At 60.1% G+C, this 60,948-nt stretch overlaps 2 protein-coding genes across 2 annotated transcripts in view; both read left to right on the plus strand.

The window, feature by feature from the left end:
• Window positions 1-5,420, plus strand: part of TAMALIN (trafficking regulator and scaffold protein tamalin) — a 20,117-nt gene extending 14,697 nt beyond the window's left edge. The window contains exons 3-8 of the mRNA XM_077838410.1: window positions 352-406; window positions 1,247-1,349; window positions 2,103-2,196; window positions 2,891-2,957; window positions 3,044-3,110; window positions 3,363-5,420. Coding sequence (XP_077694536.1) covers window positions 352-406; window positions 1,247-1,349; window positions 2,103-2,196; window positions 2,891-2,957; window positions 3,044-3,110; window positions 3,363-3,820 — 844 coding nt within the window. The 3' untranslated portion in view covers window positions 3,821-5,420. The remainder of the gene's footprint in view (window positions 1-351; window positions 407-1,246; window positions 1,350-2,102; window positions 2,197-2,890; window positions 2,958-3,043; window positions 3,111-3,362) is intronic.
• Window positions 5,421-45,575: 40,155 nt separating this feature from the next.
• On the plus strand, window positions 45,576-60,422 carry NR4A1 (nuclear receptor subfamily 4 group A member 1). The gene is made up of 7 exons (XM_077838458.1): window positions 45,576-45,632; window positions 52,930-53,711; window positions 55,026-55,155; window positions 55,992-56,143; window positions 57,486-57,688; window positions 58,129-58,307; window positions 59,245-60,422. Exons 2-7 carry the CDS (start codon window positions 52,932-52,934, stop codon window positions 59,499-59,501), a joined length of 1,701 nt encoding a protein of 566 aa, XP_077694584.1. The 5' UTR covers window positions 45,576-45,632; window positions 52,930-52,931; the 3' UTR covers window positions 59,502-60,422.
• The last annotated feature ends 526 nt before the right edge of the window (window positions 60,423-60,948 follow it).

Consider the following 60,948-nt stretch of genomic DNA (forward strand, 5'->3'; position numbering starts at 1 on the left):
CTTGGAGGGATTGCAGTCCAGTACCTGGAGCAGGGGGACCAAGAGCTAGGACTCCGGGGTCCTTGTCCTGGCTCTGCTACTGACCTGCTGTGTAACCTTGGGCAAGTCACTTAACCCTTCTGCGCCTCAGGCCCTGGCTCAAGGCCCCTGGGAGAGAGGAAGCGTCACTGGGATTTGAACCTGCTCTGTGACAAGGAGGGTTGAGTTTGGTAGCTGTGCTCCATGCCAGCGAGACGCTGCCGGGGGATGGGGGGATATCCCCGGTGCTGCAGTGACATGGGTGAGACGCTGCCCTGGGCGGGGCGGAACTGGGAGTCTCAGGCCACTGCTGATGGCCCGTTCTCTCCCCAGGAAGGTGATCACGCTGGAGAAGGAGGCAGAGGAGACATTTGGGTTTGAGATCCAGGTGAGTGCCCTCCCCGAGGGCAGAGAAATCAGCTGGCACTCGCTCTAAGAAAACCGACCTGAAGTGGGATTCGGATCATGGTTCTACCGGGCAGCGCTGGCTGGGCAGGCCCCCTGGGGACCAAAGGCTGCCTCTCCTAGCCGCCACCCCTCCCGGCTGGTGGTGCCGGGGGTCAGCCAGTGCGCCGCACGGCCCGGTGTAGGCGTCCCAGCCCCAGCGGAGCGGTGCGCAGCCGTTCAGGGCTCTCAGGCACGGGGGTGGGGTTGCCCTGTGGCCGTGGTCGGCTGTTGCCGGCAGCGCTGCTCCCCAGAGCAGTAGCATGCTTGCGGGGCGGAGGAGCTGCCCTGGTTTCAGCGATTTCAGACCAGACCTTGCTCTGCATTGACAGTATTTTTAAACGGTCTCTGAGCCAGAGTTTATTTTTAGCAGCCATGATGCCGAAGTTACAGAAACCGCCCCCGACTCAGTCACGGTTCAGATGGCGGGAGGGGGCTGGCAGCTCACGCAAAGCAGCCATCTGGAGCGGGCTGGGTTTGGGGGCCCATGGGGGGGCCCCCGTCGCTGGGCGTTGCTAAGCACTATGCAAATGGTGGTTAAATACGGATCGTTGGGGGGGCGGCTCCTGACGTGCGGGAGGCTGGCGCAGGGATGCGGAGCTGGGGGAGGCAGCGTAGGCAGCCCCTGGATCCTCAGCTGTAGCGGAGACCTGGGGAGGGAACGCGGCGCTGGGAGATGAATGGTGCTAACCTCGGGGCTGGAGGCTTCCCGTGTATCTAGCCGGCCGGCCAGTGCTCGCTCAGCCCTTCCCACTAACAAACTGGCAGCGGCTGCTCATTCCAGACCTATGGACTCCACCACCAAGACCAGAACAGCGTGGAAATGTTCACCTTTGTCTGCCGGGTCCACGAGGGGAGCCCAGCCCAGTTAGCAGGGCTCATACCCGGTAAGTGCATCGCGGCAGCTCCCCGGGGCTCGGTCCCCATCTCACACACCGGGGCGGGACGAGGTCTGGAGGTTGGGGAGGCCAGCCCATGATTGCACGGGGGGGCCTGTCAGAGCCAGTGGTAGGACCAAGGCATCCAGCGGGCTGAGGGACCCCGGCGTCCTGGCTTCCAGGGGCAGGTATGAGGGGGAAGTCACAACCGCTGCCCTTCGCAATCGCTCCTGTTTGCACGCAGCCCCTGGCGGGTGCCAGGCACACAGGCAGTCTCCCCCGCCTTATCATGTCACCACACATGGCACTGCCCGGTGCAGCCCAGCGCGGGAAGTGACTCTGCAAACTTCACTGGGGCATGGGGCCCTCCAGGAGCAGACAGGTTGGGGTGGGGTAGCCCTGAGCTCTGCCATGGGCTGGTTCTTGTGAAGCTTCTGGCCAGCGAGATTCCAGCTGGAAGCCAGGACTCCTGGGTTCTGTCCCTGGCCCGGGGAAGGGGTTGGGGGCTCGTGATTAGAGCTGTGGTGGCCGGGAGCCAGGACTGTGGGTTCTTGTCCAGTTGTGCCCTGAGTTTAACTTGGGGAAAGTCCCTTCTGTGCCGTGTGGCTCAGGCTGCCCTGCCCCTTTGTGCAGAGCTCGGAGTTAGTGTGGGAGAAGGGCTGGGAAGGGTGCAGCTGCGTCAGCCAGTCCCCTGCGGGGGCACCGAGCTGAGGTTCGTGCCCATAGGCATGGGCGGCTCTAAGTGCTCTGTCTGCTTCTCAGGAGACACAGTCACCGTGGTGAACGGGCTGAACGTGGAGGGCGTCCGACACCGCGAGATTGTGGAAATCATCAAGGCCTCTGGGAACGTGCTCAGGTGAGATGCCTGCAGCCGCCCCGGGGAGCGGGAGAGCTGGGGCTGCATTTCCTGTGCTCCATGTGGGAGGTGGGGATCTACTGCCCCAGTGCTCTGGAGCCTGGCTGGCTTGTCCCGGAGGTGGGGCCGGGCAGGCGGAAGCAGCCAGTGCTCACGGGAACTGGCTTCCTCAGACAATAACCCCTGCCTCAGAGGGACTGGGGGCTGCCCTGGTGCGGCCTGGCTCCTGAAGCCAAGCAGCTTGCTTAGAGCAGCTCCTGCTCATCCCCCACTGGCTGGGGGGGCTCGTAGCCAGGGGGACGGGCCACCCTTGGAGTGCCCCTGGCTGTGAGGGAGCCTGCTCCAGCTCCGACCCCTTTGCCTGGTAATGAGCCGAAATGAAGGCTCCTTCCCCTCTGCTGCGGGACTTTGTCAGGCCCAGCTCAGCCCCAGGCCCCTGCTGCCAGGGGGCAGGAGGTGGATGAGCTGGTCCGAGGACAGCCCAAGGACCCCACCTGGCGAGGCGGTTTCCTGTGCTGGCCTGAACTCCGGAGAGCTGAAAAAACATCCAATGACCCTTTGCTGCAGGGGTTTGGGGGGGTGTCTTCAGAGAACACCCCCTTTGTCGTGGGGCGGGGGAGGTTGGCAGGGGGACCCCCTTTCGGCAGGGGGGCTGCGATTCGGTTGATCGCTACCAGAAGCTTGCCTCTTGCAGGCTGGAGACGCTGTATGGGACGTCCATCCGGAGAGCGGAGCTGGAGGCTCGGCTGCAATACCTAAAGGTGAGGCCGTGAGCTGGAGTGAGCGACCTGCCCGTCCGCAGCCAGGTCCCCGCCGGGTGGCTCTAACTGGCCTGTCTGTCTTGCAGCAAAGCCTGTATGAGAAGTGGGGGGAGTACCGCTCGCTGATGGTCCAGGAGCAGAGGCTGGTGCGTGGTGAGTGGGGGCGCTGGGCTGCGGGTGCGTGTTTTGCTGTGGGAGTGGGAAGCTGCTGGGGCGGGGTGGGAACCTCCCCTTTCTCACACCCAGAGTGCTGGCTAAACGGGACCATCTGGCAACTGCTGGGGCCAGTCGGGGAGGGGACTAGTCTGGTGGCTGAGTCCCCGAATCTCTTGCCTGGCTCCTGGGCTGGCTGCTGCGCTGTGCGTCCCAGCGCCTGGCCTGTTCTAACGCCCCTCGCCCCCCCAGGGATCGTGGTGAAAGACCCCAGTATCTACGACACGCTGGAATCCGTCCGCTCCGGCCTGCACGGCGCTGGGCTCGCCAGCGGCTCCGTCTCCTTGGGGAAGATGCTGTCGGACGCGGGCAGCACGTCCAGCTGCGTCAGCACCACCGCCGAGGAGAGCGAGGACTCTGTCTACCAGACCTGCTTCTTCGACTCGGCCGATTCCCTGGACGGGCACCCTGGGCGGGACGGGGGCAACGCCCCCCCAGCCCTCTCCCAGCGCCGGCCCGCCCTGACCCGCAGCGCCAGCGTCAAGTGCAGCAGCAACGGGGCCGTGGGCCGCTTCTGGGAGAGGCCAGGGGACCAAAAGAACTGCGTGGTCACGCCCCGCAAGAGCAAACACACCAGCTTCCGGAAGCGGCTCCTCAAGTTCATCCCAGGACTGAACCGCTCTCTGGAGGAGGAGGAGAGCCACCTGTAGGGGGCGCTGGCTGCCGGGGCGGGGGCACAGAGGCCACGGGGGGCCACCAAGTGGCCAAGTTTTAAGAAGTTTGGTTGGTTGGTTTATTTATTTATTTATTATCCCGGTTGGTGCCCGCGCCCGGGCAGAGCGTGGGGCCAGGGCCTGGGTTTCAGTGCTGGGGCGGGAGGCTCTGCTGTGAAGGGCAGAGGGGATTTTCGCTCTTCCTCCCCCCACCCCCGAAGGAGAAACACATAAGGGGATGGGGGGACAGCAGGAGCTGGATCTAGCCCCAGCGGCAGCCTGGGTGCCTGCTCGTGGGAACTGCTGGAGGAGGGAGCTGGGCCCCTCTCCGCGATTAGGGGTGATTTTTCAGGTGTCCTGGGGGAATGGGCCCTTTGCTTCCAGGCCTCCTGTGACCAAACCCCTCCAGTAGCTGCGGGGAGTGGATGCGCTGATGGGTCAGAGCCTGTTTGAGGCTGCGTCAAAACAAGCTCTGCCCTGAGGCCGGTACCATCGGCAGGGAGGCTGCGGGAGGAGAGAGCAACTGTTCCTTCCCCAGGCAGCGCCTCCAGCATGAGGCGTGGGAGAGGCTGGCCTGTCTCTCCAGGGGGCCGGACTGTCCCGGGAAGAGAGGGATCCTGGTGCTACCCCAGAGGCTCGCAGCAGCCGTGACAAGTGCTCCGAACGGAGCCGTAGCCAGAGGGATCTCGGAGCAGGCAGCCCCTTCCCCTGACGCAGCGGGGAGCGTCCTGGCCTGGAAAGGTGTGGGGTCCCCCCCGCTGCTTTCCCCTAGAAGGCAGCCAGCAGCTCCGCTCTGTTCCAGCCACATCCTCCTCCTGTCTCTGCAGCGTCAGGGCTCTGCGTGACTTCCTGCGAAGTCTGGTGCTCTTGTCAGCCCCACTTCTGGCACTGGCTCTGGGCCCAAAGGTGACTGAACCGTGGGGCTGTCCGTGTCTCTCCACCACACCGCTCAGCCTGGTGACGCATTAGGCCTGTGATGGAAGGTCCCTTTGTAATCTCCTGATGCCGGCAGAACTGCTCGTCACTCTGAGACCGCAGTGCGGGGGCTGTCGCGTGGCCGGGCGAGAACGCTCGGGCTGCTGAGCACCCTGCGGGATCAGACCCTGGGGATGGCTGGCCCAGAGGCGAGCTAGCATCTTACCGGGGCGTGTCCGCTCTCTGGGACGAGGAGTCAGCGCGAACGGACAGCCCTGGCCTGGGAGCAGGATGGGGTTGCATGGCCGAGGGTGACTCCGTGTTCTTCTGACTTGCAGCCCTTCAGGAAACGGCTTTACGTCTCCATCCTCATGCTCAGTCCCTCTTGCAGGGGGAGGGGAGAGAAATTGGTTCCACGGAGCAGAGGGGAACTTCCCAGCAAAGCTGGTTCTTATCTCAGGAAATAGCCACGGAAGAGGGTGGCTCAGCAAGTGAGGGCTCCCCACTGGACAGAGCCCCCACCCCCCAAGCCGCAGTAGACAGCAGAGGGGGGGCAGGGCTGTGGCTGGACACGTGTGTGGGCAGCTGTGGTGGGGGGAGGTGTGAGGTTTTGTACGGACACGGATGTCGCTGTTAAAATGCTTGGCACGGATTCTGATCAATACAATAAGACTGTTTTGCATCCGCGTGTGGCTGTTATACTTTCACCTTGGATCACTCGCTTCCAGAGATGGGGAAGCCTTTGCCTCCCCGAGGCGGATGGGGTGGGTCGGGGGAGCGGGGAGGCGAAAGGATGCTCCCCTGGGGTCAGTGGCAGACCTGGCTACGGAACCCAGGCGTCCGGACTCCCAGCCCCATGCAGCTTGCATGGGCTGAGTGGCTCAGAGGATGTCTCCATTAAGCTCCTCTATTAACCCTCCCATGAGTGTCTGTGTCTGTCGGGGGCCACGCTTTGCCCTTGGGTGAGCTCTCTCCAGCACAGCCATACTCCTTCATTGGGGGGCAAAGGGGGGATGGGAACTGACCACGTGCAGCAGCCCTTGCCCGCACTGTAAATGGAATCAATTGGGGGGGGGGGGGCAGATCCTGCTGATCAGGACAGGCTTCCTCCTACTGTCAGTGGGGTCTGCTCCCCAAATTCCCAGCCTGCAGGTGCCTCAGGCCAGCCCCTTGCTGGGAGCTGCTCTCCTCCAGCTCTGCCTGGAGCTGGGAGGGAGTCCCAGTGTTCCTGTGGCTAACGGGCTAATTGCATGTGAGCCGTGCCCTAAAATAGCCCTGCATCCACAGCAGGGAGTGGATTCTGGGGAGGTCGTCCCATCACCATGGGGCTGCAAGCCAGCCCTGCGCCCAGCTGGACACAGGCGAGGCTGCTTCAGCTCCCGGACGGGGGTTCCACGGGGCTAGTGACGTGCAGGAGGGTGGGCGCAGACCTGGGGGGGAGGTGACGGGTGGTAACAAGGACGCTGCTCCTGCTTCTAGGGCCTGGCTGAAAGCTGAGCTCCACGGGCCCGGGTGTTGCAGTCAGGTCCTGCCCCAGTGAGCTCCAGTCTGAACAGACGAAGTGGGGGGATAACCCCCTCGTGTCCAGGTGGGGAACTGAGCAGCTTGCCCAGGGTCACACCTGGAGACTGGGAGTCGATTCTGGATCGGAGCGCCAGTCCCTGAGGCAGCAGGCGGAAGAGCCTGGGGCAGGGAGGCCGGTGTGGGGAGAGGACACGCGGCTGCCCAGGAAAGGCTGGGGCCCACCCCGGCTCATCGGCGCCCGCCCAAGTGCCATGGGCCTCCCTCCGTGGAAAACTTCCTGCTGGAGGCACAGCTGGTAAGTGGGGGGAATGGAGGGGGAGGGGCCGCCTTATGGGGCGGGGGGGCGGGAGCAGTGAGCCCCCGCAGTGGCAGTTCAGGGGCGGGTTGCCGCCGAGGGGCGCAGTGGCGATCCACCCAGGCAGGCCACGTGCGGTGTCCCCGGAGCCATCCTGTCCGTGTGGCGCTCCCCGGAGACCAGCCCTGGTCCCTCCTGCTCATGCCAGCCCCCGGCCGCTTTCTTTGCGGCTCCTGTTTGCTCTGGGGGCTCGCTCCCAGGACGCAGTGCTGGGGAGGGGTGGGCAGTGAATGACGGTGAAGCAGCAACTGCGTGTGTGGGGAACGCCTGCTCTGTCTCTTTATAGCAAACCCAGCTGGCTGGGGGCTGCGCCACCCCCACCCCCAACCTGCTGGGGCGGAGGTGGGCGCAGAACCCCCCTGGGAGAGTTTCAAGCTTGGGGGGCCTCCTGGTGGGTCCTGGGATGGGGGAGAGCTGGGCAATTCCTTGCTGTGCCGGGGAGTCCCTGTCTCTAATGCTGGGCCAGCCACTCTGCCTCTCCCGGCCTCGGGTTCCCTCTGTACAGCAGGGACAGCTGCTCTGCCTCGCAGGGGGGGTGAGGCCAGCAGATGCTATAGTGCTGGGGCCAGGGAAGTAGATGGGGAAACTGAGTCCCAAGGAGGCAAAGTGGCTTGGCTGAGGTCACAAGTCAATGACCGAGCTGGGCCTAGAGCCTAGGAATCCTGACTCCCTCCTGACCACCAGCTGATGCTGTTCCCCGGTTTTCTGCAGAGAATAAACACCCAGCCTGCCCTGTCCCTCCGGGATGAGCCTGGAGATGTTTGCGGTGAACCCCCCAGACTGGGCCTTTGGGGCCGGTGCCTAGGGAAGCATCCTTGGAGCTCTCTGGAAAAGGCCTTGCCTGCGTTTCCCCGGCTCGGGGAGGGTACGACGCGTAGTTAGGGGGCTGCAGCCAGTGGCTCTGGTGCGGGCTCCGAGCTGCTCCGCTGGGTGGCATGGGCACTGTGCCGCTAACAGCGCCTCCTGCAGGTGGAGGGGCAGGGTCTGAGCTCCTGAAGTCTGCAGCGCAGACCCGAGGCCGAGTGCGGGGTGGATTTATTCCCAAGCTGCGCAGCGTGGCATGAATCCGCCAGCAGCCAGCCCCATGCTGCAGCCCCTGGCTTCTCTGCTGGAGCCAGAGCAGCTTCATGGACAGCAACCCGTGAACGCTGGGCTTGCAGGCTCCCTGCCTGGGGCTGCTTGACAATCCGACCTCCCTTTGGGGCCTGAGCCAAGCGAGCAGCAGCCTGAGTGGGAATTACCCCTCCCCTCAAAACCCCCTTCAGGCCTCTCTCAAAGGGGAACGTGACCTGCTGCAGCAAGCCCCCTCTCTCTGGTGCCCACCCCGCCCGTGCACATGCTAAGCGCGTCCCGTGGCCTGCCGTTCCCAGGGGTTCGTTGTTAAAACCATCTTCGCACGCTGGCCGCCCCATTGTTTTTACAGCTGCGGGGCCTCGTGCAAACCAAGGAAGGCGGCCATGCGCCGGCTGGGGCTGGGGCGGAAAGCCTCTAGCACAGAGAGGAGAGGTTTTGCCCAGGGGGCAGCTGAGAATTGCGGGGTCTGATGTTCTCTCCAGAGCCTTCATGGCTGAACTGGGTCTTTCTGGGATCAGATGGCTGCGAGTGGGAGTCTGAGCTGGCTCCCCCTGCAGGTGAGGGTGATGCCTGTGAGACCTTATTTAATTTGCAGCCTCTAATGGGTGGGAAGTTATGCTGGACTTGGCAAATAAACTGCAGCCATTGGCCTGACACCTCCAAAGGGTTTAGCCGTGGTTGCTAGGTAGATATTGCTTATGTTGCCCTGGAACGGATGAAAGCAAACTCAAGTGTGGATCATGGCCCCTGTACTGCTAATGGAGGTTCCCCTTCAGCTTAGGTGCCAACAGGGCTGTGCTTTTGGAGCAGGAGAGTCTGAATTCTGGCCCGGCAGCCACGAGGCTGCAGATTTGTTCTGACCGCTAATCTGTTTTCTAAACCACTGGAAGTAGCCATGCCGCTGGCCTGGGGCTAAGTATATTACCAGGAGCCGCTCCAGGCTCTCAGAAGGGAAATGTGCTTGCTATTATTCTGCCTCCTTTATGCATTTAGCTTCTGGAGAAGCTTTCCTGTGCAGAAGCCCTGGGTCCTTGTGCTCATTGGACCCTATTGCACATTTATAGTAACATACTCTCTCTGCGAAGAAAATTCAAGCTGATGTAACAATAACGTAGCCAAGTCCTTGCTGTCCTGGCCAAATCTCAGTAACTACATTCTACCTGCCTCAACTTCCCCTTGGAGTTTGTCACAGAGTGTGGGGGGAGTCCAGGCCCTGCACCCCTCTTCCTGGGATTCACTGAGACTCTCAGCCAGCCAGTAAAACAGAAGGTTTATTGGACAACAGGAATACAGTCCAAAACAGAGCTTGTGGGTACACCCTTGACCCCTCAGTCAAGTCCTTCTGGGGGAGCAGGGAGCTTAGACCCCAGCCCTGGGGTTCCCTGTGTTCCTCTCCCCAGCCCCAAACTGAAACTAAACCCACCCAGCAGGTTTCCCTGCTGCAGTCTCTGTCCACATTCCCGGGCAGAGGTGTCACCTCCCCCTCCCCCTCCTGGCTGAGGTGACAGGCTCTCAGGTCTCCCCTCCCCAGGGCACATTCCCAGGTCAACACTCCCCCCTCCCTGCTGCGTCACAGACTGAACTGAGCGGGGTCACTGTGACCAGTGACCTGGGGAAGTTCGGGGCCCCCTCTCCGGGACAGCGCATCCGCTATCAGGTTGGACCTTCCCTTCATGTGGACCACGTCCATGTTGTAATCCTGCAGGAGCAAGCTCCGTCTCAGGAGCTTGGCATTGGCTCCTGTCATCTGGTGCAGCCAGGTCAGGGGAGAGTGGTCGGTGTAGACGGTGAAGTGTCGCCCGAAGAGATAGGGCTCTAGTTTCTTGAGGGCCCACACCATGGCCAGGCACTCCTTCTCGATGCCCGCATAGTGTTGCTCCCGGGGTAGCAGCTTCTTGCTCAGGTACCCGATGGGGCGTCTCTCCCCCTTTTCATCCTCCTGCATTAACACCGCCCCCAGTCCCGTGTCGGAGGCGTCGGTGAACACCACAAAGGGCTTGTCAAAGTCTGGGTTTGCCAGAACTGGGCCACGGACCAGAGCCTCCTTCAGCGCCCGGAAAGCCTCCTGGCACTGCTCGGTCCAGACCACCTTGTCTGGCTTCCCCTTCTTGCATAGCTCAGTGATGGGGGTGGCTATGGCGCTAAAGTGGGGCACAAACCTTCGGTAGTATCCTGCCATCCCAATAAAGGCTTGGACCTGCTTTTTGGTGTGGGGAGCGGGCCAGTCTCTGATCATCTCCATTTTAGCTGGTTCCGGCTTTAGGCGGCGGCTCCCCACCTGATGGCCCAGGTAAGATACTTCCGCCATCCCCACCTTGCACTTCTCCACTTTTACAGTCAGCCCAGCCCCCTGGAGTCGGTCCAGCACTTGTCTAACCTGGGACACGTGGTCCTCCCAGGTCTGGCTAAAGACACAGATGTCATCAATATACGCCATGGCAAAACTCTCCATCCCCCTCAGGAGCTGGTCCACTAGGCGCTGGAAGGTGGCCGGCGCTCCCTTGAGGCCGACAGGCAGGGTCAGAAACTCATAGAGCCCCAGAGGGGTGATAAAGGCCGATTTCAGCCGGGCATCTGCATCCAGCGGCACTTGCCAGTAGCCCTTTGTAAGGTCCATGGTGGTAAGGTATCGAGCCCCTCCCAGCTTGTCTAGGAGCTCGTCAGGCCTGGGCATGGGGTAGGCATCCGATACAGTGATGGCATTGAGCTTCCGATAGTCCACACAGAACCGGACCAACCCGTCCTTTTTGGGGACCAACACCACCAGCGAGGCCCAAGGACTGGCCGATGGCTGGATCACCCCCAAAGCCAGCATGTCCCGGACCTCTCTTTCCAGGTCCTGAGCAGTTTTCCCTGTGACTCGGAACGGGGAGCATCTTATCGGTGGGTGCGACCCTCTCTGCACCCGGTGGACAGTCAGATTAGTGCGTCCAGGCCAGTTGGAAAACAGCTGTCGGTACGGATGCAGCACCCCCCTGACCTCAGCTTGCTGGGCAGGGGTTAGCTGATCCGAGAGGGGAATTGTGTCCAGGGGGGAACCAGCTCTGGTCCCAGGGAATAGATCTACTAAAGGGTCATCTCCCTGCTCCTCTCACTGTCCACACACGGCCAACACCACATTCCCCCTGGCATAATATGGCTTCATCATATTCACATGGTACACCCGGCGGTGGTGTGCCCGGTTCGACAGCTCTACCACATAGTTTACCTCACTGAGCTGCTTGACGACCTTGAAAGGGCCCTCCCAGGCGGCCTGCAGTTTGTTCTTTCTCACGGGGATGAGAACCATCACCTGATCCCCGGTGGCGTAGGCACGGGCCCGCGCCGTGCGGTCATACCAGACCTTCTGCTTCCTCTGGGCTCTGGCCAGATTCTCCCTGGCCAGGCCCATGAGTTCAGCCAGTCTCTCTCGGAAGATCAGGACATACTCCACCACTGACTCTCCATCGGGAGTGGCCTTCCCCTCCCACTCGTCTCTCATCAGGTCCAGGGGGCCCCTCACCCTCTTGCCATATAACAGTTCGAAAGGCGAAAATCCGGTAGACTCCTGGGGCACCTCCCTGTACGTGAACAGCAGGTGAGGTAAGTACTTGTCCCAATCCTGCGGGTGTTGGTTCATAAAGGTTTTCAGCATCATCTTTAGCGTCCCATTAAACCTCTCCACCAGCCCATTGGACTGGGGGTGATAGGCTGAGGCCCAGTCGTGCCGGACCCCACATTTCTCCCACAAGCACCGGAGCAGGGCCGACATGAAGTTGGACCCTTGGTCTGTCAAGACTTCCTTGGGGAACCCCACTCGGCTGAAAACGGTCAGGAGCGCATCGGCCATGGTGTCTGCTTCAATGGAAGCTAAGGGCACTGCCTCGGGGTAGCGGGTGGCAAAATTACCACCACCAGAATGTATTTCTTCCCCGACAGGGTCGTCTTGCTGAGAGGCCCCATGATGTCCATGGCCACCTTCTGGAAAGTCTCCTCTATGATGGGCAAAGGTCTCAAAGCTGCTTTCCCCTTGTTCCGGGCCTTCCCCACCCTCTGTCAGGGGTCACAGGATCGGCAATACTGCCGGACCGTGGTAAAGACCCCAGGCCAGTAAAAGTTCTGTAGCAACCTCTGCCGGGTGCGCCGGATTCCCTGGTGCCCTGCGAGGGGGATGTCTTGGGCCAGGTACAGGAGCTTGCGGCGATACTTCTGGGGGACCACCAGCTGCCTCCTGATCCCACAGGACTCCACTTCCCCTGGGGGAGCCCATTCTCGGTACAGGAACCCCTTCTCCCACAGGAACCTCTCCTGGCAGCCTCTCCTCATGGTCCGTACCACACCAAGGTCGGCCAGGTCCCTGAGCTTCCGCAAAGAGGGATCTTTCCTCAACTCGGCCTGGAACTCAGCGGCTGGGGAAGGGATGGGGCCCGGTTCCCCCTCAGTGGCCAGGTCTGAGGCCTCAGCCTCTCTGAGCCGTGCCCCTCGGCGCTCCCTCCCCACCAGGGAAGAGTCCTGTGCCTCCGGTGCGGTACCCTCCCCAAGGTCAGGGTGCAGTGCCCCTCGCCGGCTCTGGCTACGGGTCACAACCAGGGCGGTCTGGGGCTTGCTTGGCCAGTCCTCTAGGTCTCCCCCCATCAAAACTTCAGTGGGCAAATAGTGGTGTACCCTCACATCCCTGGGACCCTTCTTGGTGCCCCATTTCAGGTGTACCCTTGCCATGGGCACCTTAAATGGGGTCCCGCCCACCCCTGTCAGGGTCAGGTAGGTGTTGGGCACCACCTGATCTGGGGCCACCACCTCGGGCCGGGCCAGCGTCACCTCCACGCCCGTATCCCAGTATCCACTGACCTTCCTCCCATCCACCTCCAGGGGAACAAGGCACTCTCTCCGGAGGGACAGCCCCGCGCCCACCCTGTAAACCGAGCACCCTGAGTCCAGAGCCTCCAGCCCTCTGGCGGAGCTGGCCTGGGGTACTCTTCCCTCCTGAGCAGGTGGTAAACTGGTAGCCCCCCTTGCCTGGGCCGTCTGTCCCTCGTCCAGCTGAGTCTCTACCTAGTTAACCCTGGGTAGGTTGGGTCTGCTCAGTCTGTCCCTGAGCCCGGGGCACTGGGACCGTACGTGGCCTCTCTGGCCACAGTGATTGCAGCTCAGGTCACGTTGGTCCCCTCGAGCGGGTCGGAGGGGCCCGACGCCAGGCGTTCCCCTTGGGAGGGGGTTCTTCCTATTTCCCTGCTGGGAGGCCCCCTGGTGACTCTCTCTCTGCATCGGGGGGGAGGGGGCCTGTTCTTTTGGGACTCCTCCCTGCTACCCCCCGACCGACTGTTCACAAACTCGTCGGCCAGCTGCCCTGCGTGCTGGGGGTTCTCCAGCTTTTCGTCCACCAGCCACAGCCTCAGGTCGGAAGGGCACTGTTCATACAGTTGCTCCAGTACGATTAGGTCAAGCAGCTCCTCTTTAGCTTGGGCCCCAGCTGTCCACTTGCGGGCATATCCCTGCATCCGGTTGACCAGTTGTAGGTAGGTGACCTCAGGCGTTTTACGCTGACTCCGGAACCTTCTCCGGTACATCTCAGGGGTCAGCCCAAACTCACAGAGCAGGGCCTGTTTAAACAGTTCATAGTCTCCTGCCTCCGGCCCTGTCATCCGGCTGTACACCTCCACGGCTTTGGGGTCCAGTAAGGGGGTGAGGAACTGGAGCCTGTCTGCAGGGTCAACCCTGTGCATCTCGCAGGCATTCTCAAAGGCCATCAGGAAGCTATCTATGTCCTCCCCCTCCTTCCGCTGGGCCAGGAAGCACTTATCAAAGCTCCTTGCAGTCTTGGGTCCCCCCGCACTCACCACAGCCGGGGCCCCACTGCTCCTCAGCCTGGCCAGCTCCAGTTCATGCTGTCTTTGTTTCTCCTTCTCCTGACGTTCCCTCTCCTTCTCCTCCTGCTCATGTTGACGTTGTTTCTCCTTCTCCTCCTGCTCATGTTGACGTTGTTTTTCATGATCCTCCAGCTCCCTCATTTTCATCTCCCTCTCCCATTCCAGCCACCTCCGCTCCAGGGATGGGGAGCTCCACTGGGAGGATCCCCTGCTGGCTGCTGGGGTCAGGGTGCCCTCGGTATTTGCTGGGCTTCCCCCAACCCTTCCCCCAGGCCTCGGGATGTCCTCGGCAGCAGTCTGACCCCTCCCAGCCCGGTCAGGCCCCAGGGCCCATGCTGCGTCCCCCAGGCAGCTTCCCTCGGGGACAGGGATCGGGTCATCCAAGCGATCCCTCTCCTCCAACTGGGCAATCAGCTGTTCCTTGGTGGACCTCCCAATGCGCAGCCCCCTCTGCCTGCACAGCTCCACCAGGTCACTCTTAAGGCGTTTAGCGTACATCTCCCTGCTGGCCACTCGCAGGCCGGGCAGCTCCCCACGGTTTCCAGGAAAAGCCCTTAGTGTCCCAGTCCTTCTTGAGGTCACCACCTCTTTGCCAGGGTCGAGCTGCAGACTCCTCCGCCCCTGGGACCGCTCGCTGCAATCCCCGGGGGGACCCTGTTACTGCAAAAGTCCTTCTCTCTGGTCACACACTCCCAGGGGTTAACCGCCTCCTGAAACCGTCTCTCTCTGAATCTTCAGCACGCCTGGTCCCCGTCAATCCCCCTTCATTTTACTGTTCCCCAGGCACTTACTGCAGGAAGCGCCATTCACAGGGTGCAGTAAATCCCACGGCTGCCACCAGTTGTCACGGAGTGTGGGGGAGTCCAGGCCCTGCACCCCTCTTCCTGGGATTCACTGAGACTCTCAGCCAGCCAGTAAAACAGAAGGTTTATTGGACAACAGGAACACAGTCCAAAACAGAGCTTGTGGGTACACCCTTGACCCCTCAGTCAAGTCCTTCTGGGGGAGCAGGGAGCTTAGACCCCAGCCCTGGGGTTCCCTGTGTTCCTCCACCCAGCCCCAAACTGAAACTAAACCCCCCCAGCAGGCTCCCTCCTGCAGCCTGTCTTCACATTCCTGGGCAGAGGTGTCACCCCCCCCCTCCCCCTCCTGGTGACAGGCTCTCAGGTCTCCCCTCCCCAGGGCACATTCCCAGGTCAACACTCCCCCCTCCCTGCTGAGTCACATCGTCACAGAAAGAAAAGGAGTCCTTGTGGCACCTTAGAGACTAACCAATTTATTTGAGCATGAGCTTTCGTGAGCTACAGCTCACTTCATCAGATGAAGCATCCGATGAAGTGAGCTGTAGCTCACGAAAGCTCATGCTCAAATAAATTGGTTAGTCTCTAAGGTGCCACAAGGACTCCTTTTCTTTTTGCGAATACAGACTAACACGGCTGTTACTCTGAAATCGTCACAGAGTTTGCATAGGAGATTCCCTGCCTTAAGCTGTTGCAGTCCACAGCTATATGACTTATCCTCCCCTGAATTGGCTGTATTTCCGTGGTAGGTGCAAAGTTAGATGCTGGACACCATGCTTTGGAATCCTATGGGCTGAAGGCTTGTTGGAAATGTCAGACTGGCTAATTTTCCTTTCAGTTTGTTGAAAGCAGCTGGAGTGTGGTTTAGAGGGTTCTGACCATGACGAATGTCTCTCCTACGGCACCAAGTCGGGGCCTCTGCTCCTGCTGGAGGGAAGAGAGGTTGGTGTATCCGATGCTTCTAGGATGATGCATGATGCTGTCCAGGCTCATTCCCTGGTGACAGCTAAAGGAGTAGGCTTAAGCACCAGCTTTCCGTGGCCTAGGGGCCTGGCTGGAAGCGGACCCTCTGCCCGGCCTGAGGCACTGGGGACGGGGCCATTGCTATGCTGCACTCAGGCGGATAGGACGCTGCCCTGCAGGGAGATACTATGTAAGTCTTCAGAAAGCTGCCTGCCACTATAGTGCTGGGCATCAGCCCATGGTCTCAGCAGGGACCAGCCCTTCTCCCCAGTACAGGGGCTTTCCAGTCCTCAGCAGGGGAGCACCTTCCAGCTGCACTGGACAGCTTGAGTCATGCTGCTTAGGGCAGGGTTCATTCTCTCTCCTGGGCCAGGGAGAATGGGGCATGCGACCTGGGGCTTTCTTGTGGTGGTGAATCGGGAGCCTAATGGTGGCAGCTCAGGCTCCCAAATGTGCCCTGAGCCCTGGGTGGGTGAAACCAGCTTTGGGGGCAAGGCCTTAGCCGGTGTTAGGAGTAAGTGCTTTATGGCTGGTCACGTTAGCAGCAGCATTGAGCTGGGTCTGCTGGGTGAGAGCACCTCCCTGTTGCTTCCATTCACATCCTTGGGGGAAATCAGGGGGAGAGAAGGGACATAATCCTTCAAGCTAAAAGATGGCAAATACAAAAAATAGAGAAATACTCCCTCTCCCGCATGTCACTGTGTAATTAGCCTGTGGAACTCCTTGCCACATGATGTCCCAGAAGTCAAGAATGGAGTAAGGTTCAAAGAAACATTGAACACATTGTAGCGGGGGTCACACAACCAGCTGGAGTTTATGCTCAGGTATGTTTGGGAAGTGATTAAATGTTAGGTTTTTAGCTAATCTCGAACACTAGGGCAGAGGAGATTCCTTGCACCTTGCTCTGACTAATCTGGCACTGGTCCTTGTCAGAGACTGGACGAGCGGGACGTGGGCTCTGACCCACCAGAGCGGCATCCCAACAACCCATCCTCTCCCAGGAGCCTTCCGCACCTGGGGCCATTTCAGATCCTCCTACGGCTTCTCCACTGCAGTGAAATGAGAAGAGAGAATCAAGAGCAGCTCGTGCACTGAGCAAAATGATCCTGAGGAGGTTTATTTGTGGCACCTCCGGCATGAATATTAAAATCCCTCATCACCTGGGTCCCTGAGACCTGCATTACTAAGTCTGCTGAGTGTCTCCTGACACTGTAGGAGGGTGACATGAAATGACTAATGGGAAAGATGAGATAATTGAATTGGCAGAGCTGGCTCATGTGCAAACGCTCGTTAATGAGAAAAGTAAATCTGAGCCATGAGTTTATGTACACTTTTTTAGTTTTTTTGTTTTTTGTAATCCCAGCTCCTGGCCCCCTCAGAGCACTGAGTGAGACTCCCTCCCTGGCCCAATCACTAGCCAGCAGGCTCTAGCAAGCACCCCAGCAAGACCCAATGTGTAAGTGAAGAGCTAGAATATCCCTGTTCCAGACAGGAAATGGCTTGTGTCTTTTCCTGCCAAACCTCTCCCTAGCCAGACTCTGCGGTGCTCCGTAAAGTGATAGATTGAAATCCAAGCGAGGAAGAAGCGAAACCCTGTTGCAAACTGGCTTCCTCCCTGCTGGCCTGCGTTTCCCACCCCTCAAAGGTTAATCAGACCAAGCAACCACCAGTTTGCAGCTTCGTAAGCACAAGGGGCAGCTCCTATCCCTCAAACTTTCTGCTTTTACTGTCTCAAACCTTTCTGTCCTGCCGTTCTAGCCTGGATCAGTGTTGCTCTGTGTGCATGGCGTGCAATGTAAGCGCAGAGCGGGCTGGCCCAGCCCTGCCTCTAGGGCTGACTGGGTTTGCACGGTCACCTGGGAGCGTCAGGCGCTGTACAGACCCCCAGGAAAGCACAGCCCCTGGCTTGAGGAGTTTAGTCCTTTGGCCCTGTAATGTCAGATGAAGGGATGCACCAGGACCCTGTGCACGGGGGAGATGTCGCTCTTGGAGGGCAGGCAAAGCGGCGGAACATATGGGCGGCCACGGCTGCAGATGCCACCTGCCGTGAGCCAGGCTGAGACTGGCTCCTTGGGCTCTGCTCTAGGGTTTGTCGGGGTCCAACCCCAGCACTGGGGCATGGGGCAGCCTCAGCCCCGATTTGGGCCGCATGTTCTGTGTCCAGCAAGGGTGGGCTCCTCCCGTGAAGTTCACAGCGCGCAGACCTGGTAGAGGAGAAACCCACAGGCGTCTTGCTGGCCTGCATGGGTGCAGCCCGCCCGCCCTGGAGAGCCACCCTGGCCAGGCCAGTCGCTCTAAGGCACAAGCCCAGGAAAGCTGGTGTTTTATCTGGGGGCAGGTGTTTCCCAGTGCTCTGAGCTGTGGCCAGTCAGAATCCCCTGGGGTTGGTGCTGGAGGGGACTGGAGTGGGAAGGCCCAAGGGTATTTTACAGGCCCGTCTCCGCTGGCTCTGGGTATCCCCGGGCCCGAAAGCCAGAGCGGGGTGGCTCCCCTCACCTCTTGCTCATCTCTCGGTTCCGCTGTGCCATGGCGCGGGGCCCTGCTGCTGCCGCGGATGCTGGGGCGAGATAAGACCGGGGGAAGCCAGGAGGCGAGGAAAGCTACGAAACCGCAAGGCTGGTGGGAGGCCCCCCGAGGAACCAGCGCATCAGGGCAGGAGCCGTCACGGGGAGGTTCTGGGGAAGCAGAAAGAGACGGAAACAGGATGACGCCAGTGGGGGGCTGACTTGCCCCAGGGGGGATCGTGCTGCGGGGTGGCTCCTGGAGGGGCTGTCAGGCTGGGTGGCACCAGCATGGGGCTGCCACCCACCTCTCACCCCATCTGTCTCCTACACTCCCACCCAGCCCCAGCTGCACATTCCTCTCCCAGGCCCCTCACTGCTCCGTCCTGCCCCTGGGGCCTGGTGCAGGGAGCCAGCTCGGTCTAATCCCCTGCACAGCTGCCTCTGGGCCGAGGGCCATGCACGCCCAGCCAAGTGCACTGGCTAGGAATAGATCCCAGCCTGCCGCTTGTGCAAGTCTCTGGTGTGGGGATGTGCAAGTGGGTGGGGGCTCTGTGTGACAACCTGCATGGGTCTAGGCGTGTATGTGTGTGTGTACATGGACAGGCTGGGGGAGGACTGCTATTGGGGGGGGTCAGGGAGAGCAAACCCCCCCCAGCTCAGCGGTTCTCCCCCTCCGATTTCACTGGGCTTTAACACAGAACCCACCTGCTCCTTGTGCGGCCAGAGCTCCACGAGTTCCGTGGGGGAGGGGGGCTCTCCATCGTTCTCTGCCGAGTGGCTGATTTTCGAGGTTGCTTAGCCCAAGAGCTGCGGGGGGTGCCCGGCAGGTGCCGCGCACGTAGCTGTGTGTACGCGGCACGTCTAGTTGCGTGTGCGCCCGGGGGCGTGTGCAAGGCAAGCGTGTCCTTGTGTCTCTAGCGGGGCACCGCCGAGCGTCTGGGGTCAGGCCGGGTGCCTGCATGCCGCGGGGCTGGGGTCCATCGGGGGTGGGGTGCCTTGGGCAGCGGGGTGGAGGGGGGTAACTTAAACCAGGCAAAGAGAGAATGGGGCAGCAAGTGGGCCAGGGTCACTGGGCACCGGACTCTAAGTGAGGCCTTATCCCGGCTCGGTAGCGGGCCCCTGGGCTGGGGAGAACGGCTGGCGGTGGGGGGCTGGGGCCATATGGTGGAGCGGGCTGCCAGCGTGCATTGCACGCAGGTGAGAGACAAGCGCATGGCTAGCACACACAGTGCGGGGCTGGAGGAGCCGGCATCGTGTGTTCAAACTGTGTGTTCAAAGGCTTTAGCCGCTCCGAGCCTGTGACTTCCCCTCTCGCAATGCCCCAGCCCTCACCAGCCACAGTAACCCAGAACCCCGGCTGCAGAAACCCCTGTCCAGCCCCAGCCCTACAGCACCTATGGGCTCTAATCCTCACACCCTCTCTGGAGCAGGTTCGGGTCACGCGCCCCATTTAGAGAGGGCAAACAGGTGCAGAGGGACAACTTGCCCAGGGCTCCCCAGTGAGTCGGTGGCAGAGCTGGGGATAGGACCCAGGAATCCTGACTCCCTTTCCCTGAGAGCAGCTCTTGCGACCTCGCTGCTCTCCCTGGCGGGCGATGTCAAACCCGCATGGGTGCTGGTATAGGGTGGCACCATCTGGTGGCTGCAGCCTGCGGGTGCCCTAATCCCAAGTGCAGCTGCGGCTGGACTTCTGCTCCAGCTCAGGGAGCTGCAAACGGCTTCACACAGAAGGATTTTTCTGCCCCCTTGAGCAGGTGAGGGAAAGTGGGCTGGCAGCCTGAGGTGTCAGACTGCTGCCACGGAGCCATTCATCGCCCAAAGCGCTTTACAACGTTAAATAGCGCTATACCGGGGTGTCTTTGCCCTGCACTGACATGCTGCCACCTCTGGGGTGGGACACAGCAGCTGTTTAACAGCAACTTGAGACGCCAGTTTTAGGCCAGGAAGTGAAGGAGACAAGCTTGTGTCCAATCGAAACTGCAAAGGGAATTCAAGACGCCGAATGGAATTAGCTGAACTGGAATTTGGCAGAACACCAGCGTTCACGTCCCACCTCCCTGCGCAATGAAATGCTCTGGGCTTTTGCCAGTCAGATGATCGGGACCGTGGCTTTACATTTCACGGGAAAGGCAGCACCTCCAGTGCCCCCTAACTGTGCATTAGGGCATCGGTTCCTGCCAGGCTTAGAGGGCAGAGCCCCTCCGACTGACTCAGCATCATTAGATCTTCCTCAGAGGCCTCCTGTCCTAGCACCGATCCAGCCCTTAGCTCGTACGCTCAGCCTGGGGCAGGTTCAGCTACCTTGGCAGAGAATGGACCCCATGTGTCTGTTCGGCGGAGCCCTTGTTCCATGGGCCGGGGGCTGGGGGGTGGAGGAGCTTGGAGAGGGGGAGGGGACACCAAGGCACAGGGAATGCGTGCTCTTGGCAGCCCAAAGAACTTGCTTCCTCTGTAACAGTGGTGGCTACAAGGCAGCCTTCCCGGCAGCGGGTGGGGTTCCTGCAGCACGCAGTGGGTCCCAGGGGGCAGCCAGAGAGCACGTCAGTAGGTGGAACTGGGGACTCCTGGGTTCTGCTCCCAGGTGCGGGAGGGAAGTGGGGATGAGCGGTTAGAGCAGGGGGGCTGGGAGCCAGGACTCCTGGGTTCTGATCCCAGGTGCGGGAGGGGAGTGGTGTCTAGCAGTTAGAACGGCGGGGGGGGAGGGGCTGGGAGCCAGGACTCCTGGGTTCTGCTCCCAGGTGCGGGAGGGGAGTGGTGTCTAGTGGTTACAGCAGGGTGAGGTTGGAGCCAGGACTCCAGCTCTGGGAGAGGAGTGGGGGCTAGTGGTGAGAGCAGGGGCGAGGCAGGGGATCAGCGCTGCTGGGTTCTGTCAGCATAGATGTCCTGCGTGATGTTAAACAAGCCCCTTACCCGTGGGCCCAGCTGCGATGCGGGTGCTGGGGCCAGGAGGCAGGGCTTTGCAAGGCAGTTGTTTGCACCCTGTGTGGTGCTCAGTGCGTTATGGGGCAGCTCCTGCCCTCGCTCACCCCAGCACGTCTAGTGATCCCAGAGGCCCCGTGAGCAGAATCCGGCCCTGGCAGATTGAGCAGCCCCCCTGCTCGGTGCCCTCCAACAGAAGCTCCCCCATTGCTCCCCGGGTGGGTGTGAACGCCTGTCTTACCCTGCCCACCCGGATGCTCCCTTTATTTGGGGTTTGTTACTGGGTCTCCCCCTCTCCCCCCAAATCCAGGTGTCCAGGAGGCAACGTGTGGCTCTGCCTGGAGCGAAGCTGATGGGGTGTCCCGTCTCTGGAGGCCGCACCTGGAACTTGTGGAGCGTTTTTCTGGGTTTTCTCCAGCCCCTTTTCCTGACTTGCTTCCTCTGGGATCTTGCAAAATATTCTGAAGGAGGTTCCCACCCCTGCACCTTTCCTGCTGCAGGACGGGCCCTGGCCGGCTCGGAGTGGAGTCCTCCAAGGGGCTGCAGCCAACGGGAATCCGAGGGGCTGGGTTTGCTAAAAATGTCTTTAAAGCACTTTGGAGCCGGAATGGCTGTTCTTTGTGCAGCGAGGATAGGGGGGAGATGTGGCGGGGGGGACGGGGGCGGGGTGGGGGGACAAGTCTCTTCTCTTTAGTCCAGGAGACACCATCCCCGTTCATCACGCTGTCATTCCCAGTAACGTGAGAGCTAGGAAATCAGAATGCCCTGGTTTTCCACAAGCACCACACTGGGGTCAGCACTGACTGACCCCCTGCCCCACCTCCCACAGTGAGTGAGATGGGGGGGAAGGGTGTGTGAAGGGGGAGCCCGACCCCGTAGAAAAGCCCAGCTGGGCTTGGCCCAGTATGACAGACACAAAGCCCCTCAGCCCCTGGGAAAGTTCTGATCCGGGTTCCAGATTCCCAGTCCGCAGCTCGGGACTCTGTGCCCAGAGCCACCCGCTCCCAGACTGGGGCTGGGCCCAGCTCAGAGCCCTGGTGGTGCTGGATTGGGCCTTGGGGGGGGCGGCATCTGGCCCCATCTAGTGGAGAAAGTGGGGGTGACATGAGGGCCCTGAACCAGCTGAGGGGGCGGGGCTGGGATGGGTTCAGATCAGCCCTTTCCTTGGACCTTCTGAACCAGGGGCGGGAAATCTCACAAGCTCAGGCCTCCGGGTGCCTCTGCCTCGTGTATCGTACCATGGAGAAATGGGCAGGTTTGGTCCTCCTGGTCCCATTTGCCAGATGGCTCCGTGCAGCACTGGGCAGTTACTGCATGGCTCCGTGCAGTGCTGGGCGGTTGCCGGACGGCTCCGTGCGGTGCTGGGCAGTCACTGGATGGCTCCGTGCAGCACTGGGCAGTTACTGGATGGCTCTGTGCAGTGCTGGGCGGTCGCCGGACGGCTCCGTGCGGTGCTGGGCGGTTGCCGGATGGCTCCGTGCGGTGCTGAGCAGTCACTGGATGGCTCCGTGCAGCACTGGGCAGTCACTGGATGGCTCTGTGCAGTGGTTGGCGGTCGCTGGACGGCTCCGTGCAGCACTGGGCAGTCACTGGATGGCTCTGTGCAGTGGTTGGCGGTCCCTGGACGGCTCCGTGCAGCACTGGGCAGTTACTGGATGGCTCTGTGCAGTGCTGGGCGGTTGCCAGATGGCTCCATGCGGTGCTGGGTAGTTGCCGGATGGCTCCGTGCGGTGCTGGGCAGTCACTGGATGGCTCCGTGCAGCACTGGGCAGTCACTGGATGGCTCTGTGCAGTGCTGGGCAGTTGCCGGATGGCTCCGTGCAGCACTGGGCAGTCACTGGATGGCTCCGTGCAGCACTGGGCAGTCACTGGATGGCTCTGTGCAGTGCTGGGCAGTTGCTGGACGGCTCCGTGCGGTGCTGGGCAGTCACTGGATGGCTCCGTGCAGCACTGGGCAGTCACTGGATGGCTCTGTGCAGCGCTGGGCGGTCACTGGATGGCTCCGTGCAGCACTGGGCAGTTACTGGATGGCTCTGTGCAGTGCTGGGCGGTTGCTGGACGGCTCCGTGCGGTGCTGGGCAGTCACTGGATGGCTCCGTGCAGCACTGGGCAGTCACTGAATGGCTCTGTGCAGTGCTGGGTGGTCGCCGGACGGCTCCGTGCCGTGCTGGGCGGTTGCTGGATGGCTCCGTGCGGTGCTGAGCAGTCACTGGATGGCTCTGTGCAGTGGTTGGCGGTCGCTGGACGGCTCCGTGCAGCACTGGGCAGTTACTGGATGGCTCTGTGCAGTGCTGGGCGGTTGCCAGACGGCTCCATGAGGTGCTGGGTGGTTGCCGGATGGCTCCGTGCGGTGCTGGGCAGTCACTGGATGGCTCTGTGCAGTGCTGAGCGGTCGCTGGACGGCTCCGTGCGGCGCTGGGCAGTTACTGGATGGCTCTGTGCAGTGCTGGGCGGTTGCCAGACGGCTCCATGAGGTGCTGGGCGGTTGCCGGATGGCTCCGTGCGGTGCTGGGCAGTCACCGGATGGCTCCGTGCAGCACTGGGCAGTCACTGAATGGCTCTGTGCAGTTCTGGGCGGTCGCTGGATGGCTCCGTGCGGCGCTGGGCTGCTCTGAAGCGCCCAGACAAGGCGTCACCCCACACCCCCAAGCCTCGGAAGAGGGCTGCTCCGAGGCCTTGCCACAGGGCTGCAGGTGTGTCCCTGTTTTTTCCTTCCAATTGCCCCCAGTTAATCATGCACGAAGAAATGGACCCAAGTTCTCAGTGAGTGCTGGGGTCTTCTTCTCGATGCGCCCGCTGCGGCGGGAGAGGGGGCTGGGCTCTAGGGGCTCCTGGGGCAGCAGGCAGGTTCTGCCAGCGCACCAGTAGGGGCAGAAGCTGAAGGCAGGGGGGCAGCACAGGCCTACGAGGAGGCGTCGGCCCCCAGCGTCCTTTGTCACGGGTGATGCTGCACCCCCCGAACCAGCCCAGCTGTAAGTGCGGGGCCGGATGCCCCCTTAGCCTTTCCCCCTTGTAAATTGAGCAGATTTGGCCCCTGGCACATCTTTGCCGAGCAGCTGTTTGGAGCAGCCCCAGCCTTTAGGGATCGGGCCCGACGCCCCCTGAAGTAAAGACGCCGGATAAACAGCTCCGAGGATGAACACGCTGCCTTTGACCGCCCACGAGAGGGCATCGCAGCCTCACATGACAGGGCCGGCTGCTGGGCTCTGGGCTCGTTGGCCCCGGGGGGCTCTTCGCCCCTCTGCAACCCGCTGGTGCAGACATGCTGGGCTGAGCCGCGCCGGTGCAAGCTACTTTTTTGCACCAGTGCGGCACGTCCGTGCGAGGGATTTGCACCCGTACAGCGGGTGCACGGGCAGCCCCACGCTTGGCACCTTGGCTTTTGTTCCAGCCGCCTCCACTGCCAGAGGGCACCACAGGGGTCTGTGGGTCGAGTACAGCCCTGGGGGAGAGGGGCAGGGGCATTGCACTGAGCTGGGTTGGATCCATCCTCCGCTGCGGCCACCCTTCTGTCCCTGCCCAGACGTGTGCTCTGGGGAGCTGCGCTGCCCCTTCCCAGCAGATATGCCCCGAGGGGGCTGGCCGGCCTTGCCATGTCCGCCCCTTTTACTCATTCCTGGCTGGGGTGGGGAGAAGAGGGGCGGGGGTACGCTGCTGCTGAGTAGCCCTTTCCGCAGCCTTTCACCGAGCGCACTCAGAACGCGGCCCGCAGGGGGCCGGACATCATCCCTGCCAGGCGCCTCTGGGGCCTGACTCAGCGGGTTGGGGCCTGGCAGAGCTTTGTGGCTCACGTCTGCTCTGCACAGGGATCCGCGCACCCCCGGCTGAACCCCCGGCTGGGCGGGTCACTGCTCCGCACCCGAGGGCTGGACTGGGGCAAAGGGCCTGCAGGGCAAACATCACTCACCGCCCAGGGAACTGCCCTGTGCGCCAGGTCTGCATCACGGTGTGTGTGGTGGGGGAGGTCCAGGGCAGGGCAGAGCTGCAATTCGGTGCCCCTGCAAAGCCCCGCTGGGGGCAGGGAAGCAGGGCACCATCCCCCGGAGCCCGTGAATGAGGGAGGCAGGTGTGGCCTCCCCTTTGCTCCACCCCAGGGCAGGGTTGTGTCTATTCCAGCCAGTGCCAGGCTCAGCATAAAACCCAGTATGGACATTTGGGCCCAGGCTTGGCCCTGGCCGTTCCAGAGCCCTGGTGAGAAATGTGGCAGGGGAGCCCCCAACGCAAAGGTGTCACAACCTTCATTTTACAGCAGGAGAAATCGAGGCAGAATCAAGCTGGGACTTGCCCCAGGTCACACAGTCAGAGGCTGAGCTGGGAATAGAACCCAGGAGTCCTGGCTCCCAATTGCCTGCTCTGCCCAATAAAATACACTCCCTGTTAGGCAGTGGTGGATTACGCATGGGGCCAACCCGGCCAGTGCCCAGGGGCCCCAGCCAATTGGGGGCCCCCCAGAAAATGGGTGTCCCTGTCCCCGACCCACTTCACCTGCCCGGTGCCCCTGCTGAGGAGCAAGGGAAGCCCCTGTGCCCCAACCCCACTACCTAGCAGGAGCGCTGGGCGGGCGGAGCAGGGCAAGTCCCCATGCCCCGACCCCACTTCCCATTGGGAGCACCGTGAGGGGTGGGGCGGGCTGCAGGAAGAAGGGATGGGGAGGGGGCCCCCACTTGCTTTGGCCCAGGGCCTCACAAACCCCTAATCCATCTCTGCTGTGGGGGTGGGCCTGGGCTAGGAGGCAGGGTGGTCTAGTGGATGGGATACTGGCCTGGAAGACCTGAGTTCTGTTCCCACTCTGACACTGACTTGTTGCAAGACTTTAGGCAAGTCCCTTCTCCTCCCTGTGCCTCAGTTTCCCCTCTGGCCCTTGTCTATTTAGCCTATGAGCTCCAGAGCATGGACTGTCTACCACTGTATCTGTGTAGCACCTGGAATGCCGGGGCCATGAGCGGGGGTCCCCCAGTGTTGCTGGTATGCTAATCCGACTACAAGCACCGCAGGGCTGTAACCACTAGGGACTGGATCCCCACCAGGGCTTGGCATATGGCACATCAGTCCCCATGTGTCTAACGGGCGGGGAGCAGGGGTAACTCCCCCCATGAGCACCCAGCTGGCTGGGGTTGTCCCTCAGGTCTGACAGCCAGGCCTGCTGCTGAGATGGTTCCTGTTAAAGCTCAGTTCACAGGTGACTTTTCCCGGCCTTGGGAGACCCACCCAGCATGGACACTGCTGCCCCCACTGGTAAATCGCCCACAAGCTGGGCTCGGCTCTCCTGCATCCAGTGGGTCCCTACAGAAACTCCTGCCTTCCTCCCCCAGGAACTGGCCTCCTGCATCAGCTCCCGCAGCGGCTGCCTGAGTATGAAATTAGGGGTCTAACATTACAGGCTGGTGCCCCCCTCCCAGCCCGTGAGCCAGGGGCTGCTGCTGATCAGTCTGAGCCCAAGCTGAGCAGGGTGAAGGGCTGTGGATATGCATGAGTGTTCACACGCACACCCCTGTGTGAGTCGCTCTGTGTGTCTGAGCGCGCGGGTGCAGGGCTGCTCTTACGGCTTGTACTGGTTCCAGAATGGCTGTGTGGCTGGACATTTATGGTATGGGTTACAGATACGTTCTTTTCACAGTCAAGGGCACAGCTAAATCCAGAGCCAGGCATTTCCCTGCCAAGACTCCCAGCAGAACCCGCTGGCTGGCACCAAGCAGCAGACCCAGCCGGGGCAGCTCCCTCCCCCCCGCCAGATACCTTTCTGATTACACTGCACCCCTTCTAAACAGGGCTTTTCCATGGAAATTTCCCTTCGGAGCAGGTGACCTGTCACGTTAAGGGGCTGGGCTTTTATTAGACGGGATTTCGGATCAGGCAAAGCGTAATTTGGCTGCCCCCTGCCCAATCCCTTCCCCTGGTCACATGCAGCGTTGGCTGAGCGGTTAGAACGGGGGCCGCAGGAGTCCTGGGTTCTAGCCCCAGCCCTGGGAAGGCAGGGGGGTGTAGTAGTTAGATCAGGGATGGATTGGGGTGCAGGACTCCTGGGGTCTAGCCCAGCCCTGGAGGAAGTGGGGCTGAGCGGAAGGCAATAGGACTGGAAGTCAGGCTCTCTTTGGGTTCTGCTCCTGGCTATTCCTCTGACACTGCCTGACCTTGCAAGGGACCTTGCGTCAGCAGCCCCATCTGTGATCCACCAGCACCCTGCAGCGTCTCCGCTGCCTCCCGGGGAGGGGCTGGTGAGTGCGAGCTTAATTCGTTCAAGTTCGGTGAATGGGTTCACCAGGCACCTGCTGGGCTCCTGGTAGAGGTGGGGCTGGGGCTCTTACTGTGGGAGTCCTGGGGGTGCAGCGTCACCAGCCTGCCAGCCGGAGCCCTGGATGCAGGTGGGGAGTTGAACCCTTTGTGCTGGGATAGTTTCGGGCAGGAAGGGCTATGTGTATGTGTCAGGGAGATACCCAGAATGGGGAAGCTGGAGCAGTGAGGGCGAGGGAGGCGGAGTAGGCACAGAGCCAAGCGGGGGCCATGCACCAGGCAGAAGCCCCTGCTGTCGGTGTGGAGTGCAGGGGTTCAGGCCAGCTCTGTGATCTGGAAACAGCAGCACATTGGTGCTAAAGGGTTAATGGGCTATGGAGCCTGCCCAGGTCTGGCTCCGAACCTGGTGGGGTGCCCTTGGGGGTGCTCAGCAAAGAACCAGCCCCCTCCCCAAGGTCCCCCACCCACCCCAGGACCAGAGGCAGCAGGAGGGTCCCAGGAGCAGGACAGGACAGTACCAGCAGCCACCGGACCCCAGCCATTAGCACGTGGCTGAAGCCGGGCGTGCTGCCCTCCCATCACATGGGGCCAGGAGACACACTGGGACTGCAGGTGAGTTGCAGGCTGAGGGTAGCCCAGGGCTCACCAGGGCTGTCGCTGGGGTAGCAATCCGAGACAGGCGCGCCCCCTCTTTGCGCGGTCACGCGGGGCAGTGACAAAGGCAGTTCGAATCCCAAGAACCAGCCTTTAGAAAACCCCCTGGTGCAGCCCAGGGGTCCCTGTTCAGTGCCCCCCATGCCGGGTCAGGACACCACTGTCTGTTCCTCTGCAGCAGGCCATGTTAGGAAACCATGGCACATCCCCACCTACCCCACCATGCCCCCCTTCCTCGGGCCCAGGGCTGTGTCCAGGGCTGGCCTTCACCGAGCAACAGGGGTATCTGTGCTGGGGCATCCCCAGGGAGGGCCTGGTGGGCCCACCTGGCTCACTGTGGTTAGCCCTGCCCTTGGCAGTCAGCATCTCCAGTGTCTCGGCACTGGGACCCAGGCATCTCCCTGCACCCAGCCAGTTCAAACCCTCTTCCTGGGTCCCACCTGCCCCACGGAGCTGAATGCCCAAGCTAGAGGGACCCCAAGGTGGGGGGTTATATGGATGGCAGTGGTGTGGATGGTCCCTTGTCAGGAGCTGCCCTGGCCCCTCACAGGGAGATGGGCATGGCTGGGCCCTTGGCACAGCACCTCGGGAACGCCCCTCTGTCCCACACAAAGGGCCTCCAGGCTCCCCAGCTCGGAGAACCCATAATTACAGACAAATATAGGCCCATGTCCATGGAGATGGCGCCAGGAGCCACGGTGCCTCCCGAACTGGCCAGGGAGTGCAGAGCTCTGGGCAGGATGCTAGGCAGTGGGCAGCCCTGTAATCAGCCTGGCGTTCTCCTCCTGGGTGCAGCTGCCTCCAGCCCTTTCTGTCTTTTAATTATGAAATGTCTCCCAAGGTAATTTGGGGGCTGGTGGAACAGGCCAGCCTGGCGGTCGGGGAGAACAGTATCCTCCTTCTACCTACTGCCATGATACCTTGGGGATCCTAGCTTTCAGCCACTGTGGCACATTCAGCCCTCGGGCCCCTCCACTGGGGTTGTCAACAAAGAAGCCTGGGCTGAGATCATTCAAGCTCATTGCACTGCAAGGGTCCTTGGCTAGTCCTGACCTGGACTAGGTTGGAACAGGTGCTGCAAAAGCCAGAAGCTCCATGTTCCAATGGCCAGCTCCCTGCGCGCACAGCCCTGACCCCACAGGCCATGTCCTCTGGGCTTGTCCGCACGAGGAAGTTGCACCAGTGGTTTTAAACCAATGTCAGTAAACCAGGCCACCTCTCATGTGGACACGCTCCTCTTGGTTTAAATGAGGCTTATTTTCGTTGAACTCAAACCAGTTTGGAACTGGCTTAAGCTGAACCCAACAAAGCCCCTCTTGGAACCAAACTCAAAGCATCCCCCCATGCTGGCACCGGTTTCATACTGAAGTTAAAGTGGAGCAACTTCCTTGTGTAGCGGAAGCTACCTTGCCCTGCACCTCATGCAGTCCTGAGCCGAGGGCAGGGTGGGGCGGGGGCCCGGGAATCCCTCCCAGAGAAGAGGCTTGTGAGTGGTTTGCATCTCAAGGCTACTCTTCTGCTGCACCAAACTGGGTGTTTGTTACCATGGGGCGCAGGGGGTGCTGCTGGCCTGTGTCTCCAGAGGACTGATCTGGATTATGGCGAGCCAGGGTGGTAAGGTTTGGTTTATTAGCAGGAAACCCTACCTGTTCTGCTCTCACCTAGGAGATGGCTGGTTTCCTAGTAACTGGCCAGGACTGGAGATACAGTTAATCCATGCAACCTCCACCGGTGGAGACGGTGCATATTAACCCTCTGGGAGCTAGTGAGCTCTGGGATGGTGGGTCCCAATTCATGAGCGTGCGCGCCCGCCCCCCCACCCCAAACATTAACTGGCTTATTTTCTGGAGAGAAGCTGCCCGGAGTCTCTTACTAAATTAACAATGTGATTTATGGAGTGTGATTTAGGAGTCTCTGACCCCTCCCCTCCCCTCAGCCTCTAGGTCACTGATTCCAATCCAGCCTGGTTTGGTAGTGGCTGAAATGGGCTATTTTCTCATGGCCCATGCTTGCAATGAGTTTGATGGGTCTCAGACCAGTTCCTTGCAGAACAGGCGTGTCCACGTCACCAAAGCCACCCTCACTGGTGTTGGCAGTCCCAGGAGCGAGACCAAGGACTGAATGGGCCAGGAAGAGTGAGCTCCGGGTTGAGGGCCCCCTAGGGCAACAGCACACCCTGGCAGCGTGTGGCTCGCCTGCCTGGAGTGTCCCTGGACAGAGGGTTTTGTCTCCGGCGCTGTCTGTCCACCAGCTTTCTCCGGCACACAAGTCACCGGGGTGTTCTACCGAGCAGGAAATCTGGCAGGGGTCTGCCCAGCGGGAGGAGCCTGGATCTGGGAGTAAAATATAAACCCAGCTGGAGCCCTTGGGACCGCGCTGCTGCGCGTGCGGGACAGATCAATTCCCCGCAGGCCAGCGTGCACAAAGTCCCTCCCCTCCTGGCCCGTGTGCTGTGGCCAGGCTGCTGAGGGCTGTGGAGGCCTGGGAACTCGCCCGCACACCTTGCCCCACATGGCCACAGACAGACACGTCTACCACCTCCACGTGCACCCACCCAGCCACCCCTGCTCTTCCCCACGGCTGCACACTCGCACACCCCACGCGCACTCCCACAAGCACAACTAGCACACAATCCCTTCCCTGCACCCCCACGCTTTCTCCGGGTACACACACAGGCAGTTGCCCCCCCCCACACACACACTCATATCCCCGCAGGAGCTTCACCAGACTGTTTGCAACAGGACATTGTGTGGGGAAGATTTAATTCTTGGGATCAATTCTAGGACTGAGAGGCCTCCTTTTGACCATTAAACTGGGGAGGGTCTGAGCCATTAGGCAAGATGTGGGGGGTGCTGGAGTTTTCGGGGGCAGGCCAGGGGAGTTAGGGGTCCCCTGAGTTTTGAGGGTGAGTCTAAGGGTGCTCAGTTTGGGACAAGCCTGATTTGGGGGGGTTAATGTGGGGGGGACATAGCTCATGTTTTTAAGGTGAGCCTAGGCCACAGTGAAAAACAGAGGGAGTTGCACATGGGGTCTGGCTCAGGAGAGCCGCACAGGGAGTTTGGGGTGGCCCTGGCCCAACCCCCCTGGAAGCAAAGCAGTAAGATAGCTCCGTGTTAAACCCCCAAGTGAATCCCAAGCAGCAGGAGAAAGACCCTGGCTGGCCCCCTAGTGCACAGGGCTCCTCCCCCCCACCGCTGCCCTGGGGTTTCTCCCCATCTGGCCCCACAGGTGTCAGGGACTGCCCCGCTGGGTGGGGGCCCCCACAGGGTCAGGCCAGAAATGTGCAGAGAGGAGGGCTGGGGTAGGGTGACCAGACGTCTCAATTTCATAGGGACAGTCCCGATTTTGGGGTCTTTTTCTTGTATAGGTTTCTATTACCCCCCCCACCCCCTGTCCCGATTTTTCACACTTGCTGTCTGCTCACCCTAGCTGGGGGTTCCCCCAGGTCAGGCCAGCCACGTGCAGGGAGGGGGGCTGGGGGTTCCCCCAGGTCAGGCCAGCCTCGTGCAGGGAGGGGGGCTGGGGGCCCCCCAGGATCAGGCCAGCCACGTGCGGGAGGGGTGTGGGGGTTCCCCCAGCATCAGGCCAGCCACGTGCAGGGAGGGGGGCTGGGGGTTCCCCCAGGATCAGGCCAGCCACGTGCAGGGAGGGGGGCTGGGGGGCCCCCAGGATCAGGCCAGCCTCGTGCAGGGAGGGGGGCTGGGGGGCCCCGCAGGATCAGGCCAGCCTCGTGCAGGGAGGGGGGCTGGGGGCCCCCCAGGATCAGGCCAGCCACGTGCAGGGAGGGGGGCTAGGGGGGCCTCCGCCCCCGGGCTGCCCCAGGCCGGGCCCCGCCTCCCCTGGCCGGGAAACGCGCGCAGCGCCGGGGTTATTTCGGGCTCCGTGTCTATTTTTAGCGCGGCGGGCTTGGGGATTCCAGCGACGTCAGCTGAGGCCGGGCTGACGTCACGGGGCCCCCGCCTCGCGAGCCGAGCCGAGCCGCGCCGGGTGGAGCGCGCGGGGAGCGGCTGGGGGCCCCCCGCGCTGGGCAGGGGGGCCGGGGGCTCGCGGGCCCCGCCCCGGCAGGAGGCGGCGGAGAAGCGGGGAGCTGCCGGAGGCGTGCGAGTGAGCAGGTGACCGCCGGGGGCAGGGAGCCCCGGGGTGTGAGTGTGTACCCCCCCTCCAAGTGTGTACCCCCCCGGTGCGTGTGCGCGCCCCCCCGTGCGTGTGCGCGCCCCCCTCCAAGTGTGTACCCCCCCGGTGTGTGCAGCCCCCCCCGTGCGGCCCCCCCCCGTGTGTCTTCCCCCCTCGTGCGCCCCCGGTGTGTGGGTGGGGTCGTGGTGGGGGATGTGTGCGCCCCCCCACCCCCAGCTCTGAGACCCAAGTCTGTACAGCAGGGACATGAACTGTGCTGGGTCTGTGCCCCCCCCCCCATCTGCAGGCTGGCAGGGAAGCTGGGGTTACCTGGGTCTGTGCGCGGTATTGGGGGGGTGGAGCTCTGTCTCCCCATTGTCGCACTTCAGATGAATCAGTTCCCCCTCCCGCCCCCGACTCAATTGTCACCGTGCGGATACTTTCTGGGAGGGAGGGGCAGAAAGTCTCATCCCATTCTTCCCCCTCATCCCCCCCAGCCTATACCTATGGGACCTGCTGTCTTGGGGAGGGGGGGTCTCTTCCCCCTTTCCTGGCCCCCTTCTGGACTGAGCCTCCTGCCCCCAGATCTTTTTTCGGTGCATTTGCTTTTGAATTTTACTTTATTTCCTGTGCAAAGATTCAGCTCGGGGTGGGGGAGTCAGGGAATGGGCTGCGGAGCCCCTGGTCCTTGGGTCACTGGTTGCAGTGGTTGTGGGTTTTCACGATGCTGCATGGAATGAGCTTGGTGGGTCTCAGCCTAGGGAGCCCCCGGCAGAGTTGGCATGGTTGGCATCGACTGCCCGCCCGCCCCCACCTTGCTGGCTGAGCAGCGAGGCCAAGGAGTTTGCAGGCTAGAGACTAAACTGCCCTGTCAGCCCACTGGGGGGCAGGCGGGGGGTGGGGGCAGTGATCTGTGGGGCGTTTCTAATGCAGCCTTCGCTGCCAGCCCTGCACCCAAATGACCCGAGGAAACTCCCCGCTCTGTCCAGCATCCGGCATTTCTCCCTCTGGACCCCTGGGATCCAGGCCGCCCCTTCATGCTGACGCAAGTGGTAGGACACCTGGCAGGCCCCCACCAGGCAGCGCCCATACCGTGCCCTAGACTCTGACCGTTTCAGCACCTGCTGTGCCCTCGTCCCAGCCACCCACCTGCCTCCCCGCTGGTGGGCCCCAAAGAGAAGCAAATCGGCGCTGAGGAGCAGTGCAGGGGGACGTGGCACCACCAGCCTCTGGTTTAACGGCCCCCCCAGCTGTGCCCGGCGGAGTGAGGCCAGGGCAAGTTGGGCTGTGGCATTGAGCCATTTCAGGAAGTTAATTCACTCCTGAACCAGTGTGGCTGCAGCCCGTCCCCCTGGGCGGGTAGCTGGGTGCTCTCTGCTGGGCATCCTATGCCTGTACAGGGCAGCTTGGCTGCTTATGTAAGTGGCAGTGTAACACGGCTGGTACCCAGCCCGATGCATACGTTGCCCTGGACGTGTCCTCGTGCCAGCCGACTCAGGCTACTGGGGGAGCTGTGGACTCCCCCTGGGCCTCTCCACACCTGATCAGGCTCCGAGTACCAGAAACGTACCTGCGTTATGAGGGCAGAGACCCCAGATTTCACGGCTGCTGCTCACTGCCAGCCAGGCGGATTAGTACATGGCAAGCCCAGCCAGTGTTACAAGGCATGAAACAGGATACACATCCTCATAGGGACCTTCTGTGCACCGGCAGGAGGCAACAGGGGCAGTGATTTACAAAGCGCCAAACCCCAGCACAGGGGCTGAGGGCTGGTTTCCAAGCCCCTTTTCACACCGGTGCAGCACGTTGTAAAAAGTGCAAATAGCCCCAGTGTAGACCAGCCCTGGACCAGTGGTTCTTAACCCCTGTACTTTTGTGGGCCGCATATGCAGCTGTCTGTGTTATGTGGGCTGCATCTACACAATCTCTAGACTGCCTGTATGCCCAGAGGATGTTCCCTGGCCTGCAGCTGTGTGCTGACTAGGCCAGAGGCGGAGAACTACTGGCGTAGACAAACTGTACTGTGGGCCAGCTCAGCCGGGATCCAGCAGCTACACCAGGCCCTGAGATTGCCCACAGTACAAAGCCCTGGCTGGGATGATTTAATTGGGGATTGGTCCTGCTTTGAGCAGGGGGTTGGACTAGATGACCTCCTGAGGTCCCTTCCAACCCTGATATTCTGTGATTGTTCCTCGTGAAGCAAAAAGAAAGCAGGGGGGTTGGCAAAGTGCTGGCCCAGGTACAGCAGGGCAGAGCAAAGCCGGCACGAGCCACGTCTCACCTGCCTCCCAGCCAGAGTCAACTTGTGATCAGCAGGCCAGCAACCACCCAGTAAGCATCTAGCAATTGCATTGGGGGGAGCTGGGAGTCGGGACTCCTGGGTTCTATCCCCGGGCCAGCCGCTGACTGGCTGCATGATCCTGAGCAAGTTACTTGACTTTGTACCTGTTTCCCATCAGTGAAATGGGGAAGCTTGGCCCAAGGCACAGGAGATGTGTGTTGTCATTAGCATTGTAACATGAGCTGTCCCGGGGCTTCCTACCAGGGCGGCTCGGAAACCCACAACCCTCTTGCACAAAAAGCTGGTCTCTGGCAGGCCTTACATGGGCGGGGCCTGGGTTCGGATCATCCCTCACGGAGCAGCCCTGCTGCGTATTGGGGGGTGGTTGAGTTCATGGGGAGCCCAGCACTGGGACCCCAGGGTTCTCTTGCCACCTCTGCTCTTGTCTCACTGCCTATCCTTGCCCCAGTCTGTGCAGGGGGGGGAACGCTCACTGCCCGGGGGGGCTGCGGTAATTAGTCAGCTCCGCTGTTGGATCCTCAGCGGCGAGTGGGCTTAGGACAAGGGGCTCGGAGCGTCTACACAGGCACGGGGGGAGCTGGTCGGTCACTCCTCTGACAGGAGCTGGGCTGAGCAGAGGCCCTGAACCGGGCTGCCGTCTGCTCAGACCCCCGGGGGCCGTAGCAGTTGCGGGGACGCATTTGCAGTCCTGCCAACGTGTTCCGATCCTGTCGGGTCCAGCCAGGCTGGGACCTGACTCCCCCCACCCCCATCCCGAATGCCAGCGGCGGTGCGGGCTGGTCTCCACCATTACAGGGTGGCAGGATCAGGCCCTTGGGTCCGCTGGCTCCGCGCTCCCCTCCCGCCTGCACCGGGGGCCCGGCCGCGTCCTGTGCGCGGGTCTCGCTAGGCAGAGCTGAGCGCCAAAGAGAGGAGCGGGCTCCAGCGGGCTGCATTGGTGTCCGTGTCCAGGAAGAACCACGGCTCTGAGCAGAAGCCGGATCCACCCCACGTGAAACTTCGGGGCAGGGGAGGAACAGCCGGGGGTCCCAGTAGCTGCTGCCTGCCCACCGTGCTTGTCCCTAGGGTGGGGCAGGGGAGGTGGCCGCTCCCCATTCTCTCCACCCATCTCTAGCGCTGCACATGCGAGGGGGCTCCGCGGCAGAGCCCTGGCTATGGGGAGCGGAGGGGCACCAGCGCTTCACCTCCCACCCTGCAGTGGGGCACTGGAAGTGAGGGGATGGGTGGGGGTGCCTTGCCAGTGGGGAGCCCCCCAGCCCGAGCCGGGAATCCCGTGACCCTTCTCTGCCCTGCGACAGAGCGCAGGGGAGGGGATGGCGGCTTTGGAGCGCAGTACGCGGCAGCGTCGGGAGGGGATCAGAGCGGTGGGGCTGGGGGTGCAGCAGCGGCCCTGGGCTTTGCAGTTTGGGTCAGTGGCTCTCAGCCCCCCCCGCTCCAACCTGCTCCAGCGCCCCCGGATGGAACCCGCCGAAGCGACGTCCTACGGGGGCTCCCCGGGTCAGTCCGGGCGCTGCCCAGGGAACAGGTCCTGGCGTCGGGGATCTGGGCGGTGCGCCCCTTCCAAGGCGCCGTCGCGCAGGCCAGACATGTGTCCTGTGGCCTTCCACAGAGAGAGACTGCCGCCCTTCGCAGGCAAAGCCTCTCTGCTCGAACTGGAGCGCAGCGCGCTCTGGGGACCCTCCCTGCCGTGGGCCGAGCCCACAAAGGGGGGAGGCTGCCCCCTGCCTGAATATTGAGTTGGTTTTTCAAGAGCTTTGTGCCTGCCAGCTCCTGGACCCCTGTAGTACAGAATGCAAATGAGTGGGGCCTAGTGGTTAGAGCGCAGGGGTGATGGGGGCTCGGACTCCTGGGTTCTATCCCTAGTTCTAGGAGGGGATAGCTGTGTGGAGGGGGGCTCAGACTCCTGGGTTCTATCCCTAGTTCTAGGAGGGGATAGCTGTGTGGAGGGGTGTGACGAAGCGGGACTGTTCTTAATGTTTCCCCTGAATATTGTGGGGGTGCCTCAGTTTCCCCTAGGCAGTTCTTAAGTCTCTATGGGGTGGGGTAAGGGTGTATGATCATTGCAGAGCCCTAGAGGGCAGGTGCGTGCAGGGGTCTGGACACAGAGAATGGCCAGCACCCTGTTTCCTGGACCTAATGGCCTGGCCCTTCCCCCCTGCAAGGTGAGAGCTAAAGGGTTGGAGAACAAAATTATCTGGTGACCTCCTGGCCCGGGACAGGGACAAAGCCCAGAGGAGGAGGGGCTGGAGGGGGAGTCAGTTTGGGGCTGGCTGGGGATGTGGAGTGAAGGGCAAACGTGGTTGTCCGGCTCACTGCCCCCCAAAATGGACCCAGCTGAGGGGTCCTGTTCCCTGCACCTGCAAGCTCTGTGTTAGACCATGTCCCTGTCATCTAATAAACCTTCTGTTTTACTGGCTGGCTGAGAGTCCCGTCTGACTGCGGAGTTGGGGGGCAGGACCCTCTGGCTGCCCCAGGACCCCGCCTGGGCGGACTCACTGTGGGAAGCGCAGGGAGGGGCAGAGGAGGCTGAATGCTGCGAGGTCAGGCCCAGGAAGGTGGAAGCCGGGTGAGCTGTGTGTCCTGCAGACAGGCTGCTCCCAGAAAGGCGACTGCCCCAGAGTCCCGACTGGCTTCATGGGGAGCAGTTCCAGAGTATCGCCCAGGGACTCCGTGGCAAGGGGGACTCCTGGGTTCTATTCCTAGTTCGGGGGGGGGGGGGAATGGAAATGCTGCATTCGAGGTGGGGGCTGTTAATCTCTTCTCTCCGCAGTCTGAGTACAGCGGAGCATGAGACTTCCCAGGTGTGTGGGGGGAGGGGAGTCACTTTTGGATCCCACCAAAGACCCTGCCCACCCCCATGTCCTGAGCCAGTGCAGAGCACACAGTTCCCCCCCCCCCCCCCCCGTTGTGCCTATATATGGTAGTTGGCATGTTCTTGTGAGGCCGGCTGCCGGCTGACGCCAGCATGCACCACCGGAACGCTGACGTCCCGCGCCGGGGAGGACTCCCCATGTCAGTGTGCGGCTGCCGGACAACGCCCCCGTGGGCCCCATCCATGCCTCTGCCAAGCTCCCGCTCCCAGCCACTTCCTGGCCAAGCCCCCAGTGATTGGAACCAGCTGTGCTGCTGAGCCTGGCTTCCTCCCCGCCCCAGGGACGGCAGCGCGCCAGGTGGCTCTCCGCTGCCCTCGCTGCACCTTCGCCTGCACCATGCGTGTCCCGGGGGCTTCTCCAGGGGGACAGAGGCCCCCTGAGCCATGGCACCCTGCCCGCTTAGCCGGTGCCCTGCGGGTGTCAGCCCGGCTTGCTGCTGGGCTCGCTCCTCGCCTGCTGTAGCGGCAGCGGGCCAGGCTCTCGCGCGTCCTGGTTCTTGGCAATCGGAGCAGCCACCACAGGCACAAGGCCCGGGAGGGGAGGGCGGATACCTGGCAGAGGGGCTGTGGCCCGTGGTTCAGGCAGGGAGCTGGTTCTGTTCTGGGTTCTGCTGGTGAAACCCTTCACTCCGGGGGAGCCATGTTGCTGCTCCCTGCCTCAGTTTTGCCGCCTGTGAAATGGGGGAGAATGTGAAGCGGAACGATGGGCTTGGGGTGAAGGCACGCCTGGCCTGCAGGCTTCTTGCTCTAACCACTGGACCCTGCTCCCCTCCCAGAGCTGGAGATGGAGTCCAGGTCCTGCAGACCCACTTGGCTGGGCTGAGGGCACCCTTGGCCAGCTGCAGCCTCCAGCTCGTTGAAGACAATGGGGTGGGGGAGGGTGGTTCCCAAGATATGGGTCTCTGATGTCCGTGCATGAGAGCAGTGATGCTACAGAGACAGGAAACTGGCAGGGGCAGCTGCCTCGCTTGCCAGGCGTCCACCCAGCCGATCCTGCTGCATTCGGCCATCCCAGGGAGCACAAACCGCTGACCGAGAGAGAGAGAGAGAGAGGCTTCTAAACCGGTTAAGAGTAAACCCAGCAGCCAACTTGTCCCAGGCCCACCTGCAACATAGGGAATTCAGGCTGGCTTGTATCTTCTGCTGCCAGCCTTGAGAGACCCCCTCCCCCGGCGATGATTTAGCTCCAAGCTGCCTGAAATCTTCCTCTTCCTGTGCCCATGACGGGTGTTAACTCTGGGTTCTCGCTGGCCTGTAAGCCGTCGCTGCTGTTTGAGGCGCCGTTCTGCAGCCGGGGCAGGAGACCCAGCACGCAAAGCTCCCGCACACGCAGCCTCGGGTCATGCCTGAGAGAGGCTCTGAGAGTCCAGTGCTCGTGCTGCGCTAGGTTCAGCTCCTGGCCCTGCTCCCCGCTTCCTTGGGCAGACCCCCAGCTGTAAACCAGGGTGGCGATGGTGCGTATCGACCTGACCTGGGAGCGCCTAGGGGCAGGGACCGTTTGATGTGCTGTGTAGTGCAGCGTCCGGCCCCACAGGGCCCAGGTCTCCCTCAGCGGCCTCTCGGGGCTAGCATGATGCACCTAGTGATCGGGAACTGGACCAAATGGCTTCTCAGGTGCATGGTGGGTTCCCCGCCCGCTCCTGCTGGGGACTCTGCTCCCCCGCAGAGTGTGCAGCCCGCAGGTGAGGCGCTGGCTTGGCGGCAGGGAGGGAGCCACGCCCAAGGGAACTGACGTGGGAGGGGGAGAAGCCGGGAGGCTTTAGCTGTCTCAGGGACCAGGAGTTCCATACCCACATGCAGCCAGGCAGGGCCTCCGTCTTCTGAAGGTGCTAATGGGCGCTGCCCAGCTTTGGACTCCGTGGGCCTGATTCTCAGAGGCGCTGAGCACCCGCAGCTCCAGGTGAAGTCAATGGGAGCTCAGCACCCTCTGGGAGCTGGGCTCCTCAAACCTGGGGCCAGCGCGGGAGCCCCTGCTGGGTCAGCCAGTCAGCTCTCCCCCTTACTCTCATTCATCTGCACGAGCGAGGATGGCGCGAAATTAACACACTTCCAAGATCATCTTTCCCTTGGTTTCTCTGGCGGAGGCGGTGCGACTCTGGGGCTGCTGCCAGCAGACACGAATGTTTCCATTTCCCCAGCCAGGGTCCTTCTTGCTCGGAGGAAACTCCGCTGGGACCCCCTGATGCATCATTCACAGATTATTCCTGACCAGGCGGGAAGTGCGCTTGGCCGCTGTACTGACGCTCCCCAGCTTGCTCGGAGAAGCAGCGACGTGAGTGAACTCCCCGACCTGCTGCTTGCCTGGCACACGCTGGGTAGCATGTGAAAGTGGGCCAGGAAATCTGACGCGGTGTCACGGTGCGCCCGTCGGCGGGGTCCCTCTGCTGGCTTGTGTGGGTGACTCGGAACCAGCCCAGCAGCTGCCCACCCTGCCTGCATGGGCCCATTCGCTCCAGGAACCACAGTCTGCAAACGGCACTTCAGCACTTTTGTGCTGGTCCAAAGGGGTAAGAGAGGCAGCCGCTGGGACTGGCACCCTCTCTTTGCCCTACGCTTCCTGGACTGCAGACGAGCTTCCTGGATACGCAGCTTTCCCTGGGGACAGGTTATCGCAAAAAGCTCGTGTGCATCCCTCTGTGCAGCTGCTGGTCCTAGAGACAGGAGCTTCCTGGCCTGACCCTCAGAGGCCGACCCTCTGTGCCATCAGTCAGCCTCTCCTGCATTTCCAGAAGCCAGGGGAGTTTGAATTCCCTGCACCATAGTCCTTGGCATCTCTTAGTAGCAAGACCACTCCTGTGCCCCGGCTGTCCATGGCAGTAGGGACAGGACTTGGCACCAATGTGCTCGCCTTTCCATCCAGGGATTGCCAAGTGCTTTAAGCAGGTGGGTGTTGTTAGCCGTTCCCCACAAATGGGGAGACGAAGGCACCGGGAAGTAACTTGCCCACGGGCGCCTGGCAAGTCTGTGGCAGAATGGGCCAGGGGGCTAGTGGCCCAGATTTTAGAGTCCATTACTTTTGTGTGCCAGACCTCCTTAAGGTGTCTCAAGGCACCTTAAATTAGTGACAATTTCTGAAGACATGAACCTGATCCCGGCTCTTATTGTTCGACAACACCGCCTCCCTGTGTCACTAGTCTCCGTCTAACTCCATGAGACTAGCCCTGTTTGCCAGAAGGCACCAGATGGCAATCAGGCTACTATGCCTTCAGATCCTAGGCCACCTTTGAACTGATGCCCTGGCAGTGAAGAGTTCAGAGTCCCTGTTAGCCATTCAGCTGTTAGTGCTCAGGTTTCAGACACATAAATCCTGAAGCAAAGCATCCTCTTGGGAACATCCCCTGACAGTCAGACTCACCAAGCTTCAATTCTTTGGAGCCTGATACTTGGATACATCGCATTTCTGTGGTGGATTTCTGTCATCTGAGAATTGCAAAGCCTCTTATGATTAGCTAGTAAGTCTTCAAATCCCATCTCCTCCCCCGTGAAACGGATAAGTATAGACCCCATTTTAGGGACGGGAAAACTGAAGAATGGCGAGGCAAAGAGAGTTGCTCAGTTCAATTATCCTGAGTCCTATTCAGACAATCATTAGAGATTCTGGGTGCCCCATCTCAAAAAAGATAGAATTCGGAAAAGTGCAGAAGGGTCTGGAACAGCTTCCATAGGAGGCGAGGTTAAGAAGATGGGGGCAGGTCATCTTAGAAAAGAGACGACTGAGGTGGGATGTGATAAAGGTCGATAAAATCAAGCATGACGTGGGGAAAGTGACTAGGGAATTATTTACCTGTTCGCATGCCACAAGAACCAGGAGTCACCCATCGAAATGAATACTCCTCAGGTTTAAACGAACAGGAGGAAATATTTCTTCACATAAAGCACAGTGAGCCTGTTGAACTCATCGCCAGGGGATGTTGTGAAGGTCAAAAGTATCACTGAGTTCAGAAAGGAAATCAAGTTCCTGGAGGATAGGTCCATTGACAGCTATTAGCTAAGGTGGTCAGGGACACAGCCGCCTTCTTTGAGTGTCCCTAACCCTCTGACTGCCAGAAGCTGCGACTGGATGACAGGGGGGTGGATCACTTGCTGATTGCTCTGTTAATTCCCTCTGACACAGGATACTGGTCTAGATCAACCATTGGTCTGACCCAGTCTGGCTGTTCTTATGTATTCCTGGGAATGAACCCTGCTGCTGTCCTGGCCAAATTCCAACTGTTCTAATTAAATTCTGCCTCTTTAAATCCCTGCCTGCATGTTGCATTTTTCCTGTATTAAATTGTTGCCCTCAATCCACCCCAGCGGTGGCTGCATTCTGTTACGCCCCCATTCTCCAGGAGGGGACCTGCGTCATAGAGACTCAGTGGTTTGCCGAAGAGTCTATGGCAGAAGTGGGAACCGAACGGCAGCCTCCTGAGTCCTAGGTTAATGCCTTAACCATTGCTCCACCCTTCCTCTCCTCCGTAGCCCGTGCTCAGAGTGGTATCTCTATGGGAAGCCCCACCGCACAGTGGAAACATCTGGCTTGGACACACACAGTTCCTCGGCAGACGAAATAAACGCCGTGACCTATTTACTTGCTAAGGGTTAAATTCCACCCGCAGTTAAAGCCATGTAACCTCTAACCCTGGATGTATATTTAGCAGCTTGTATATTAGAGGCTTCTCCATTTCCCTCCACCCTGCGCTCTGTTCCTCATTTTGCCTTTTCCTTATTTACCGAGAATACGATTTATTTATCCAGCGTAGGGCCCTCCTGAGCCAGTGGATTGGAACCGCTGGAAGGATCACCCAGCGATCCAGCCCACAGACACATTCCCCAGCCCAGCCGCCCTGGGAGGCCAGCCAGGAACTTAGCACAAACATGTAATAAAAACGCATCTCCTTACGCAGTTGCTTTTATAAACGTGAGCATTTAAACAAATCCAGAGCTTAGGCTAAAAATATTTTAACAATAGGAAAATGCATAAATCTTTCCAGCAGCTAACTTACCAATCTGTGAAATTCTCCTTTCTGTCTGCTGGACTGGTGCTGCCTTAGCAAACTGGGGCTGGGCCGCACCGTGAGAGGTGGTCGGGCAGAGAAGAGGGACCCCAGGGGGTAGATTATAGAGGGATTGATCCTGCAAGGTGCTGTGTGATTTCTGCAAGGCCAGTGAGATCTGAGGGCATTTGGTAACTCAAAGCATGCCTGGAAAAACCTCCTCCTAGAAGTGATTCTGCATCCTGGCCTTGTCTACACACTGAAGCTGCAGACCAGTGTAGCTAAACCGGTGCAAACCACTGTGTGGACGCTCTTATGTTGCTTTAAAACGGGCCTGTGTCGGTTTAACTTACATTGACGTTTACCAGTATGAAATGGGTTTAAATCAAATTAAGAGCATCCACACTGGGTTTTGCACCAGTTTAACTAAACTAAACTGACTTTTAAATGCAGCTCTAATAAATAGAGACAGGTTTGTGTGTGGAGCTGACTGAGGGCTGGGATTCTCTAAAGGAGCAGACGGTTTTGGACCCCTGAAATTTCTTGGCTTGTGGGCCCCCAGCACTCCTGTGAAAATGAAGCAAGGCCTGTCCCTGAGGGGAGGGTGTATCACAGGCTCACCCATCGGGACCAGGCTGGTTAGTGGCTGAGTATGCAGCCCTCTGTGATCTAGGGGACTCTGGGAATGTAGCTGCTGTGGTTAAAGTGAATAATGGCACCTTTTGACTGGGCTGTAGAGACTGACCTCCGCATGCAAAGCTGGTTTGGATCTGGAGCTAAATTTAAAGGGGGTGTCAATGTTTGCACAATAGAGGCCTCATTGCTAACTGCAGCCATTGGGCGCTCTTCGAACACAAGACTGTAACTGTAAGATCTGGTTCTGCGCCAGCGGGGCCATCTGAACCCAGATCCAGACTCCCCAAAGCAGGCCAGGAGCTAGAGTTCTGGTTCTCCCAACAATTCCCCCGTGGTGGCTGAAACAGTGACTTGGGCCAGGGCCACGTGTGTGAGGGTGATTGCTCTGGCTCATCTGTCCCCAGAGCCAGGCTGTGTTGTCTTTCTGTTGAATTTTGTGATTGCTTTCTGCTCTCAATGGCACGTCACTGGATTTAACCCCTGGGGCCGAGGAAACCAAACCCTGCTCTCGGTTTTGTTCTCAGGGGCTTAGCTGTTTTTATGTCCAGGCTCCCAGAGCCCTATGGTATTGGATTAATATTTTCTCCTCTTTGTGCGTCTCAAGTTACAGGAAAGGGAGCTGGGGTCCGTTCCCCTTTCACCAAGGCCTTCGCTTTGCTGTACACCCCAGCCTCTTGACATTTCAGGGTGGCAGCCTGCAAAGAACTTGGCTCCTCCTTTTCTGGAAAGCCCAGCTCCATCACATGCAGCATGAGGGAGAGTCCCCCTTAGCCCTTTGCAGTGTGGGGTGAATGATAACCTGGAGGCAGTTCTGATTCTACCCAGCAGAAGGCAATGGCCAGTGATCCTTCGTCACCGGTAGCATCACAGGAGCCTAGTCTGCCTATTGTGGGAAGGGAGCACGCCAGCAAGCTAGAGGCAAGGCTAGGGTACAGCCCACAGGAGGGGTGGACTCTGGTGCCCTCCCTACCCCATAAAGCAGGGGCTGGGGTAGAGGAAAGGGCATGGGGACATCCCGAGGAGGGTGGAGACACCAGGGCTGGGGACAGCCCAGAAGGGAGTGTGCAGCCTGTGGAAGACGGCTGCACGAGATCCTGGCATGGTGGGAGTCTCCTCCCCGCAATGGCAGAGGAGGGGCTCTGGGGTGTCTCGGGGGCTGGGCTCTCAGAGGAGCCGGGGCCATGTTCCCTGTGTGACTTCAAAGGGGAGAGAAGGACTCACCCATTCACCCTGGGAAGCGAGAGGTGTGGGAGGCCACGTGCTCCAAGCTGACCTAGTTTTTCAGAATCCTCCATAACCCACAGCCCTAGTTCCCCTCCCACCTTTGCATGAACTCGCAGGGTTTCCACAGGGCTTTCCGACACCAGGCGATGAGCCCGGTGCTGCAGAATCCTCTCCCAGAGAGAAGGAACAGGGAATTCTGCGCAGCTGGAGTTGCCCTCTGCGCGGCGGGTACTGAAAACACCACTTCAGTGCTGCCAGGCTAAAGCGAGTGCCAATGTTGATGACGGACTCTGTATGGGGTAGCACCTGTGGACCCCAGACTGGGCCGCTCTCCGGCTAGGCAGCGTACGCACATTTAACAGAAAAGATGGGCCCTGCTTCAGAGAGCTTCTCCAATGTGCTCTGTACCGTGATGGGCAGCATTAGCAAACCAAAAGCAACTAGAAGTGAGCCCAGGTTGGCAGAATATCCCAGTTGCATTTCAGAGGGGCGGGAAACTGGAAATTATCCCGGTTTTGCAAAATGTTCTAGGTGACTTTTTTTTAAGTTGGAGGGCAGTAAGTGTAAAGAGATCCCAGTTTTGCAAAATATTCTGGGTGTGTTTTATGGAAGGGGAGCAGTAAAACTGTGTGTGTGTGTGAGAGAGAGAGAGAGAGTGTGCAACCCTGGGGGAGCTTAAAAACTTGCTATGTGAAGATCAACCCGTTCAGGCCCCAATCCTGCACTAATGCACAGGCTTAAATTTAAGAAAGAGTAAATCCCTTTGAAGTTAATGGTCACATGCTTACTTTCAGCCTCTGCAGAAATGTTTGCAGGACCATAAACATTGAGTGAGATTTGCAATAAATGTTCATTCAAGGTATAGGAAGCACCCCACATAAGAGTTAAAAAAAAAATGAAGGCAGTTCTTAAAGAGTGCCGGTTTTCTATACCTGGAGGCAGCCCTAGAACTGTGTGTGTAAGTAATTTTGCAATCAAACAAGGCAAGTCTCGAATCCCCTCGCCTCCCTGCCTTTCTGTAGGGCACTTAGCGAGCAGGGACCCCCCGCACTGAACGTAAAGAAGAGCTTAATTTGTGCCAGGGCTGAGCCCCCCACCTCTGGCCCGGCTGCATCAGTTGTGAATGTAAAACGCTGGCGTGGGCCCGGCCCCTCTTTCCTTACACATTAAGCCCTGACCCAAAGTAGGGTGACCGGACGTCCGGATTTTATAGGGGCAGCCCCGATTTTTGGGTCTTTTTCTTATAGAGGCTCCTATTACCCCTCCCCCCGTCCCAATTTTTTACACTTGCTGTCTGGTCACCATAACCCAAAGTAGCTTTTAAAAATACAGCCCTGGTGACAGTTGGCCCTCGGGCTGCCTTTGTTTTGACAATTACCTCCCCCCCCTCCCCCCACACAACCGTCCACTGAAATCTTTCCACCTGTGAGTCCCTGCCCCCTCCACCCCCCCCCCTTTCTGTTTTTATTCCTCCTGGCTGCCCCCACTTTGGCTCTTTCTATTCCTGGCCCCGCGCCCCTCCCCCTCCCTGCCCAGGGGGTCTATTTTTAGCAAGGGGCAGCGCCGGGCTATTTATAGATCAAACAATTCTAAGGCCTGCGTCAATGGAACCCCGTGTGCGTCACCCGCCCAGACATTCCAGCCCGCCCCTCCTCCCCGCCCCGCGGGGACCGGAAAATTCCGCCCCTTCGCGCCTTGTATGGCCACGGCTGCAGCCGGCCTTGCGTCAAAGGGTCCCCCCTCCTCTGGCCCCGCCCCCGGGCCGTGCGTCACAGAGGGCTTAAGAGGATCTCCCTGCGCAGGGCTGGGAGCCCCAGTACCGCTCCGAGCCCGTCCAGCCGCCGGGCCCGTCCAGCGCAGCTCGCCGCCCGGGACCTGGGCAGAGGTCCCCTTGCAGCCGGGTAGGTGGATTACGCGGCCCCCGGGGCGCTCCGGGGAGTGGTTCCACCAGGTGGGACGGGGAGGGGGGGTCACCTGGCAGGTGGGGAGCCGTGGGGCGGGCAGGCTGGGCTGGGCTGGGCTGGGGGGTCACCTGGCAGGTGGGGAGCCGCTGGGCTGGGCTGGGCTGGGGGGTCACCTGGCAGGTGGGGAGCCGTGGGGCGGGCAGGCTGGGCTGGGAGGGGGGTCACCTGGCAGGTGGGGAGCCGTGGGGCGGGCAGGCTGGGCTGGGAGGGGGGTCACCTGGCAGGTGGGGAGCCGTGGGGCGGGCAGGCTGGGCTGGGAGGGGGGTCACCTGGCAGGTGGGGAGCCGTGGGGTGGGCTGGGCTGGGGGGTCACCTGGCAGGCTGGGCTGGGAGGGGGGGTCACCTGGCAGGTGGGGAGCCGTGGGCTGGGCTGGGCTGGGCTGGGAGGGGGGTCACCTGGCAGGTGGGGAGCCGTGGGGCGGGTGTTCCTGGATAGGCGGTGGAAAGGGGGGGCATGTTGCTCTCTTCTGTGCAAGGTGGGATGGAGGCCAGAGGCGCTGGGGGGGGCAGGGGGCGTTCCTTTCCATCGAACTGGGCGCCTTTAAAGGCTGCATTGGCATTGTTGGGTTTTTTGGAGTGTAAAGTTGCAGGAACCCGACCTGGGAGTTGGGGCGGCGCTCGCAGGTGAGCGGGGTGTGTTTCCAGTGGTTTTCTGTTTCTAGTCTTGACTGACATTGTGCTGGGGGGATGGCGGCTGCAGGGACAGCGTCCGCGCTGCGGCTCTTTGCTATTTAAAAGCAGCTGTGTCCCTTTTATTTGGAGGGAGGTGGGGGGGGCCCTTGAGTTGGCGGATCAGGTTTGATACTGTGTGTTACACTGAGGGACGGCTGTGTGCCAGGGCTGAGCGAGAAGTGACAGTGGGGCAGGATTGCTGTGGGCATATGGCAAAGTAACAGGAGCTTTCCACCGGCTCTTTAAAGCCCCTCTGCAAATTACCACCTTGCCTGAGTCCAGAGCTCTGTCCTCCTTTCCCTAGTCACCTTGGCAGGCTGGCGCTCGAGTTCCTTGTTTTGCTGTTTTAAATGCAGTGCTTAAAGTGTAAAGGGGGGTGCTGCAAGGGATTGCAGACCTGGCCCAATCAAGAGGGTTTGAAATGGAGCTGAGTCTCTGAGGGGCTCACTTTTAGCGGTGTGTTAGCAAAGCTGCTGCTCCCAGGTTAAGATAACCCCCCCACTTTTTTCAGGCTGTTTTAAATGTAATAAGTTGCAGCTAATTCTTCTACTGTCATTTGACACTGCAACATAAACACACACCTCTGAAATCCCCTGCCTTTAGCAAGGCATCCAGGAGGGTACTTTAATTCAGTGGTTCTCAGAACTGTAGGTCGGGACCCCATTTTAATGGGGTCGCCAAGGGCTGGCAGCCTTGCTGGGGCCAAGGGCTGACGGTCTGAGCCCCGCTGCCTGGGGCCAAAGCCCAAGGGCTTCAGCCCCTGGGGGGGGCACTCAGGTTTGGCTTTGCCCCCTCCCCCTGCCAAGAAAGGTGGGGCTCCTGTTTTGTCCCTGGCCCCTCTGCAGGGGCGGCAGAGCTCAGGCTTCCGTCTCCCCTCCTGCCCGAATAAATCTGTTCATCATTAAGGTGCCACCATACACCTCCTTGTTTTTGTGGATACAGACTAACACAGCTGCCCCCTGATACTTGGTCTCCTGGGGTTGTGTAGCAATTTTTGCTGTCAGAAGGGGGTCATGGTGCAATGAAGTTTGAGAACACCTGCTTTAATCAAATGATCAGTTAATTGGTTTTGCACATATTATTTTGTGTTGATGATTCTGGATGCAAATGGGGACCCTCCTTTGACCTGTGAGCACAGCTGCTATAGAATGGCAAACTTTGAATGGACTTTCTGCTGCGTGGCTGGCCTAGCCTCTGAACAGAGCAGCTGTTTGGGGGTTTTTTTTTTTCTTTCTTTCCTAAATAAAAATAAAATCCCTCTGAATCTTGACATGCAAAACAACTTGGCACCAGCACGGTGCAGGGGAGCGAATCAGGAAAGGCCCCACCTTGCTCCCTTCTATACGGTTGCTGAGCCTGGATCCTGCTGCTGCGGGAGAATGCGGTTTCTGGACCCAAGCAACAGACGCAGCTTTGCCTTCAGACACCTGGCAACCAGATTCACCAGCCAGGCTCCGTTCGTTTCTAACTCGCTGAAAGGCTGGCAAAGCCAATTTAGTGCCCCCCGGGGGGAGGGGAGGCGCTCTTGTGCTTTAGCTAAAGACCTGTGAACATGGTGCTGTCACACCCGTGCAACAGTATCCGATCACAGGGGGTAATGCATGTTTCTGGATACCACAGGGAGGAGCACCTTATAGATACTCGTATCAAAAATTAACAGGAGCCATTATCTGCAGCACCTCCCTGGATCAGGCTACAGATTAGAATCCTAGTAGAGTAGTTTGAGAGAGGGGAACCGATTCCGCTCTCATTTACACTGCTGGAAATCCAGAGCGACTTCAGTCGTGTTGCTCCGCATGTACGTCGGTGCAACCAAGTGCACATGTCCACGGTGGATGGTCATTTTTGAAGTATGATCTGGCAGACTGCAGGGGGCTCATCTGAGGGATTTTTGTATTGCTTTAAAACATCATAATCTAAGTATCCGTCTCTCTAAGGAGAATTTTAAAATGCGGGAGGAAAAATAAATTTGAATAACCAAGCAGCGCCTGCGAAATCCTGAGTAAGCTTTAATCGTCCAGAAAATCAACTGTTCCTGTTGACCATTCCCTTGCAAATTTTTAAAACACAAGCTGTGAAGGGGTAGGGTGACCAGATGTCCTGATTATATAGGGACAGTCCCAATATTTGGGGCTTTGTCTTACATAGGCACCTATTGCCCCCCACCCCCGTCCCAATTTTTCACGCTTGCTGCCTGGTCACCATATGAAGGGGGGAGAGAATATTGACAAACCTTGTGAGGAGGCTCGGTCGGGGCGGGCTGAGGTTATTTTGTCCTTGGTGGTGGTGATTTAAACTCAAAGCAATTTGCATTTAAAAAAACCCCAACATCATAAAGGCTCAGTGGTGTGTGGCGTTGTTGGGTTGCTATACCAACAGTAAGCTAATGCAATTCTTTCTGTTGATGTGACTACTGCGATGGCAGAGCGGAGGTGAGGAACAGGTGTAGACTGTAGTAAATAGTGTGTGTGTGGGGGTGTCCCTCTGCTGGTTAGAATTAGAATGACCCAACTGTGTGTCATAAGCCCTATACTGACAACAGCTGATGGCTCAGGCAGCTGGAGCTTGGCTGTATGGAGCACAGGTGCCCTGAGTTTTCACTCTGTTGCCGCTCATGAGTTCTGAATGGATCTGTTTCACAGTGTCGTGACCGCTCTGGCAGGGTGCATAGCGTGTCTATATAATGTCTGTCATCCATAATGGTGGAAAATACTGGTCAGAACACTAGGACTAGAGGACAGCCGTCTGTCCGTTGTTACTGATTTGAGCACCCTGCGCGCATGCATTCCCTGTGCTTTTAGCTGGCACAGCTCTTCTACCAAAGAGAGAGGGCAGCTGGGCTCTTTGCCCTCGGACACCAGGGCCAGATCCTGGTGCTGCTGTAAATCAACCTTGCAGAGACTTATTATTATTATTATTATCCCAATTCTTCATCTGGGGAAACCAGGACCAGAGAGTCCCAAGGGAGATGTGGGAAATAAACCTAGATCTCCTGAGTGCTAGGTCGGAGCCTGACCTGCCAGGCCAACCCTTCCTTGCAGCTAAGGGGACACCAGCCTGGGCCTCTGAGCAGAGAATGTCGTTAAACGGGAGCAAAGCCGTCTCTGTTGAGCTACGTGGGGCATGAGTTTGTGACTTGTGGCTGAGGACAGTGGCCCACTGATGCTGTTAGCTGTATGTGGATCGATCTTTTTAAATAACCGGGCTAGGTCCTGAAGTCTGTTCTCAGAGCCAATGGGAGTTTTGCCTGAATAAGGAGCAGCTGGCCCCAGAAGAACGTTGTAACCTTGTTCTGATGGTGCAACCGTGTCAACGCTGCTGGGAATTCTTATGTCTCCACATTCCGCCGTCCTTTACAGGCCATTAAGGACTGCTTCTCGGCCAGTCAGAAGATGACCTTTAAAGGTCTGCGATATGAATTACATTATCATCTTGCTGCAAGGGTTACTTCTGTCTTGGCTTTCAGCTTGACCGGGGACTCTGGTTACGTCTCTCCTCTATATGGCCCTGTCTGCTGTTCCAGCCCTGCTACTCCCCAGGTTGAGAGTGGGAGGCCGGCATGTGTCGGAAAGGAAAGCGAACTGGCAAAGCGGCATGGGTCAGTTACTAGTTCTGCTCCACCAGTTCTCAAACACCTCCTCTCCCGCTGCAGATTCAGTGTGAGAACTAAGAGCAAGATGGCTCCTGGGGAGGTGGGAGTGGGGGGGGCTGCATGGGTCCAGATGCAAAATGCTAAGTGCTCAGCAGCAATTTTCAGCCTTTCCTCCCGCCTGGGAAATGGCAGCTTGCTTGTGGGTGTGAAAGGGCCACGTGCAGAGTGGAAAGGGCAACCAAGCCTGTGGACCAGGAGATCGGGGCAGGGGCTGTGGCTGGGGGCATGCCAAGCCAACAGAGGTGTCTTTTGGTCACCCTGGGAGGGAGAGGGTGGTAACATGGAACCGGCCTGGTGGGGCACTGTGCCCTGAGCCCAGCATGCACTGAGCCAGCCTGCTGGTCCTTCTGCTGGCCAGCAGCTCCTTCAGCTGCCCGGAGATGGGCACAAAACTCTGCCCAGTGAGGGGAGCAGGTCAGTCGGGGGGCACTGGGATGGGCCTGGAAAATCAGGGGGATAGGTTTGCAGGGACTCTCCTGAGTGTGCCCTTGCCACGGTGTGGCAATGGGGCAGCTGGCAGGAAGGGCAGAATGGCCACACACCTACAGCCAGGCCCGCTGGGCTCTTGAACGAGTGCAGACACAGGACCTGCTGGGCTGGGGTGCCGGACGCCTGGGTATCCTACGGCGTGGCCCTGCGCAAGTCCCTTCCCCTCTCTGTCGCTCTTGTCTGCCTTTGGGGCAGGGCCTGGCTCTTGCTCTGTCTGTGCTGTGCCAGGACTCTGCTCATCTGCTGCGAGCTGTGTGTCTGGGATGCACCGCTCTGCGTCCTCGTCCGCCATCCGATCGCAGCCCTGACGCTTTACAGAGCTGCCAGCTCAGCCCTGCTTGGCCTGTTCGAGTCAGAACGGCACAGAGAGGCATCCGAAGTGGCCTCGTTTGGTGCCGGTGGAAGTCGGCCACTCCCTTTGCTGGCTGCCGGCGGGAGGGACTGCAGCAGAGATGCGCTCCGCTATGGAGTTTGGGAGGCAGGAGTGTCCGAAGAGCTCAGGCGAGCGGGTGCATAGGGCCTGGGTGGAACTTAGCTTCCTAACCAGGAGCCAGGTGATCCAGGAGTCTGGCCCGGGCTGTATGTTCGGCTCTTGAATTAGGATCAAAACTCTGCACCTGACAGTCCCACCCAGGTGGTTTGGCGCCCAATATTTTGGCCCAGCAAACCTTCCTCACCAAGCCCCTGGGGTGGCGAGGCAGGGCCAGCCCAGGGCCCGCTGGCAGTTCTGCGATTCCCTCCGTTTGTGGGGACAGCGTTTCAGGCGATGGCCTTTCTGCCCGATGAGGCCAGCTCAGAACGACCTTTCCTCGGATGATCACGAGGCCTCTGCTCCGCCATGTGACTTTGCCTTCAGACCCGTCTCCAACACTAGCCAGTTCTTTAGCTCGGCTCCAAACACCCTGAGTGCAGTGTTGACAGCCTCAATTTACGCTGCTCCATGGCTGCGAAGGAGCTGGCTGATGACAGGCCGGTGTGAGATACAAGCTTGTCAGAACAGCTTTGTCCTTGATTCCTTCTCACATACCAGGCTCACTGCTTCCTTTGGTGAATTCCTGTCCCCATTCACTTGTCAGGTCGCTGGGGCCAAGGTGGGGGTTGGCCTTACACCTTGGTTCCCAGAGCCGCCCAGGGGCTCGTGCAACGCCATTGACATGGGTGGAGTTAGTCCTGATTTACACCACTGAGACAGAGTCAAGCCCCCACCTTGGAGCTGATGCGTCTAGCAATGTTGACATCAGCAAGCGGGTGGATTTTGGTTGAGCTTGGTGAAATTTACCTCCGTGGGCTTTCACCCGAAGCGCCTGGTTTTAGTGCATATGGCTGTCCCCCGGGACCTGCAGTTCCCGAGTTCATGCAGCAGCAAGCCCCATGCCGTGCTCAGCCAAGGCACCAACTTCGGGGAGCAGAGGGGAGCTCAGCCTCTGTGGTCCAGCCAGTCCTTGGCTTAGGGCCCCCCCAGAGGGAAGGGCAGGGGGACCAGTTCATGCCAATCGAGGATAGAATTTTTCTCCCCATTGTGATCTGGCCAGCCCAGAACTGAACTGAGACTCGGCCAGCTCCTCTTGAGATCAGGGACGTTAGTTATTGTACAGCAAGTGCCACCCCTGTGGTTTTAGGCCTGTCGCTCTGTTATGCTGCAGATTACAGGAAGGACTGGGTAGGTGCTGGGGAGACAGGCCCTCCCCCAAAGACCTCACGGGGTAAACACAGGCGTGGGAGGGGAGATAACTTGCCCAAGGCAGTGGTTCTCAACCAGGGGTACGCGTACCCTTGAGGGTATGCAGAGGTCTTCCGGGGTACATCAACTCATCTAGGTATTTGCCTAGTTTTACAACAGGCTGCATAAAAAGCCCCAGCGAAGTTGGGACAAACTACGGTTTCATACCGTGACTTGTTTGTACGGCTCTGTAGACCGTACACTGAAATGTACGTACAGTGTTTATATTCCACTTGATTTATTTTATAATTCTGTGGTAAAAATGAGTGTCAGCCATTGTTCCATAACAGTGAGGCTGGGACACTTATGTATTTTTATGTCTGAGTTTGTAAGCAAGTCGTTTTTAAGTGAGGTGAAAATTGGGGGTACGCAAGACAAATCAGACTCCTGATGGGGTACAGTAATCTGGAAAGGTTGAGAGCCACTGGCCCAAGGCATCTGAGCTGGAACTAGAAGACAGCTCTCCTGGTTCCTAGTCTGGTGCCTTATCCATGGATTGCTCTACCCCCCTGATCAAAGGCATTTCCCTGGAGCCCGTGGGAAAGGCTAGATCCCATCTCCCACATGGCACATGCTGCTCATCTGAGCTGCTGCCCCACGCACGCGCTCTGCCCGATGAATGGGGAGCCGTGGCCTGGTGAGAGGGTTTGATTCCAGCCCATTGTTAAGTCCTCTGCCTTTTCCTTTGCTCCCTTGCTCAGAGATGCCCTGTATCCAAATGCAGCATGGGACCTTGCCTCAAAGCGGAGGGCCCTGTGAGCGCTACCCGGCAGACTTCCTGACTCCAGAGCTCAGCAAGTTCACGATGGACCTAGTCAACACCGAGATCGCAGCCACGACCTCCCTGCCCAGCTTCAACACCTTCATGGATAACTACAGTGGGGAGTTCGACACGTTCTTGTACCAGATCCCAGCCTCCAGCCAACCCGCCTCCTTCAAACTCGAGGACTTCCAGGTGTATGGCTGCTACCCCGGCTCCTTCAGCAGCCAGCTGGATGAGACCATGTCTTCGAGCGGCTCGGACTATTACGGCAGCCCCTGCTCCATCCCGTCCCCGTCCACCCCAGGCTTCCAGACCCCACAGGTCCCAGCATGGGAGAGCTCCTTCGGGCCCTACTCGCCCACTCAGAACTTTGAGGGCATGAGGCCCTGGGCGGAGCAGCCAAAAAGCAGTTCTTCCCAGCCAGCCTTCTTCTTCGGCCCCTCGGCTCCCAGCCCTGGGGTCCCACAGAGCCCCCTCAAGGTGCCGCCGGCCGCCGAGGTCTTCGCGCTCTCCCAGAGCTCCCCGGTGGGCTTCTCTGGCCTGTCCCTGGGCCAGACCTCCCCGCACCTGGAGAGCCCCGGCTTGATGGACGGCTCCCTGTCGCCAGCCAAGACGCGCAGCCCTGGTGCCAACGAGGGGCGCTGTGCTGTGTGCGGAGACAACGCCTCCTGCCAGCATTACGGCGTCCGCACCTGCGAGGGCTGCAAGGGCTTTTTCAAGGTACGGGGCTGGGGGTGGGGACGTGGGGCTGGGGGAGACCCAGGGCAGTGCCTGGGAACCCACAGAGCCAACGGCCTCCCTCGCCAGCAGGCAGACCCAGAACCTCCCCACTTCGCCCGCAGCGTGTGGCCGATCTTGCTCCCAGATGGGCCCCAGAATCCTTGGCAGCCAACGCTGGGGATTCTGGGATGTGGGTAGGGTCCCTGAGGGAGCCCCGATGGATGTGCCGAGTGAAGGAGTCTGTGGGTCTCCCCTTGGCCACTCTGCATGGGGCAAGCCCTGGTGCGCCCCTGACCGGGCTTGGCGTGTGTGCAGCTGTGGGCAATGACCCACTCGCCGGTGAGCCAGGGCTGGGCAGAGCCTGTGGGCAGCCTGTCGCCCCAGGCCAGCAGTTCAGAGGGTCAGGAGGTGGCCGGGAGCTGGGGCTGACCTGGGTGCTGCGGGCAGGGTGCAAGAGCTAGTGGAGACAAGACTCTGGCGCCTCTCCTCACCACGGCATCTGAGCCGTGGGGATGCGGGGGGGGGGGGCGGCAGAGTGTCGTGCCGAGCGCCAAGGCCCCGTTACGTGGAGCACGGGCCTCTGTGCGCAGCCCCAGGGGCCGGGCCCAGAACCACCAGCCACGCGGGAAGATCTTGGTGGTTCTGGCGGTTTCCCTCCCTTTCCCCTTGGGCCTTGATTCGGCCAGTTAAGCACGTGCCGGCGGGGGGTGGAGTGAAGCCTGGGTGTAGCTTGCTGAATCGGGACCCATGTGCGTAGGGAGCGGGGCCGGAGGATGAGCCCCGTGGCCCAGGGTCTCCAAAGCAGCTAGTGACTCTGGCCCAGAGCCAGGCACCTCAGGGAGGCCTTGGGTTGTGCTGAGACCCAGGCCCCTTCGGGGAGCAGCTGCAGAGCCTGTGTCGGGCAGCGCCGGCTCTGAGGGGGGAGAAGCTGTGTCTGGTGTGGGGAGGGTGGCGCCGAGGCCCGGGGTTGGGGGCGGGACAGGGGAATCGGGGCCCGGAGGGGGCGACCGCTCAGCCCAAGAGCAGGCGGTTGAGTCTCCCCCGATCCCTGCCTGCAGATGGGAGCGTGCAGGTGCGCTGGCAGTCCGGGCGCCCCGCCGGGAGAGCGACGTGTCCCCCTCCCCCTCGCGTGTCCTGGGAACACGGCCCCTCGGATGTGAAACTGGGCGCCGTGGGGCGGGGCCGCTGCTATAAAAATACCAGGAGGACAGAAGAGCTTTTGTTCCATCCGGGCCCGGCCCTGGGCACCCGGGATCTCGTGCTCCCTCTTCGCCGGAGGCTGATGCGCTCCCTTGTTTCTCCTGCTCCCTGCAGCGCACGGTGCAGAAGAACGCCAAGTACATCTGCCTGGCCAACAAAGACTGCCCTGTGGACAAGAGGCGGCGGAACCGGTGCCAGTTCTGTCGTTTCCAGAAGTGCCTCGCCGTGGGCATGGTCAAAGAAGGTACAGAGCTCGACACGTGGCGTCCCCCTGCCAGGCTGGCAAATCCCGGGGCGGGGACGCCGGCAGCGCAGGCCAGAGAGCACCAGCCCAGCAGCCCCCAGAACAAGTCCCGTGTGTTCCTGGCAGCTGAGCCCTGCTTTCGGCACCGCTCCCTGCTATCCCCGCCCCAGCTCTGCAGCAGCCCAGTTCCCGCTGCCAGTACACCTGGCTGCTCCCTGGTCCCCGGGTGTGTTGACCTGCACTCCTCCAGGCCCAGTCTCGTGCTGCTGCTTTCTGGCAGCTCCCACCAGGTAGCATCCCTCACAAATGCTCGCTTGCCGTTCCGTGGCTGTGATTCCAGGCTGGATCCAGAACAGGGTGGGCTGGGGGGGGGACGTGGCTGGAATCTCGCAAGGAACACGGGAGCTGTTCTTGCCAGACTTGGACCCAAGTGCGTGCACACATCCCCAGAACCATTCAATCTCCCCACATTGCCCAACGTTCTGGGGCCGAAATGTTGTGACCCCCAGCCCTGCCCCCAGCCCCCGGGTGCGCCTGCAGGCAGTCCCCAGCCGTGTGCGTGGATCTGTTTGTTCATGCCGTTCCCCTGGGCTGGGATGTGGAGCTGCCCCCACCCCACTGAGTCCCTTCCCCACCCCAGTGTCCCATTTGCTGTGAAAGCTGCTCGCTTGGGTCCAGCGGCAGTTAGGTAGCATTGCTTTAGCCAGTGCTTGATGTGCTGGGGCAACTTATCTGTGGGGCCGGGGGCTGCTCAGAGCCATGACGGGCTGCCCATTGCAAAGGGCCAAGCCCCGCGCTCAGATGATAACGTCCAGCCCCCTTTTCTCTCTCCCCAGTGGTCCGAACGGACAGCCTGAAGGGGCGCAGAGGTCGGCTCCCGTCCAAACCCAAGCAGGCCCAGGACACCTCCCCCGTCAGCCTCATCACGTCGCTCGTCAGGGCACACATCGATTCCGTACCCAGCGCCACCAAGCTGGACTATTCCAAGGTACCTGCTGCTCACAACCGGGGGTTCAGGGTCCTGGGGCTCCTGGAGCAAGGGGGCCCCCGAGGGCTGGCTCCCAGCCACCCCCCAGCCCTGGCTGAGATGCTGGGCGCGGCAGCCGCTGCCTGGGAAGGGAACCATGTGCAGCCCACGTGCTCGGTGGCGTTTGGGGGGGCGTAGCCCTAGGGCCTGCGGGCAGTTAGAGAAGGGGTCCTGGAGCCCTCGCCATCTACAAAAGGCTGCAAGCTCCGGTGCTGTACGAATGCGGCAGCATTGTCTGCTGGCTAGTGTGCGGGGCACGCGAGGTTCTCTTCCCAGCTCTGGGAAGGCAGTGTTATCCAGTGGTTACAGAGCTAAGAGGCAGGACTCCTGGGTTCATTCCCCAGCCCTAGGAAGGGGGAGTGAGTTGGAGCAGAGAACCAAGAGGCAGGATTCGGAGGTTCTGTTCCAGGCTGTGCCAGCTCCTGTCTGTGCCTGGCTTGTCCCAGGGGCCAGCCATGCCCTGCCTCGTTACAGGGCTTCCTGTGGCTTGGGAGGTCTCAGGCTCTCAGAGGAAAGCAGGTGTGGAAGTGCACAGTGCTCACAGGGCAGTGTGTGCTGACCACACGCTCAGGCTTACCTGACCCAGTCAGCCTCCCCCAGGCATGCGCTGTATTTAGCGCCTAGTCCTGGGTTCTCTTTTGGGCGGTTGAGTTGTCCAGTAGCTAAAGGGGGCTGAGAGTCAGGACTCCTGGGTTCTCTGCCCCGCATTCTGCACCCAGGTGGATTTGTCTGCACAACCGAATCCCACCAACCTTGTTTCTGAGCCTGTCGTTGAATGTATCCAGCAGCTGGAGCTTTGGGTTCTGACCTCGGCAGCGAAATGCCGGCTGGCCTGGAGGCTCAGGGACCAATCCAGCTCCTTTCATCCAGGGAGCTCTGTGACCTTCAGAAACAGGAAACAATTAACCCACCCAATGCCCCAGCAAGTTAGGGGCTATCCCCATTTTACTTGGGGGAAACCAAGGCACAGCAGTGCAACCAATTGCCCAAAGTCACAGAGTAAGCCAGTAGCAGAGAACCCAGGAGTCCTGACTCCCAGCCCCCCTCCCTTTAACCACTAGGCACACTCCTTCCTGCAGCCCAAACGAGAACCCAGGAGTCCTGTTGCTGGTGCTAGGCAGCAGAAAACGCCCAGGCCCAGATGGGTGCGGGTTCCTGTCTCTCTGCTGCTCATTCGTTAACCCGGAGGGTGTACAATGGCTTTGAGAGACACAGCCCTGGCCACTCTCATGGGACTTGTACTGCGTGGACCGAGGCCCGGCCTGTGGGACGCTAACCCTGCCCCTCCTCGTGTGCTCGGCAGTTCCAGGAGAGCCTCTCCTACCAGTTCGAGAAGGAGGACTGTGTGGATGTGCAGCAGTTCTACGACCTGCTCACCGGCTCCATGGACGTGATCCGCAAGTGGGCTGAGAAGATCCAAGGGTTCCAGGAGCTCCCCAAGGAGGATCAGGACCTGCTCCTGGAATCTGCGTTCCTGGAGCTCTTTATTCTCCGGCTGGCCTACAGGTAACTCCCGCTCTGCTTCGTGACCCACCCAGCCCCGTCCAGAGCCAGGCGGCCGCTGGACACCGAGATGAGACACAGGGTGGTGATGTGGCAGCCTGGGTCAGTGGGCTAGGGCACGGAGATCAGGACCTTGGGCAAAACCATCCGCTGTTAGCGTTTCAAAGGAAGCTGTAGCTCGGGTCATCCCCTCCACTCAGACAGCCCAGCTCCATTTGTCCTGTGGTGCCAGAGTGTATGAACGTCAGACCTGCAGCGTAGGGCCCCGAGCGCCTGGCTAACCAGGCCGGGATCCTGGCTGTCATCACCAGTGCTCCGTTCTGCTCGTGCTCCCTCTGTTACAACTCTGGTTTCTGCTCTGACCCCACTCTGCTGCCAGCAGAGCCCCTGGCCTGCCCTCCGTTCTCTCCTGACCGCGTGCGGCTCTGCCCTGTCCCTTGCAGGTCGAAGCCGGAGGAAGGCAAGCTGATCTTTTGCAACGGGGTGGTGCTTCACCGCATGCAGTGTGTGCGGGGCTTCGGGGAGTGGATCGACTCCATCCTCGAGTTCTCCCAGAGCCTGCACCGCACGAGCATCGACGTCCCCTCCTTCTCCTGCCTCGCGGCTCTCGTCATCATCACAGGTGGGGCGGTTTGCACCTTCCTGCCGCGCGGCTGCTGGGGGAGGGATGGGCAGGTCTGGCCGCTGGACTGGGAGCCAGAGGGTCTGATCCTGGCCCGGACACCGGCTCCCTCTGTGGCATTGGGCCGGGGGGTTATTGCACTGCACACGCAGGTGGGGGCGGTAATGTTCGGAGAGCCTTCTGCGAGCTGTGACCAGGGTCTCCGCAGAGCAGCGGGTTTGTGCTGTGGGAGAAGGCTCAGGAACCCTACGTGAGCCGGTTTCCTCCAGCCACTGGCTTCCTCCAGCTCTCCGCTCCCCAACTCTGCTCCTCCAGGGGCGGAAGTCGCTCTGACCATTACTAACGTTCAGGAGTGACTCCTGATTTCGGCACAGTATGAGATTCCTTAGAGGGGCCTGATTTCCAGAATGTGCTGAGCACCCCCCTCTGAGAACCAGGCCCCAGGAAGATCTCGGGCTGGGGGAGCACCCCAAATCTCTAGGCAGGCCTGGACAGTTAGGCCTGTTTGGATCCCAGCAGCCCCAGAGGCTGCAGGCGGGGGCTGAGGCTCTGTCAGGATCTCCTTGTCTCTTTAGACCAGGCGTCCAGCAGACCACAACCCGGCTCAATCAGCAAGGCATACTGGGGCCCTGGAGCCTGTATATACTCCTGCCCTTTTCCCAGCATGCCTTGCCATAGCCTCGAATTCCCAGGGACCGCTGAGAACGGCAGTTCCCAGAGTGCCGTGCTGCTCAAGGGGGGTTTTGTGTTAAAGGGTGCAGAGCACAGAGATTGCCCACTCTTCAGGGTGGATGAGACAGGCCAGGGACTGGGGGGCTGTTCAGGAGAAGGCAGCAGGAGCGTGAGCCTGCTTTGCCATGGCCCAGCCGTGCACGCCGCACCCGGGCGCTGGGATCTAGCCCGGGCCGGGAGTGACCGCTCCTCCCCTCCTTTCCAGACCGCCACGGGCTGAAGGACCCCAAGAGAGTGGAGGATCTCCAGAACCAAATCGTCAGCTGCCTGAAGGACCACGTGACGTCCACCGCGAGCGAGCAGACCCGCCCCAGCTGCCTGTCCAAGCTGCTGGGCAAGCTGCCGGAGCTCCGCACGCTCTGCACACAAGGCCTGCAGCGCATCTTCTACCTGAAGCTGGAGGACCTGGTGCCGCCGCCTCCCATCGTGGACAAAATCTTTATGGACACGTTGCCCTTCTGAGGGGGGTGCAGCCCCCCCGGACCCGGAGGCCCCTGCCGTGGGGAGCTCGCTCGCTTTGTGAAAGGGGAGTTTTGACGGACACGTCTCCCCCGTGCGCGGAGGGGGAGGGGGGACGATCAACGGAGCATTTCCAGAGACCGGGTGGGGGGCGAGCCCCACTGCCATCTGGGATCGCGGGGACGCGTCGGAAGTGGGCAGAGCCCTTCACGCCTCCTGGTGGCTGACCCGCACTCGTCCTCCACGTCCCGTGTTGTGTACCACACCCATGGATCGCGACGTAGCTCTCTGCGGAGAACCCCAATGTGCCTTTTGGGTGATGCACTCAGACGCCCAATATCCATGTGCCCACAGCCCCCCACCCAGCCCCGGCTCGCTACTCACCGCTTGCAACGGCTGGCGCTTCACCACGCTGGGTAGGAGGAGCTGGTCCTGAGACATGCGCAGGGGTGTGTTTGTTCTGAGTGCCCTGCCCTGCCCTGCCCGCCTGCTGCATCCTGCAGCCAGGCAGGCATCGTGCCAGGAGCAGGCTCCTCCATCCCCAGCTGCCGGAACCAAGCCGTTTCCAGACCCTCCCAGCGGCTTCTTGCCTCACTTGTGCTTTTGCAGCGGTGCCCAGGGAGCGATGGACACGTGCCGTGGGCGTGGCACACGGGATGCTTCACGCCTGTCCGCTGCAGATACCTCTTTGTAAAAAGACAAGCTGTAAATAGATGGGGTTTAAACCTTGTAAATACAGCTACGAACTGCAGAGGCAGCGAGAGACGAGAAGGGGCGCTGGGAGGGAGACACCTATTTTGTTCTATCCGCTGACAACCACGTGGCTTTCTGTGCCTGGGAGGGCTTCCTCTCCCATTTTGGACTTTTCCTGTATATAAACTTGTACGTAAAACAAAAAATCAACATTTATATTTGTGTATTTTTTCGGGATTTACCATATGTGACTTTTTTCTGATTAATATATATTTAATATATTGAAATAAAAAACATCCAGGTAGCCGTACCTCTCTCCCACTTGTGCCGTACTGCTGCGGCTGGCAGTGGGGATCGCGCAGAGCTGCTGGCTGGTTTGGGGCTGCGGCCCCCTTGCACTGGGCCCCGTACGAACGGAATTCATGAGACCAAACGTTGGGATACAGAACCTCCTGCTTCAGGGTGGAAGCTGGTCTCTCTTCGGGAGCGGGATGAGGCCTTGCAGGGGGCAGATGGATCGCATGTCTGCCAGCTGGGGGTGTCCTGCCCCTTTCCCTGCGGTTGCTGTCGGAGATGAGACATTGGCTGGACCTTGGGCGCTGACCCAGATAGTCTGAAGTGTCCCCAGATCCTGTTCTCGGGGACACAGCAGGACTGGTGGCATCTGGCCCGTGTTCTAAAACAACTTCTTATAGGCTGGAGGATGTCCTGGCTGCTCTGGCAGCTGACAAGCCGAGGTTTACGTCCAGCCCTGGCC

The sequence above is a fragment of the Eretmochelys imbricata genome, chromosome 20 (assembly GCF_965152235.1).
Source record: "Eretmochelys imbricata isolate rEreImb1 chromosome 20, rEreImb1.hap1, whole genome shotgun sequence".
In the NCBI taxonomy this organism is placed as follows: Eukaryota; Metazoa; Chordata; order Testudines; family Cheloniidae; genus Eretmochelys; species Eretmochelys imbricata.

Coding starts and splice junctions, on each gene's coding strand:
- NR4A1 (XM_077838458.1), top strand. CDS start 52,932: ATGCCCTGTATCCAAATGCAGCATGGGACCTTGCCTCAAAGCGGAGGG. Junction 53,712..55,025: donor GCTGCAAGGGCTTTTTCAAG/GTACGGGGCTGG, acceptor TGCTCCCTGCAG/CGCACGGTGCAGAAGAACGC. Junction 57,689..58,128: donor ATTCTCCGGCTGGCCTACAG/GTAACTCCCGCT, acceptor TGTCCCTTGCAG/GTCGAAGCCGGAGGAAGGCA.